Source organism: Centroberyx affinis, unplaced genomic scaffold (genome assembly GCF_046629955.1).
Source record: "Centroberyx affinis isolate AG114_WGS23_722 - 3 ecotype Tasmania unplaced genomic scaffold, CSIRO-AGI_Caff_v1 ptg000743l_1, whole genome shotgun sequence".
Taxonomy (NCBI): Eukaryota; Metazoa; Chordata; class Actinopteri; order Beryciformes; family Berycidae; genus Centroberyx; species Centroberyx affinis.
Window position 1 is genome coordinate 15,934 of NW_027279356.1, and position 64,581 is coordinate 80,514.

Here is a 64,581-nt window from a genome sequence, read left to right on the forward strand (position 1 = left end):
TATAGAGAGAGAAAATTTGATGGCGTAAAGCGGAGTGTGTAAATGAGGATTGGGAATGGGTGGGTGGGTGGGAAGAGAAAGGAAAGCACAGGTAGGAGGGGGCTGGAGGGTTGTGTGTGTGCGTGTGTGTGCGTGCCTGTGTGTGTGTGTGTGTGTGTGCAGGTAGGGGGCGGTGGGGGAGTGCGCACAGAGAGCGGCGGAGGCACGAATGAGGAGGCGGGCCGGGACTGAAGACGATACTCCTCGGAGAAAGGAAAAGTGAATATTGTTGCGATCAATCCCGTGTATGTAGGTGGACAGCGATCGCAGCTTGATTCCCGGGGCTTGCGGGAGGACAGAGGATAATGTGAGCTGTTACAGTGAGAAACACGGCGGCGCGCAGCCTGATGCTCTGCCTGCGGTCACACACGCAGAGCAGAGCCTCTACAAGAGAGTGATATTCTCCATCACCGCAGGAGCTCGAAGCGGAACTCACAACACCCAAGGTCCTTCTGGTCTCTTCTCGTCGCTCTCTCTCATCCATCACACCCCTTAGCTCTACCTCTCACCTCCCTCCCTCCCTCTCTTGCACCTTATTCCTCCGCAGTTCTCATCAAAAACTTGCTCCGGAACAGCCGAGGCAGGGGAAGAGTTGTGTTCTAGCGAGTTTGCTGTGAGACGGTTAAACAGGAAGACCTCGCCACCTGGCCAAGCGCATTTCAACCTTCGGTTTAGTCACCTCTCATTCCCCACTCTGCCGGTGTCACTTTGAGTTATCTCTCCCTTACTCTTGCCACTTATTGTACAGCTGCGGCTCCGAATTATGCAACAGCCCGGCGTTTTCTCATTTGCCGTTTTTCAAGGCACGGCGTTCTTGCAACAGCACAGAGTTGAAAGTGAGAACATAATACTGTTTTCTGTGTTTTGTCTCAACATTACATAAGCAGAGGTAAAAATATCTGGACCTGTCTTTAAAAGCAGATGGTGCGGTTATGACATCAGGCTCGTTAAAGGCAGCTATAGCTGCGAAGAGGCAAGGGTTGTTGTGAAGGACACCGCCTTAGTTCCAGCTCCCTCTCTTAACAAGGGGGAGACATTTTCAGCGAGTGCAGATACGAAGCAGAAAAGAGCGTGCGCTGGAAAAATCCTTAATTTCTCCTTCCGTAGTCTCTTTTCTTTCCCTATAGTAGTCTCTCTCTTTCTCTCTCAGTCTCTGTCTCTTTCCCCCTTCTATTTTTCCTCCCTCTCTCCACTTATGTAGGGGGAGTCAGAGGCCTGGCTTTGCCACGTTCTGTCACTCACTGGAATATGGGCAGATATGGGATCATATTCAGACTTCCAGATTCATTCTCCTAGCGACTCGGAAGCCAATATTAGCCATGCGGTGCGTTGTTTTACCCATGAGCCCGTTGCCTTGGAAACGTTGCATAAGAGGGAGTGGGAAAGCAGGATGCCCCTTGCTGATTGGGAGGCAAGGTGGCAGATCTCTCTCTCTCTCTCTCTCCCTCTCTCTCTCTCTGTCTCCCTCCCCCCATCTCTTTCTCTTGCATCTTGTTCTCTTCCCTCCTCCCGGCACTAACTCTAAGTCAGAGTGTATGTGTCAAAACAGCGGGACTCCAACTGTTCCCCATGCCACGTGTTGAACCAATTCGCCACCCAGTACCTCCAAATGCAACTCCATAGTTAAAACCAGCCTATCTATTACAGTTAGATCGGCCCTGCAGCCCGGCTTCAACTAAATAAAAGCTCCCGTTGGAACTGTGATTTATAGGCCTATTGGAAATGTTTGTATATACACTCACTCACAAGCACCCTCATACACACACATGCACACACACACACACACACACACACACACGGCACACACTCCGTGCAGGCTTGTGCGCTGTTTTGCGTGTCATCCTTGGTTGTGGGAGGCCTTGGCTGGAGCCAGGGAGGATAGAGCTTGTCGACTCCACCGAGACCCCATGTTCAAGACTGCATGACTCGGCCTTCCATGGCTTCCATACAAGCAAGGCCACGCTGTGTCTACATACCGGGAGGATGAGAGAGAGAGGGATGAGGAGGGAGGAGAGCAAGCGAGGGAAGGATGGCCTTGGCTCTGGAGACAGGACGATTTATCTTCTCTACTCACCGACTCTGGCTCTTTGCCTGGTCTGAAAAGGAAAAAATATAGAACCAGACCAGACACTCAAAAGCCAACACAATCGTTATGATTACAGTCTATCCAAACGTCCAAACATTGTAACAACACATATCAATTTATCCAAAAATATTACCTGTATAGAGGGAATAGAAGAAAAATGAAAGCGGGGCTAGTTTGTGTGGTTTCCCATAGAATAACCTCAAATTGAGTTTCTTGAGTGATCTTATGAGGAATGCCTTTTTTGTATTTTTTTTCCAGTGTAGAGCGAGCCAAGAGGAGAGCAGGGTGGGCAGCCCCTGTGTGAGGGAGCTGTCTTAATCCATGTGTTTAGCAAGCACCATCTGCTGCTTTTATTCAGATGGGAGTAGAAATATTTGGTTGATTAGGGGAGGATCTGTGAAGGATAGCCGCACCGTTACCAACGGTTACAAGGGACACACATGCTCAGTTCTGTCAACTGGTGTCTTGGCAAGAAAAAAGAAGACAGACACCGAGACATCGACATACACGCGCTCAAATAAGTACACATGTGCATATGGATGTGCATGTGTAAGCACGCACACACACACACATGCACACACACACAAGTACAGACACACCATCTGAGCACATTTGAAGGAATGCAAACATTTGCAGACAGAAAAACAAGAAACCAGTACTCAGTGATATAGTGTTTGCATTTTTTTTTCATTAATTTATGCTTTTTTTTCTTAAAATACCCTATGACTCATATGACTTACATCAGTTCAATGCTACTTAATAGGATTTATATTCTGAATTTTAGATCATAAATATTTAAATTAAAATGTATTCAGCAAATACAAAAGAGGTTTACCCTCCACTAAATCCCTGCCAGTACTGATATGCAAGTGTTTGATTAGGAGTTTTCTATACAGTAGTGTGTGTGTGTGTGTGTGTGTGTGTGTGTGTGTGTGTGTGTGTGTATGAGCGTATGTCCAAGTCTAGATGCATCAAATCTCCCTCCCTGTCTCAATGCAGTTGTTAAGTGCTAAACTTGTGTGTGTGTGTGTGTGTGTGTGTTTTCCTCCTGTAGGTGCAGATCTGGGTGGTCTGATGGACCTGGAGTCTCTGTACCGCGGTGTGGAGCAGAGCATCAACCAGACGCGAGTGGGACGCGCCCGCAGGCACAGCCCCGAAAGGACCTATAACATCGAGGTGCTGCTGGGCGTCGACGACTCGGTGGTCCAGTTCCACGGCAAGGAGCACGTCCAGAAGTACCTGCTCACACTCATGAACATTGTAAGTGTTGCTTACACACGCTAACACCAACAAACACACATAGGCAGAAGAGCAGGGGTGGAAAGAACACTAAAACATCCTACTCAAGTAGAAATACTGTTACCTTGCTGAATTTTGACTGAATTAGAAATAAAATCACCGGTGTAAAAATCTACTGAAGTAAAAGTTAAAAGTAGCTCATTTAAAATGTTACTTTTTAGAAATGAGAACAGAGTTCAAACTAGTTTCTTTTAATTGGAAAAATTACAAAATAAAACACTCAAAGTAAACCCAGATTACTCTTCTCTTCTTTGCTGACTAATCGTTCACTGTCAGTGGCTCTACATTCGGCCATCCAGTTGCTGATGCTTAAGGAGAGTCGACAAAATTTGTACCGTATTTGTAATGGATGTGATTTAAAATGTAGCTAAGTACTTCAGTAAAAACATACTTAAATAAAAGTAAAATTACCGACTTTAAAAAATACCCCAAAGTAAAAAGTTACAGTATCTAGAGTAAATGTAATTAATGACTTCCACCCTTGCAGAGGAGTAAGCATAAGCAAAATACTAGCTGAAAGTGTTTCAAATATAAAATATTTAAAAAATCATGTAAAGAGTGCATGGTTCTTGCATGTAATTTGCCCACTTTTGAGGCTGTTTGAGGGCCTGACATGACAAATCAAGCACACCTCAATTATTTTAGTCTAACACTTTTTTTGAACACGTCTGAAATATATATGCATACTATATAAACACATACATTATATCCACCACACACACAAGTTGGTAACAGGTTTGGAAATGCCCAAGAGTGACATTGTACATTCCTTGCTTTAAAAAAAATGTTAGAACCATTAAATGGGAAAGCTGCTCAGTTAGAGTCGAATGGGAAGTAAGACAGAGAGGTCAAAGAAAACAGTCTAACACACACACACACACACACACACACACACACACACACACATGCAGACAAGCTGAACGAGGATTCAATTCCCTTCCTACATGTTCTCATCCAGCAATCAGCCTCAGGTAATCCTCTCTTCTCTATCTGAATATGATGAGATTTCATTTTTGTGTGTGTGTGTGTGTGTGTGTCAGGTGAGCCTTGTGCTCTGATGGGGCTCCTACGTATCGTTTCATCAGGCCGTGTGTCATGTCATCATTCAGTGTGTGTGTGTGTGAGTGTGTGTGTGAGTGTGTGTGTCTGTGTGTGTGTGTGTGTGTGTGAGAGAGAGAGCGAGATGCAGAGACAGCAGGCAGTATGCTCCAGGCCACAACAAAAACTTAGCCAAGCACTCACACTCCCAGGTGTGTTTGCGTGTGTGTGTACGTGTGCCACTGAATACACTGCAGACTTTAATCTTTGCAAATTAAACCTGTGGTGAGAGTGCTGTTTGTGTGCATTTGCGTGTGTATGTGTGTGTGTGTGTGTGTCTGTTTGCGTGCATGCTCATGTTTGCTTTTACTGGTATTGCAACCCACCGCGCAGGCAGCCAATCTCCGACTGTTAAGCAGGTGCAAGCAAACAGCAACAAATCCTACCACACCTCTTTGTCTCAGCTCAGCGCTTGAGAAAGAACAAGCGCCGCCGTGCTCTCTGCCTCCCCTTTTAGATATTTGTCAGACAATAGGAGAAGGGAATACGCAGCCCTGTCGCAGCCCCCCTCTAATCTGTGGGGAAGAGACGGAGAGACGGAGGGAGAGGGAGTATTTTAAACAGCGCATTCGGAATAAATTACTGACAGCCAGATAAACAGAAATAAATAAATAAGGGCTGCCTCCCACGCGTGGCATCTGGGCGACTTTCTTCTTGAAAGTTTGCTTTGCTCACTTCAGGATGGGTGTGCTCTCTCTCTCTCTCTCTCTCTCTCTCTCTCTCTCTCTCTCTCTCTCTTTTTTTTATTTCTTCCTCTCTCACTCACTCTCTCTACAATGCTGACTTGCTCTACACTGAGCTCTTTTGCAACGCTATTCCTCACTGACTCGGGTAGTTTATGCCATCAGATCCTCAACAACGCCAAATAACTCTCTAAGTTTAATACGAGTGATAACACAGCGATATGGTGAGTTGTAGTCTTAGGGAGAGAGACAGGTGGGAGCATATCTTTGTCACAAGTGCCCTCTAAAGGCATTGATACGTAGGACAACTTTTTGGGTTTATTCTAACGGACAGCAGAGCCCGAGGAGTTGCCTCAGTGTATAATTCCTTTGATCGCACAGGAACAGCTTGTTGGCAAGAAAGGCGCCGATTTACGTTGCACAAAAGATTGATGAACGTATCACATCCCCAAGGCATAATCACAGACTACGAGCAGACGTGCCTTGTGGAGCATTGTTTTATTAATTTCACTAGAATTATGGTAATACGTGTTATATGGTAATTACTGTATTATTTGTATTATTAAGGACTTATTCCCTTATTCTCTTTTCTCTCTTCCCTCTTTATTTTTCTCTCCTCTCTCCTCTCCTCTCCTCTCCTCTCCTTTCTTGTATTCTCCTCTCCTCCCCTACCTTAACCTACTCTTCTCCCACACCCTCTTTAACTGAATATTTGTCCTCTTCCTTTCATCTGTTTTTTTCCCTTTCCTTTCATTCCTATCCTACAGTCTACCCATAATTCCTGGCTTGGTATGATGTATCTGATCACAGAGATTGTGTGTGTGTGTGTGCGTGCGTGCGTGCGTGCGTGCGTGCGTGCGTGCGTGCGTGCGTGCGTGCGTGCGTGCGTGCGTGCGTGCGTGCGTGCGTGCGTGCGTGCGTGCGTGTGTGCGTGCGTGTGTGGGGTGCCCCTCAAGGCTTGAGACTAACGCACTTCAGTATATATTATATTTTTTCTTCTTTTAACCAGGGAAGCCTAAAGGTTCAGCCATCTGAAGGTGTGTGTGTGCGCGCGCACGCACATGTGTGTGTGTGTGTGTGTGTGGAGGTGCACGTGTGTGTGTGTGTTCGTTTATCTGTATGTGTGCGCATGTGCATGTTTACAGTTTCAACACACCTAAAAATGTGTGTGAACAGATCTCCGTCTTTTGTTAAAGCAGATGTTAAACTGTTGTATTGTGACATTCATTTGATAAATGAAGTGTTTTGTAAAGCACATGCAGGTTAGCCTATAAATGTACATACAGTTTCTCACAGATGTTTTGTCATTCTTTTTTCACTGTTCTCATGCATTTTGTGCTTGTAATTACTGTCTGCATCTGTCTGTATATTCACTTCTTTCTGTTGTCTCCTGTATATCTGTATCTCTCTCTCTCTCTCCCTCTCTCCCTCTCTCTCTCTCTCCCTCTCTCTCTCTTTCTCAATTCAGTTCAATTCTATTCAATTCAATAGGCATGAAAGTTTAGAACAATATTGCCAAAGCGTTAAGCATTAATTGACTGACTGTAGAGGTGAGTTAAGGGTCAGGGTGGACAATGTGTTCATGTGAGAGTGAGTGTGTGTGTGTGTGTGTGTGTGTGTGTGTGGGTGTGTGTGTGTTTGCGTGGGAGATAGGGGGCGGTACTGCTGTCTGCAGGAGGACATCAAAGCGTTCCCACGTAAAACCGCTAAATCCATGTCTGCAAAGTTCAGCTGGAGTGTCAGGGTGTGTGTATGTGTGTGTGTTAATGTGTATGTTGAGTTGAGTGTGTGTGTTACTCAGTCACTAGGTATGTCTGCTTCCCACTCCTTTCCCAGTGTTCACCTCACTCCTCCACATTGTCTTTTATTCTCAATTACATCAATTGACGAGGACTGGGTCTGACCAAGTGCCTTGATTTCTCAGTAACCAATGGAGAAAGTCAGCGTTTGTCTATCAATGGATGAGCGTGTGCGACCACATAATATGTGGTCGCACACACACACACTATACACACACTCGAGCACGCACACAGGCAGGCACACACATATATACACAAACACACACACACACACACATGCATGCTGTACACTAAAGAGGCCCAATCAACAGCCATGTCCATAATGGAGAACAGAGGAAGCAACATGACAAGGAAATGTAAAAAGCCCATTGATCCTTTCTCCAAACCAGTGCATGGGAAATGAAGGGCAATCAATGGGCCAGACCTGCATCAAAAAACCTGCTGCACCCTTTTCTACCACCTCTCTCTCTCTCTCTCTCTCTCTCTCTCTCTCTCTCTCTATCTCTCTATCTGTCTCGATGCTTTACACAATCATTAAACGAGAGGACAAAGGATAGAACACACAAAATGGACACACAAAAAGCAATTACACACCTGAATAAAATTTAGGGTAAAGATCGGAGAAGGACACATAGTTTGTAAATAAAAATGAATAAATAAGACAAAAAACGGGAAATAAAACATTATGCAAAAGCCTTTTCATAAGAGTAAGGAGTGATTTAAAAGATAATACTGATTTGGCGAGCCTTTCTTGGGCAGGGCGTTGGAAAGCCGAGGTGCATAGGTGAGAGTAAAAAACATGGTCACTTTTAGTACTTCACCAGGAGTTTGGAACAGCCAGGAGAGCCCGACCAAGGGCCTCAGGCTACACGATGAAGGTCAGTTATGTAGCTTGGGGCTAGACCACATTGAACCATAAAAGTTATAATGTTAAAATAAATTCTTTAACTAACTGTCAGCCAGTGAAGAGAGGCTAAAATAGAGGCTAAAATAGGTGTAATATGGTCCCGTTAGAGTTTGTTAGAAACCTTGCAGCTGCACACTAGCTGCAAATGAGAAAGCGATTTCTGACTGAGGCCAAAGTAGAGGGAGTTACAGTAGTCTAGATGAGATGATATAAAAGCATGGATAACTTTCTCAAGGTCTGCAAAGAATAGAAAAGGAGCTCAAGAGATGTTCTTCAGCTGCAGGAAGCAGGACTGAACAACCCTCTTGACTTGATCATTGAAACAGAGGTCAGAGTCAAATGTCGCCCCCAGGTTTTTATCGACCGGCTCATCATAAAACAGGCTAGAGTTTGGTGGGCTAAAAAGAATAAACTAGCTTTAAGTGGTATATATAGCTGCATGTCATCTGTATATCAGTAGTATAAAATGTTAGGTTTGTGAATAGATGCCCAGAGGAAGCATATATATAGAGAACAACATGGGGCCGAGAAGTGAACCTTGGGGAACCCCATACAGGAGCTGGGACAACTACAGAAAAGGTTCTGTTGGTCAGATAAGAAAGGAACCAATTATAAGCACTTTCCTTGATGCCGACCCAACTTTCAAGGCAGTTTAGTAATATGCTATGGTCAACTCTATCCAACGATGCACTGAGGTATAAGAGCAGAGAGAAAGTCGTAAGTAACTTTGAGGAGTGCGGTATCTGTACTATGAAAGATATTGTTTAAAGACCAGCTGTGAGGAAATTGCTTTTTCAAAACTTAGGATAAAAACAGCAGTTTGAAAATTGGCCTGTAATTATTTGGGGTAAGGGGGTTGAACCATTGCATGTTTAAATAGGAGGGGATGGTACCAGTAGTGTTTATGATTAATAGAATATGCGGGATTAGATTTAGAGATAGAGTTACATTTTCACAGTAATACAACTATTACTTCCTTTTGTTAATTAGATGCTGCAATAAAAAACAGACATGATTTCTAGAAAAGGATTTTAAAACACTAGTCTGATAGTTTCAAGGTATAGAGGAGGTCTCGTATTGACTGCCTGAGCTGAACTTGGCTCTTGAAAACCAGGGTGTTGTGACCACACCGTGGTTAAAAAAAAATGCTGTGTTCCAAATGCCAAGTGGAAGCCATTGTGCAGTAATCTTCCTGTGATGACCATCATGGTGATAGATTTAGTAGCCGACAATGATCTGGCCTGTCTGTCTCACTTATAAATGGAGACCTTTAGAGAGGCGTTGCAAAGTGTTAATCACATTCTTTCTGGATATGAGTAGTTGCTGCTGATGAGGGAGGAACGTGATGAGTGTGTGTGTGTGTATGTCTAATTTTGTATGGGTTAGGGAATAGGTGTGATGTCTGTGTGTACATACAGTGCTGTGTGCATGTACCTGTGTGTATGTGCATGCATGTATGTGCACATGTGAGCAGATGCGAGCATGCGTGCAGGTGTCTGTAGGTAAAGCTGCACATACAGTGTGTGCTGTTTGTGCCTTTATGCCTCCAGTGTGTGATAAGCATTAAGTCGGTCTGTAAGCGCTGCCTGGAGGTGGTGCAGAACATAGCATCATGTCCACACTACAGCCCCTGGTAACAGTGAAAACTCATAATAATGGGCGATATTGATAGCCTGGTAGGAAGGATAGTGCAGGTAATAATAGGCACCTTGTTAGCTGGAAGTGCCACAGATCTATAAGAAGCACTGTCAGACTGGAGACTCGAATTCTGGGCCTCATTTTTTTTAACATTCCCATATGTGATGAAAAAAAGATGTAGAAAAGCCGGCCAAAGCCTTATCTAATATATGCAACACGCATGCCAAATTTTATTTGATGACTCAGTTCTGTCTCATTGGCAGCTGAGAATGTTTTTCATTGCATATTTTCAAAATGTTTTCCCTACAAATTTTAATTGCTTATTAAATGAAGCCCACTCTCCATGAAGAGTTGGTTAAAACACACAATAGTGTGCTCGATATATAAAGCATTATACTTATATTATCATGTTATTTAAGCCTTTATAAGCCATTATATGCCACTATAGGCACTATATGCCTTAGTGTTACTGAGGGTAAAGGGTTAAGTCCTTATAAAATATAAGGTAAGGTATTGATTAAATGTGTTTTATGTGGATGTGTGAGCCTGTGAGCGTGTGCATGCAGTAGGTGGGAAGAGGTGCCAGCAGCTAATGAAGTGCTAGCAGATTAAAGGTAGCAACCTCTAGCCTGCCCTGCTAAACAGCTCCCTTCTCTCTTGTCCTTGGATTTATCCCTCCCTACTTCTTTCCCCTCCTTTTTTTCCCCCTGTCCAGTGTTTTTAACCTCTCCAATCACTCGTCCCTTTACACGTTTTAATCTCTTGATTCTTTTATATCATTCCCTTCAGCTCCCTTTTCGCCTCTTTTCTCCTGCCTTCCCTCCCCGCACTGTCCTCCTTCTTGCAGAGCTAAGTGTCGGGGCCCTGGCTGCATTATTAATCTGATAGTAATGATTTTGTGCCTCACCGACCTCTAGGCCTGCATTAGTTACCACACAGACAGACAGACACACACACACATGCACATGGTGGACAAATCTAGGCCGGCATTGAATACCTGTAGACCAGGTTGTAAGTAATGACACCTGGTGCAGCCCTTTACAACATCAGAGCACCGCCAGCATTAATGAGAGACATGCTCCTACAATCGTTATCATGGAACTCTCTCTGTGTGTGTGTGTGTGTGTGTGTGTGTGTGTGTGGATGTGGATGTGGGTGTGGGTGTGGGTGTATATATGTGCATCCATGTGTATAAGCGCATCTGACTGAATATATGGGTGTGTTTGGAATTATGAATTAGAGGCATGTCTGTCCTCTAGTGTACAGCATGTGTGTGTGTGTGTGTGTGAAGCTTCCTACTGTATGAGTGTTAAAGTGCATAAGTACTCAGTGAGCGATCCAAGTCAGGAATGGAGGGACACTGCACTGCCTCTGTAAGTGTGTGTGTGTGTGTGTGTGTGTGTGTGTGTGTGTGTGTGTGTGTTTGTGTGTGTGTCTCATTAGAGTGGAGCCCATGGTGTCGGGGTCACCTAGAAGTCAACTGCCCCTAATTGGCCTAACAGTTGTCTAGGAAACGGTCTGGATCAGGCCAAGTGTGAACTGACCTACCCGAGGGTCCATGTCATCTCCGACAAACAAACACTCACACAGACACAGGTAGACAGTACACACACAACAGGCACACATTCACACACACACACACACACACACACACACACACACACACACACACACACTGTCATTGTGTGTCACACACACTTGTTCAGCCTGCCAAGATAACGAGGGTGCGAGACAAACGATACAGACTGAGAGAGACAGAAACAGGAATACAGGTAGGCAGGCAGACAGGCAGGCTGGATAAAAATTGCAGACGCACACACACACCAAATCAGACACACACACGCAAAAATCAGACAGGGTTAAAGTGAGAAGACAACAGAACTCTGTCTTTGTTTGGTGGTTGCCTAGCAACTCCATATCTCTCTTTTCGTAAAAGGAGCATCCAAAACCTGGAGGGGAAGGTCGCAGGAACCAAATCTCTCCCCTTTCTCTTCCTTTATTTGTCACTCTGAAACTCTTGCTGTCCACTCTCTGCCTCTTTTCGCTAACACTTTAGTCCTTTGTAGTCCTTTGTAATGCATTGCAAGTTTATAAGCCCAGTACATGCATTGATAAATGTTTTTTTTACAATGTAATCATTGTAAAAACAAACATTATCACACAAAGATCAGAAAATTACATTAATTGTAATGTTGTCATTGTTACTAGACAGTTACCCTCTAAACTTTTTACACATTGTTTTTATTGTATCATGCTCAATTTTTATTTTTTTTTATCATTCACTCACAATGTGCTTATAATGCACTTATGATGCCTTATAATACCTAATGAGCATCACTATTCACAGCTAGTAAGTCATAATTACAGTGTGGTCCAGCTTGGAAATAAACAGGAATGAAACATGGACGCCTATGAGATTTGACTGGTCTAACTTAAAATACTGTTCTCCATGCAACAGCTAATGTTATGTCAGTGATATTTGGGAACAATAGCGAGCTAGTTGGTGTAGAATGTTTTTAATAAGTTGAAGGTCATGCAACCCTGAAACTCGAATTTAAGTGTATGTTGAGGATTAGAATTATGTTAAAAGCAATGCTGTTTAGCTTTACAGTGTATGCCGCCATGTTGACGTGACATCAGATAATTGCATCTCGGAAAACTGGAGGTTGAGGAATTGGAATTCCGTCTTGAAAGGCCGTTCCATTGGATTTTTCCTAATAGGAAGGCAGGATTTCCAACTTTCCGACATGTATGGAGCGCAGCATTAGTCAACACCTATGTCCTCCTCTCCTCCTCCTGAAAATCTCTCTCCGCTCCCCTACATTTGTTTTCTAAGAATACATCTGTTACCCCATCCTTCCAAACTGGTTTCCCTTTTCTCCGCTTGCCACTCTCCCCCTCTCACTGACTCTCTGCTCCTCTCCTCTCTGTTCACTTTCTTGTCTCCTTCCCTCTGTCTCTGCTGTCTCTGTTCGTAGCATTCCTCCGCTCTCTCATACCTCTCTCTCGGTGGATGTGTCTGGGATTTTGTTCCTCCTCTCTCCACCTCTGTGTGTGTGTGTGTGTGTGTGTGTGCGTGTGTGTGTGTGTGGTGTGTGTGTGGTGTGTGTGTGTGCCTTTCTCCGCAGCCTGTCCATCAGCCATCTCATTATGGCTGTCTGTTTTTACATCCCCTTGCCTCATTAGGCACTGCACACAGCCACTGAGGACAACAGGCCTCAACTCCCGCGCCAATTTACCTCTCTCTCTCTCTCTCTCTCTCTCTTTCACTCTGTGTCTTGCCAGTATAGTGCTCTCTGCATCTCCCTTGTCACGCATTACCTTGTTTCCTTGCATCAGGCTCTTCCCTTCCTTTGCATCTTTGTTCCCTCGTCTCCTCTCTGTCTGTGCTCATGGGAAACGAAGTTCCTTGCACTCTCCTCACTGTCCTTTTTTTTCTTTTTTTGTTCCATTCTCCTCTGTTTTATTCTCTCCTGGAAACTTTAGTCACATCCTTGTTTGCACTGTATTTTTTGCTATTCTATTCTATTCTATTCTATTCTATTCTAACCCTATTTCAGGGCCATCTATAGTTGTGAAAAAGTGACTTCCTTAATCTCTGTGTATTTTCCTGTTCCTTCCAATGAGACTTGTGTTCCCTCTTGTGTTTCTGTGTGTGACTCTAGGTGAATGAGATCTACCATGACCAGTCTTTGGGAGCCAGGATCAATGTGGTGCTGGTGCGGATTATCATGCTGGGCTATGGCAAGGTGAGACATGACAGGACATCACTTCCACTCAAAAGTAGACTGAGATGCAGTTCCTGGAAAGAGGATGCCTTGTCTCTCTATCTGCGCTATCTTTGATACTAGGCTTTAGCTGCAAATGCTTAAGTATGTACAGTAAGCACAGCCAAACCACACACACACTCACACATACACACACACACTCATAAACAAACACACAGACACACATGCACGCTCCTCAGCACGCACTGATGCCCGGAGCCTGTTATTCCAGTGGACTGAGCAAAAGAGGAACTAAAAGCATGCAGTGTCCCAGGGGAGTGTTTTCAAAGTCGCACGCCTTCACAGTTCAGCACCAAAGCACACAGAAACTCTGCCCGTTATGCAATCAGCCTTCCTCCCGGTGGGCTGCAGCACGGAATCATGGGAAGTCCAGGCAAAGATAAACAATCAATGATAGCCCTCCCTCATTCATAAACAGAGACCGGACGGAGGGGTAGCATCCTTTTCTTCTCCGCTGTAACTTAATCTGCCTGTCTGTGCTAGAGGGAGGAAGAGAGAGAGAGAGTGGAAGAGAGGGAAAAAGAGAGAGATAAAGCGGGAGAGGGCAGGGACGGGGGGGCAGGGATTACCCCACAGGATGACACATGATTTTATTGCCTGATAGGTGCAGTGTGATATGCTTATGCTGCTGTAGCCTTATCTCTTCCTCTCCTTTCTGCATGTCTACAGTCCCACTGGAGCCCTACACACACACACACACACTCATACACACTCTCACACACACACATACACACTCTTACACACACACACACACATGCACCCACACACACTCCTACATTGGTCATTCTGGCCCCGCCCCTATGCAGCTTCGGCCAAAGCTCCGGCTGTCCATCATCCCCAATTACCGTGGCAACAGAGCTGCACCCAGACAGCCTGCAGATTGGCTATGTGACCCTGAATGCAGGCGCACTCACACACACACTCACACACACGAACACACACACGAACACACAAAACATGTACATGTGATACACACATTTGAATCTCATTAACTCCAGTATAAAAAAAAAACATATTCATGTGCAAACATGCATACACTTACACACACACACACACACACACAAGTACCTGATGAACATGATAAAGTGCACCGACATGCACACACAGTAAGGGGTGTTTTTGCAGAGTGCAGACTTCACACTCCATCATGTGTGCAGAGGCAGGCCATATGTCTTCACAGCACACACACACACACACACACACACACTCTCTGAGCAGTTCGAATCAACGTGCATGTGTGAAAACACAGTGAGTGAATGCAGAAAGTGAGGCAAAAAGAAAGAGACGAGGGAGAGAGAGAGAGATGGAGAGACTTGAAGAGAATGTAGCAAGGAAGGGGAGGGGAGGAGAATGGCGATCCTAATGAGGAAGAGCATGAGAGGTGAAGGTGAAGGGAAGGGATTGCTGGCATCTTGCTCTGTGTGCGTGGGTGTTGGTATTATGTGTTTAACCATTACATAAGCAAATAAATACAATTGGCCATGTTTTTGGCTATTAGGGCGTAGCTAATTATTAGGGAGCTGCCATGTTCATTTTCATGTTCGTTATTGAAATATTGAAATTAAGAAAATTACAGCATGCTATGCATTACTGTGTGAGTAGGTTGGCTGTGTGTGTGTGTGTGTGTGTGTGTGTGTGTGTGTGTGTGTGTGTGTGTTACATACCTCAGCAATTTGCAGGTTGTGCTGACGAATGTATAACACTGTAACGCTGCCCCCTACAGGGTTGAGTTGAGCATTGTACCAAAACTGAAAATGAAATCCATGTGAGTCCATCTCCATATCCATCTCCCCACCCCCCTCTCTCTCTCTCTCTCTCTCTCTCTCTCTCTCTCTCCCTCTCCCTCTCTCTCTCTCTCTCCAGTCTACGACTCTGATTGAGCTGGGGAACCCGTCTCAGAGTCTGGAGAATGTGTGTCGCTGGGCCTTCCTGCAGCAGAAGCAGGACACGGGGGACGCAGAGTATCACGACCACGCCATCTTCCTCACACGGCAAGAATTTGGCCCCACTGGCATGCAGGGTAACATACGCACTCTGAACCCCCCCCCCCCACCCAACACACACACACACACACAAACTTTTGCAACACTTATCATTCTTTTTCTGTTTAACATATACATAACGCATATAAGCACTTGCTAGACATACAATATGTATACACACACACACATTTGTGCACACAAACAGCATGCATACCCTCTTGAGGGCCTATACTAACAAGAGCACACAGAAAATTCCCTTCTTCCTTGCTGCGCCTTGTACAGCTGCATAGTGCAGCTGCATGGTGGGTTTGGTGGTTGGTGGTTTTCTGTGCAGCAGAGTGCAGGCTAACAGGCAGGCCCAGGGGAGAGGCCTCTAAAGGCAGTGGCCTAGCTACCCAGAAGCCCTTCAGCTGCCCTTGGGCTCAGCCTTCAGCAGCGGAAAATCAATAGACAGAGCAGGGCCAGCCACAGCTCCACAATTAAAGGCAGTATGGCAGAGACAGGGAGACAGCAGTTGGAGATGGGGATTTGTGGGGTGGAAAGTGACGGTTTAGGGTTGGTTAGTATGTATGTATGTGGTATGTATGTATGCGTGTACTATATGTGTGGGTTCTGAAAGTTTCAGGTTTAGGGTGAGAAATCAGTCTGTAAAGTCAGTAAATCTTGGCCTAATGCTGAAGAGCATCTCTCTCTCTCTCTCGCTGGTTGCCTAGGTTACGCCCCGGTGACAGGTATGTGCCACCCGGTGAGGAGCTGCACTTTGAACCACGAGGACGGATTCTCCTCTGCCTTCGTGGTGGCACATGAGACAGGACACGTGTAAGTGCACTGCCACGTTGGTGTCATCAAGCCTACTTTTGTAATAGGCAACAAAGCAATCCCTAAAAGGACTACACCGACTTTTTGGGAGTTTGGCCCAAAAAGAGCGGACAGAGGTGATTTTGGTCCCAATCCTCTCGTCACATATCGGGTAGGGTGACCAACGGGCCAAACACCCCAAAAGTCACTGTAGTCCTTTCATAGCAAAACTCACATCCTCTCCTCCTACTTTCCTGTCCTCCCTTCATTTGTCCCTTGCCCTTCTCCTCCTCCCACATGTCCCCAATCTGTCTCCACTGGTTTGTCTCCTTTCCTCTCAACCCTCTCCTCTCTCTCTCTCTCTCTCTCTCACTCTCTCTCTCTCTCCCTCCCCAGGCTGGGGATGGAGCATGATGGCCAGGGGAACCGCTGTGGAGACGAGGTGCACATGGGGAGCATCATGGCCCCACTGGTGCAAGCCGCCTTCCACCGCTTTCACTGGTCCAGATGTAGCATGCAAGAGCTGGGACGCTACCTCCAGTGAGACACACACACACTAGACGTGCACACACACACACACACACACATACACACTCAAGTTGGACCATTTTAATTTATTCTTGGCAGGGTGGAAATGCCGGTGGAACAGAATTTTATACAACTGGAAAACTTTCCATTGAAACCCAATTTAATACAATTATTTTAAGTGCGTTGGCAGCTTCTGAAGGCGAGGTGACCCACTGAGCCTATTCCACGCTAGGGGAAACACTACATTAGGTCTTTAAATGAAGAATTACAAAAAACATAATTCAACAATGAAATTAATACATAAAATATATACAAAAAAATAATATCATTGCAGTTTTTTTTGTGGCTGTGGTCAGGGAGGAAACTTCATCATATCTGAGGTTCAGCCAGATCTTGGTCAAATAGTAGGTGGGGTTTACTTTATCAGGACATTTCAGACAGTATCAGGGAATTTGTTAATATAAAGTAAAGTATATTAAGTTTATTTGCAAGTACATTTCTTCTGCCTCCTCCCCCAGCTCCTACGATTGTCTCCGTGATGACCCCTTTGACCACAACTGGCCGTCACTGCCTCAGCTCCCTGGGCTGCACTACTCCATGAATGAGCAATGTCGCTTTGACTTCGGTGTGGGCTACACAATGTGTACCGCGGTAAGAGATCCCCATAGTCTCCTACTCGCTATACTAACATAGCTAGAGTGAACTAACATTTACTAACTCGACTAATATGGTTGGTGATGATACTGTAGCCTACTCAACGCAGCCTCTACATCAGTTGCCACCAACCTTTTCAAGCTTAACGTCACTTTATCTTCTGGGATGATATGATTTTTCAGAGTTGGGGTTAACTCACTTTGAATTCAATTAGCTTTTGAAAGAGCATCGTTCTCAATTGCAGTTTTTTTATGATAGATTGGAAGTACCTTTCAATGGCAATTTTTAAGCTCTGGAAGTTTCCCAAGTGAATTGAACCCAGCACTGACATCTATCTCTGCTCTACACTCTGTCCATATGTAATGAATTGAGAGTCACACATACACAGCTATTCACATCCTTCTGATGTCCTCTGCTTTCCTCTCCTGGCCACTGTGGGGATTGACATCTTGCTTAAAAGCAGGTAATTGGTTTTGATAGCTATTTCTTTTTTTCTAAAGTAATATTAACACAACCATTACCTTGATATAACCACAGTGCCTTTACATAAGTCCAGTCACATACAGTTTTTCTCTGTAAGTATCATCCACATACAGATGTGTGAGTGTCACCTGCACACACAGTCACATATTCAATGAAAGAGAAACAGACCACACAGCTCCACACAGTAGATGAACCTCGCCCACCCCCAGCATCTTGGCAGGCACTGAGCAGCTTATCCTCTCCTGTCACCCTCACCTTCGTTGTGACTGTGAAGCCACTGTAGCACGCTGTTGGGAAGCTATTGCTTGATAGACAAGGGGCTTGTTCAGGGGCTTTGCACGCATTGCTAGATTACCCTCTATTCTCTTGTCAAACCCATTCCCCTCAGCTACAAAAGGCGGGCCAGTCAGGAACGCAGGTAAGGTAACCCCACCTCCCTGAAGACATGTGGCCCGCTTCATTTGTTTTCTCTTTTGTTTCTTTTTTCTATTTGTCCTCTGAACTTGTAATCGTTTGTAACGTTGCTCCTTAATTTTCTGTTTTACTGTACTTTGTTTCTCTGTTCTACCCATCGTCATATTATGGACATGCGCTCTGCAGGATTCTAAAACGCTCACGTTTCCAGAGAAAGCGGCTGTATAATTGCCCAAATACTGTAACTTTCCCGGTTCAGTGCAACAGTTGAACTCTACCATAGCCCAACTCTGACATACTCACATGCCCTTTTCCTGCAAATCTGTGTTAAATCACTGCACCACTAGCAGGAAGAGCCTCATTATATTGGCATACACAAGGCTGTAAATGAGTGGAAAAGGTTGGAAAGATGTCTTTCCCAGCCAAGGAAAAAGGGCTGAGCCAGAACAGAGGCTGTTTTTCCATGTTTCACTTCAGCTTTTAGGATCCTCCAGTCTGATGTCATTGGTGCCTACCTACCACAGTCTGGCCATTGATATTGACTTGCCCTCTGACCTGCAAAGGTCACCTGGGGTCATGGTGGGCAGGGAAGTCTTAGGAAAGGAGGGAGGAGGGCATTGCCCCTCAGACACTGGACTGCAGGTCAGTTTGGGGGTTTATATCAGAGAAGGAGGAGAAAAAGATCCTCGATCGGTGTCTGAGGGCATTTTAGAGGTCTGCGAGACTCGCCTTTAACTTTGGCCTTTTGGACCCTTTGCCCTCTACCCTCTGGCCTCCCCCGTGACCTAATCAAACCACAGGCTGTCCCATTCAGAGAGTCTGTCTCTCTTTCTCATCCTTTGGTTTGGTTTGCATGACTGGCTATCTGTGTGTTTCTCAATGGAGCGTACAGTACAGTGCAGTGATACAGTACAGTGGAGTAACACAGCAGTGAACCCAGTAAAGACCTTCGCTGACCACTGCTGCTGTTGTTGTTGATGTTACTGTTGATGATCTTATTGTCGTGGTTATTGTTGTCGTGATATCTCTCTTTCTATTTCCTATTGTCAGTGTGCAGTCTCACTCCAGCTGTCTTATGATGGTTGAATTGTATCATTGAAGGTCAGTCTGTTACCCAGTGTGTGTATGTTAGAGTTTGTGAGTGTAACAGTGGGTCTCTCTGTGCCCCACAGTACCGCACCTTTGACCCATGCAAGCAGCTGTGGTGTAGCCACCCAGACAACCCGTTCTTCTGTAAGACCAAGAAAGGACCGCCCATCGATGGCACCATGTGTGGCAACGGGAAGGTATTCACTCACACATGCACATGGATTTAGACAGCTATGCATGTACTTAGATACCATTCTCATGTGTCAATGTCTCTGTCTCTTTCTCACTCTCACCTGTGATTCATGGTTTTTTGACCTTAGATAATGAAATGTGTTTCTCTAGTTTTTTCTCTAGTTGGCCAAGAATCACATTCCACCAGAACCTTTAGACCTCTCATCAATCCTACTGTGTACTGTGTCTACTGCATACTGTCCTATATGAAAGCAGCAACAGTCTCTTTCTTTCTTTCTTGGCCAATGGCAGCACTGCTTTAAAGGTCACTGCATCTGGTTGACCCCTGACATCATCAAGCAGGATGGAAACTGGGGTTCCTGGAGTGAGTTCGGCCAGTGCTCCCACACCTGCGGCAGAGGAGTACAGTTTCGCACACGCGACTGTGACAATCCTAGGTATGAAACTTTTTGATTATGTGTGTGTATGTGTGTGTGTGTGTGTGTGTGTGAGAGAGAGAGCAAGAGAGAGAGAAAGTGATTACTAGTTTTCAGTTTATGCTTAATTACGCTTTCAGACTAATTTAGCTGAAGCTATAAACCTCTTTTAGCATGCATACTCCACAGTTCACGGACAGTCAACCTCTGACATTATCTGCAGTGGGTATCCATAATCATTCCCACGGCTGTTCAGTTTATTTTCTGACTCTTGTTACTGATAATTGCAAAGTGGCAATTTGCTCCATTAAAATACGGCAGGTCTACATCAAAGTAAATTGTATGTATGTTAGAGGTATTTTTCCAGCCTAGGTTTTTCGAAATGAAAGCAAATGAGTTTTGAAAGTGAAACACCACTTGGACGGATTAGTCTTCCATATCCCATTGATGAAAATATCGATGCATCCTCTGCCCTGCGCTCTCCCAGACCGGCCAATGGAGGGCGTACCTGTGTGGGGGCGAGTGAGCAGTTCCAGATTTGCAGCACCAAGGAGTGCGAGGACATCTACAACGATGTGCGGGAGGAACAGTGTTACGGACACGTCTCGGACCCTCGCTTTGAGTTCCACAACAACAAGCACCACTGGCTGCCTTATGAACACCCAGACCGTGAGTATGAAAAGGGATGGAGGGATGGATGATAGGATGGATGGATGGACCAATAAGTGGATAGGTGGAGAGATGGACACAGAAAAAAGCTGTAAGAATGGAGATACCAGTTTGTGCGTGACAGAGACGCGAATCCTAAGTGATAATATACTTAGGAGAAGCCAACGAAACACACACATCTTTGTGTGTGGTAGGGTCTTGGAGGGTTTTACATAGGCTGTGTCCTGTTATGGTCATTGACATCTGGTTGTCCTGCTGAGTCTGAGTATAGCTCCGAGGTACGACTACACCCGCCCATAAAAACAAGCCATGTCTTTGAAACTCTCTTTAAAAACACTAATCTTTGAACTTAGTGTCTCTCTTTCTCCACCCAATCCCTGATGTCATTTGAACCCCAATAACCCCCTTCTTCCCCCCTCCTTGCCTCCATCCATGTAGCTCCTATCAGTCTGAACATATGGCCAAACCATCAGAGTCACAATGGGATTCCCATCCCATAGCTCTGCATTTAATATCCAGAAACCCCTTTACATCATTGAGAAGTGTGAGAATGTGTGTGTGTGGTTGTCAGACCCGCCCTGCCTCTAAGTGAAGGTGTCACTGCCTCCCTGATATGTATTAAATTATCATCCAACTAAAGGGCAGCGCCAGAGAAAAGTGCTGAGTTGTCTCCGTATCTAATCCGGGGTCACGCTACGCACACTCCGCTAAGAGGGCCCTCGCTAAATTGTTTTTCTCCGTTCTTATCATTTCTAAATGCCATATATTTCAGCAAGGCTTTCTCAGAGTCTCAAATTACTCTTCCGCGTGTGTGGGTGTGCGAACGCGGATGTGCATGGGTGAGCGTGGCTGTGTGTGTGAGGAAGAAAAAAGCGAACAGGGAGGTGAAATTGAATTCCATTCGTGGTCTGTCATCTCCTGAGCTCCAGATAGTGTGAGGGGAGAAAGAGACCGTCTGCCCTGAGTGTGAAGTTATAGTATTTGTTTAGAAACTTTCAACACACCGTTGTTTTTGTCTCTATCTGGGTCTTTTCCCAAGTCAATAGATACACTGTAGAATACTCTTCTCTTGAGTGAAGAAACATGAAACATGAGGCTGCCTATGTGCTGTGTTGTCCAGCTGGTCAGAGGAATCCATCCGGCCCTCTCTCTCCCTTTGGTCTATCGCAGTATGGATCTGCAGCCCAGTATCGTCTGCTCATTTGAGTGTGGAAGCTTTTGCACCGTTCTCACAGGGATGTGATCAGATGGGTCTTCCAGCACTCCTAGCAGTGGTTTCTAACAGACCACTGAGTGGGGAATTCCAATATTGTTGCTGTGCATTCTCAGCTCAACTCACCATAAAGTGCACTTGCTCCACATATTGTGATTCTAGCACATCCATCTGTAATAAATGTGAAGCAGCCTCCTGGCTGGGATGAACTGCGGTGCCAGGGTTTGTCTCTGGAGGCCCATAGTTCTAGTATGAGTCACAGACAGTCTGATACTGTGAGACGCAGCATCATGCTGACTCATGGAGAGCTCATTCAGAACACGCTGGCAAAATAATCACAAGTTTGGGGATTTTTGATAGTAGTTCAGTATGGTTATGTCAAGGTATGAAGTCATCAAAAAGGATTGCAAATGTGGCATCCTGACAATGTAGTCATATGTGTGTGTGTGTGTGTGTCTGTGTGTTCTCCAGCTAACAAACGCTGCCACCTATACTGCCGGTCCAAGGAGACGCGAGACGTGGTCTACATGCAGACGACAGTCCTGGAGGGCACGCCCTGCTCGTACAAGGACCCCTATAGTGTGTGTGTGCACGGGGAGTGTGAGGTGAGTGGTTTTGTGTGTGTGTGTGTGTGTGTGTATGTGTGTGTCTGCCTGCATGTGTTCATATGCATTTGTCCATCCATAAACCTTCCGCTGTCCTCATGAACAGAAAGTGGGCTGTGATGGTGTGGTCGGCTCCTCCAAGCAGGAGGACAAGTGTGGAGTGTGTGGAGGAGACAACTCCAGCTGCAAAACCTTCAAAGACACCATCACTCGCATTGCCAAGAAACAAGGTAGACAAACTCACAACTGCTGTCCTTATATCCAAATCTACAGCAGGCTTGATATGGCTCCATCAGTAGCGCAGCTGTCTATCATGCTGGTAAGCACAGGATAAATAGCTGGCCAGTGTCCTTTGCTTGTAATCTGGACACATTTCCCCTGTTACTTAGTTATTCTCAGCTAAATGTCGCCCTCTAGAGGAACATTTGTAACACTCTGTCCAAACTTCAGCAAGATTTGAGTTAAAATGTTTCCATGTGAGTAGAGCAGGGCCAAAGAGTGACGTCAAACCCCACACTATGAGCTAATGTTTACAAGGCTATTATCTAACTCTTGACATTGGGAATGACTTCATTTTACTTTCACTACTATAATTCCCAGAAGCAGATGTTTATTCTGGATGAAAATAGTCATCACTGCAGTGCATTTAACTAGTAAGCAGGGAAGCTTGGTTAAAATGAGGTTAGTCTGAGCTTTTCATTGTATTAGATGAGGCTCTTAGTCAGGAAACTGTAAAATGAGCTTTTGATGTATTTGGAGTCACAGACTAACTATGTGTTTAATTTCAGGTTTCCTTAAAATTCTTGAAATTCCCAGAGGGGCAAGACATTTGCTGATCCAAGAGCTGGAAGCAACTTCACACATTTTAGGTATTTGACAATGCACATGTGTTTGTGTTTCTGTTTGTGTGTGTGCCTGTGTGTGTGTGTGTGTGTGTGAGTGTGTGAGTGTGAGTTCCAAGTGTATTCTAAGTATATTTCTCTCCCTTCTCCAGTGGTAAGGAACATTGCTTCAGGACTGTTCTTCTTGAACGGGGAGAATGAATACCCAGACTCCCGGTCGGTCATAGAGAAGGGTGTGGAGTGGGAATATGAGAACAATGACGACAAGGAGACACTTCAGACCACCGGCCCTCTCAGACATGGAGTTCTGATCATGGTACATATAGGAACGAATACATATAAGATTGAATATGGAGCTATATAAGCATGAACAGATCTAAATTATACTCTAAAATATTACTCTTTTCCATGAGATTAATCTCAGTGATCTGGTGAAATGTGTTTGTGTGTTGATTTGGTCTTTCTCTCCCAACCTAGATGCAATTACATGGAGATGAGGATGTGAACTTGTCCTACAAGTACATGATGAACATGGACAGTGACTCTGCCATTCAGAACAACATGCTGGTGGAGGACAGTGCCTACGAGTGGGCTCCCAATAGATGGTCCTACTGCTCCAAACCCTGTGGGGGAGGTAGACCACACAAAATACCACCAACTCTGCTTTTACATTGGAGTTTGGCTGGATGGAAAGCGGTGGAGCTGTTGTCTGATCATGTATCTGTGTCTTTGTGTCATTCTCCATCCCCTCCCGCTGTAGGGAAGCAGTACCTGCGATACGGCTGCAGAAGGAGAGTTGACAGTAAGATGGTCCGCAAGAGCTTCTGCAACAAGTCCAACATGAAGCCTCGAGGAGACACCAGAGACTGCAACCAGGAAGCCTGCCCTCCACCCATGTATGCACCGTATTATTTGTACAGGAAATAGTAGCTCATGTACTGTTTAAAGATAGCAGTGGCTTATGGAATCTAACTAAACTGCAAAACTGATATGCACTGAATGTACAAAATATTTTTCATGAAGTACACTGATGAGGTGAATCCAAGTAAAAGCCATTATCCCTTATTGTTTTACCTTATGAAATCTATACCAATCACTAAGGAGGAGATGGAGATAAAGAGACAATTGAGATGTGGATTGTGCAATAGGGGCTGCAACTCAATATCAGGAAGATATCTCTAATATTTTGTACATCCAGTGTAAATTAATAGTATTTTTTTTGTTTCAAGATATGATATGATACATTTTTCGTGTGCGCTTATTGAATTCCTCCTTTACCCTTTTTCCCATTCAGCCAGCCCCTTTTTCTCTGCTGCGGTTGTTTACTTCAGAGTTTTGACATTCAGTTTGTCCTCATAACTCTCACGTCTCTCCATCCCATAATGTCCTCCTCCAGCTGGGTGACGGGCGAGTGGCAGAACTGTAGTAAGGCATGTGGGAAGACAGGCCAGCAGATCCGCTCGGTCAGCTGCGTCCAGCCCTCGGACAACAACACCACGCGCTCCATCCACAGTAAACACTGCAACGACAACCGGCCCGAGGCCCGCAGAGCCTGCAACCGACACCCCTGCCCCGCCCAGTGGAGAGTAGGACCCTGGTCACAGGTACACAGGCTGGAGAAGAGGGTTTAACTGAGTGGTAGAGGGGGTGGAGGGGGTGGAGGGGTGGAGAAAATGAAGCTAAATGGGACACTGATGGGTGAATGATAATGTTTCTGTCAGTATCCTTAGAAAACTGTAATTATTTACATTTTTCAGCAAGTGAAATATGTAAAATACATAGATGCCATTGTCAATTGTGAAAAATGGCAAAATGGAGTGTTCCACCAAGGCAGTTGAAGTTTAAGACAGACACTGATACTGATATTTATTGAAGCTGCCAATGGCCAATATTTTGTTCTGACATTTGATATTTTTAAATTTCAAAAAATATTTTTTTTCTTGGCAGGGTGGACAAGCCTCTGAACAGCATTTAGACCATGTGACACTAAAACCCCATTGAAACCCGGCATAATAAGAATAAGAACAACATTCCTGCATAATTTTGCATGTGGAATTCGATTAAAAATGTCACATTAGAATCAATTCAGGTCAAGGGCTTCGTACTTACAACCAATATAATATTGATCAATTACAAAATTAATATATAATCAAACAAAGTGCATCATATCCATCATACTGGAGGTGGTCGACTGAAAGGTCAATATGGGCCTGATATATTGGCAATCCGATATGTCAGTCTAACCCTAGTCAGGATGCTGAAATACTTGTTTGATAGACTTGAAAGCATGTTTGTCCATTATTTCCCAAAGAGTTTGTGCTGAAGTGTTGGTTTGTGTGTGTGTACTGTATGTCCAGTGCTCAGTGACATGTGGTAATGGGACCCAGCAGAGGCAGGCTCTGTGCCACACCAGAGACAACACCATTGGTCTGTGTCTGGACAGCAAGCCTGACACCATCCGAGTCTGTCGCCTGGATCCATGTCCCAGTGAGTACACGGTTATCATGAGCATCAATGATCTCCATCCCACTGGTATTATGCCAAACAAACCATACAAAATGCAAGTAAACACTCAGATAGTAAAATCAAATTCACTTATTTGCACAGAACGGTCACAATGCATATAACCAAATAGAAAGAAAGCAAAGAGGGAATGGGACACAAAAACATAATAACAATCCAATATCCCACCACTGTCTCCTTCTTTCTCTGCAGAGGGCTCGTCAGACCTCAACAAGAACGGCAACATCCTGATCCAGTGGCTGTCTCGTCCCAACCCCAACTTCCCCATCCAGAAGATCTCCTCACGTAAAACCTCCCTCTATAGTTCCCAGCCTGGCCTCCACAGCGGCAGCCGCAGCTGCATGTCTGTCCTCTGCTGGGCGCTGCCCATCTCTGTCCTCCTGTCTTTGCAGGGCCGGCCCCGGCTGGCCCCCTGACCCCCCCGCCCCCGCGCCCCGTGCCTGTGCCCACGCCCGTGAGCGAGCGGCAAAGCTTTCGCTTCTCTTTTGGGGGGGGTGTTGTCTCTCTCTCTGTGTCTGAGACGGCTCTGACTGGGGGAGGTCTCTGGCTCCTGTGTGTGCTGGTTGGTTCTCTCTTGCTCTGTCTCTCTCTCTCTATCTCTCTCTCTCCTTTGTGGAGCATTGTGTTGTAACCGCTGGCCAGTCGAAAACTCAAAAGATTAACATAAAAACTTTGATGTGAAAACGGAACGGAACGGAAGCGGCGAGGTGAGCGGGTTTTGATTGGCGGCTTCTCAGAGGCGTCGGAAGAGCCAGTCATGTGTGAGCGGCCCCTCTGCATTCGGCGGCCATGTTTTGCGCGAGCTAGCTGCGTGTTGTCATGGGTTACCACTCCTGAGATGCGGCTGCGCTTTTTTCTTTTTTAGCGCACTGTCATTGTAGGGAGCAACAGGTGTGAAAATAACAAACAGAAAAGGTATATAAATATCTATATAGAAAAAAGTTTAAAAAAAAATATATGAAAGCTTTATTGTGAATGTGATCTTGTCACAATGAGGACATCTTTGCTAAAGTGCTCATCCGACATCCTGGTTCCATTCTGGAATGAGAATGGTGGTTAAGTCTCATTCTACGTTCCATTCTCAGATTGACAGGAACTCAGCACAGGGACAGAAAGTGACATAAGTAGACCTTTTGATTTTTGGGGGAGGGAACTGTGAGGTGAAGAATCTCCAAGTAAAGGCTAATAAAAAACAGGGTAGTCTGACCGCTTGAGGTTGCTTCCCATTTCACCTCATCATCAGCCATCCTCTCTTTGACTGTTATACTAAAGTTCAATAAATGCAGCTTATTTGTGCTTGCAGACTTTAAACAAATACATCTATAAATATATTTGTATTTATATATACCTATAAATCTAAATCTATATGAGTAACAATAATATTAATAATGTTTTACCATGAATAAGCTGTAGCTTATTTGCCTAAAACCTTTGGACTGCTATTGATCGCTTAGATCCTTGACTGTTATGTGTATTTTTTTATTAATTTTACATGAATACAGATGAAAATATTTAATAAGGGTAAAGTGTTTGGGGGGAAGGGGTTAGACCTATATTATGCAGGACTTGGTCAGTTAGTTGCCTCTCCATTCTCTCAGATGGATTAGTGGTTTACTGTCGCTTCTTGTTTTCTTTAGGGATAGGATCACGTTTTGTCATGCACATTTGCATCCCTCACGTGTGTGTACGTGTGCGTGCGTGTATGTGTGTGTGTTTGTGTGTGTTTGTGTGTGTATGTATGAGTGTGTGTGTATGTGTGCATGTATCTTGTGTGTGAGTTGAGGTGAGTGAGTATGAAAATGCGTGTGTGAGTGAGTCTGAATATGAGCACGCCTGTCTTGGATGTGTAAGTTAGTGTGTGTGTGTCTGTGTGTGTCTGTGTGTGTGTAGGGTGTTTGTGAGTGTGCATGTGTGTGTATGTGCGCGTGTGCATGTTTGTGTGTGCATGTGTGTGTGTGTGTGTGTGCTTCATCATTCGGGCTTCTAGACATAGCGATCAGATACAGAAATACCTCATAAACCTTGATTTGAGAGCGTCCGATCTCGTTTTACTTTGTGATGAACATTAACCACATGAACAATGCCTTATCTTGGATTGAATGTAATGGCATTTATCTGTGAAAGAGATGGCTTTACTCATTCAAAGTTTCACTCGGAATAGAGGCAGCTTCAAACCAACTTAACAAACTCACACCCACCAACCATCAAACCTACCAAGGTGACGTTGGACCGAGGTCCGACTACTGGGAAGGGTTTACAAAGGGCCTAGGGTATCGACACATATGGCATCTAGAAAAAAAAAAAAACACTTCAGACTTGTCATTGTATTGTGATCACATATTTCTGTTGTGACTATGTAGCGAGCTATCCAAGGTTTCCTTCTGCTGGAGTTGGACTGTACGAGACCAAGCCAGACCTAGCAGTGCGATACTGTATATAACATTGGTGTTGACTGTATTTAATAATGTTCATGACTGTTATCTTCTTACTTATGGAAAAAAATCTATAATATTCTATACTATGGGTAACTGTTTCGTGGCTTCACTGGCCTGCTGCGTGGGGCTGGCTAACGTTTGGCTAACGTTGGGGAAACATTCAGATGGACTACGTGCACTGCGTCTATATGCACTTTGATTTATCAGGGAAATTTTATTAATGTTTTGTAAATGTTTCATATGACACTTAATGTGCCATTCCAGTTTTTACATCATCATGGAAATTCTGTATTTTATTTAAGCAGCGAAACTATTATCATTTATGTACCTTCATTTTTTTTTTTTCAATCGATTAACTGATTGACTGGTTGATTTCCAAGTAATGAAGTGTTTTACCAAAGTGACTGTGAACTTGTACCTTTCGATACAGTTGAATTATTTTTCTTAAGAAAAGAATATATCTATATATTGAAGGGGGGGGCGTACATCTCATTGTTTCAGTTCCTGTCATTCTCAACAGCAAAAGTTGTATCAATAAAAAATGTTTTAAAAAGTGTGATCTTTCTCTCACCAGGAATTTTCACTGGTTAGATTTTGTGTCAGAGAAAATGTCAAAATGTCAAAAGCTGCAAGTAGAACTTTATTTTACTTCCATGGTACAAAAAGGGTACAAGTCAAGCAATAGGCTATAGATGATCAAATGGACAATGATGCAGATCTGAAGCAACACATATCAATGCATGAGAAAATAGGAGTCAAAATTAAATATCAGATGTTTTAGATTCAAATTTCTGAAGTCAAACGCAGTTGTCTTCACAACAGACTGGCCACTCTTCTTTTTCCATTTCAGTTGCTCTGGACTAATCTAATGACTGCTGTAGATGTTTGGGTTTTTCTACTCTTCCTTCCTGCATCTTCTGCTAATGGTCTGGCTTTACTACCTTTACTACTTTACTCTGCACGGTGTGGAACCACACACATACACACACACATGCATGTAGTTACAAACAAACATGCACATGCAGACTCTTGCACATTATTGAACATACAGTGACATATCTCAGCAAACAAAAGACACATGCATACACACACACACACACCCCCCCCCACCCTCCCGGCCGCGCCCAGTCTCAGCTCTCTGTTCTCTCCTCCACAGGCCAGCGTTGTCATGGAGACCGCTCGGTGTTCTGTCGCATGGAGGTGCTGAAACGCTACTGCTCTCTGCCGGGCTACCAGCGCATGTGCTGCAAGTCCTGCAGCAATGTCACCATCACAGATCTTCTACCCAACTCCACCACCACATCCAGCTCCACCCCCATCAACTCCACCCCCATCAGCTCCACCCAGCCCTCTGTCACAACCCATCCACCCACCAGCAGCCTCGGCTCTGGCTTCACCACCACCCAGCCCACCACAGCCATCATCACCACCGTTCCAGATTCTGCCACCAATCCCTGGACCAGCACTCATCCACCTACTTCCACCACTCCTCTCCCTCCTTCCACCCCTGTCCGCATCAGTCCTACACAGAAAATTACCACTCATCCACCTACTTCCACCACCCCTCTTCCTCCTTCCACCCCTGCCTACATCAGGATTACCACTCATCCAACAACCTCCACCAGTGCTCCTTCCATCCCTACTACCTTTTCCTTGGTAACCGCCCCAGTTACCACCAGCAGTCCCAGTCTTACTGCTCATCCCCTGCCTCTGCCTCCCCCAGACATAACAGACGAGAGCACAGACCTACAAGGACAAAACACTACAAATACTCAAAACACCACAGATCCTCAGGCAAAGACCGGTCCAAAAACCACAAATCTGGCAAAAAACAGCACCAAAAAGGATACTCCACTGAAGTCCAAGCCCAAGAAGGATATTCCACCAAAGAAAAACCCTAAAAAAGTGATTCCGCCAAAGACTAATCCAAAAAAGAATACTGCACCAAAAAATCCCAATCCCAAAAAGACTATTCCAGTAAAAAAGACTACTCCTAAAAAGACTACTCCAGTAAAGACTACTCCAGTAAAAAAGACTACTCCCAAAAAGACTACTCCAATAAAAAAGACCACTCCAATAAAGACTACACCAAAAAAGAGTACTCCAGTAAAAAAGACTACTCCAATAAAGACTACTCCCAAAAAGACTACTCCAGCAAAGACTAGTCCAGTAAAAAAGACTACTCCACTAAAGACTAGTCCAGTAAAAAAGACTACTCCCAAAAAGACTACTCCAGTAAAGACTACTCCTAAAAAGACTACTCCCAAAAAGACTACTCCAGTAAAGACTACTCCTAAAAAGACTACTCCCAAAAAGGACATTCCACCAAAAGCCAATCCCAAAAAGAATACAGAGCCAAAGACCAAACTTACAAAAAACACTCAACCAAAGACCAATCCCAAAAAGAACACAAAAGCAGGGCCCAAAAATACCACAAACACACAGGCAAAGATGAATCAGAGTAAGACGAATCCAAAAAAGAAAGGTCTTACAACAATCCCCTCATACTACACCACAGCCCCCACTCACTACACAGGCCTGGAACAGAGAGAGTACCCTTCTTTCACTGTCTCTCTTCGCACTAGCATATATGCTACAACTCCCAGCATGCCTTTCCCCGAGCCACGAGTCAATGTCACGTACATCAACAATGACACAGACACTACCAATGAAACTCCACCGTGGTACGATGACAGCACAGATGCTGGAGCCACAACCCCCAGCACATACACTTTTGATGATGTCATAACGCCCACCGGAACCATTTATTTTGATGACGTCACGATGCCCAGTGGAACCATGCCATATAGTGATGTCACAATGACCAGCAGCGGCGATGCCACAGTAACCAGTGGGGCCATTCTCAGTGGTGATGACATCACAATGCCTTATGGCGACGTGGCAGTGACCAGTGGGACCGTGGTGCTGGATGATGACCTCACCGTGGTGATTCCTACCATCATCAGTGACGACATGGCGGATCTCACCGCCTCCCCCTGGCTGGACCTGCCGGAGTACATCCCCGTAAGCGTCACCATTCCCACGACAACCTCAGACCCGGCCACTGCCCCACCTCCAACTACCATCGCCATAACAACAGAAATACCAATCCTCATAACCACCGCCTCAACGATGAGGCCTCAGAGTGGAGCGGAGGACACCAACGAGAACAACTCCGTCGACATCCCGTACAACAGGGTCGGCGGCGTAGACAACGACATCTCCCAGAACAACCTGATCCCCAGGCGCCGGGTCAACCTCCGGGAGAGAACCAGGAACAAACGCATTCAGGAGCTTCTGGAGGAGAAGCGGAACTTTCTCCTCCGGATGAAGAGAGGCCAGGCAGCATGATAGACCGAGCCTTCTCATTTCTCTTATAGAGATGAACGTCTTCTTAATAGACTTGTTTAAACCCTGTTTAAACCCCTTTGAGCTGCCATGATGCTTTCTTTCAGCCTTTTCCAGAAAAACACAACTCTCAGTCATATCAGTAACATGGCAATCAGAACTCTTACAGAGAGGAAAACTCATGGCCAAATGTTTCTACAGTTGCTTTTAATAAAGAAAGCGCCTTTAGAGTACAGACTGTAAAACGGTTGCAGATTTGAAGCAAATCGTCTTGCCTGTGTAAGCACGATAGTGATAACAGATATGATGAAAACCATACATCCAATTTGACCAGCACTTTACAAAGCTAAGCTTTTGTCCCTCCAAACCATGTTAGAGAATGTGGGACACATACGACAATGATGATTTAATGTTATATTAGACAGATACAACAGATACAGATAAAATTTAATGGAAATTATATTATCCCTATCAGCACTTATAGATCAACAAAATCTATCATCTAAAATACACAAGCCCACCCAATATTATGTCACTGCCCAGGACTGCAGCTCATTCCCCAGGCAGATATCAATACCTTTCAGTCCCCTAATAACAGATAGGACAAGCTGGACATGTGTACGTCTCCCTGTTAGTGCCCAGCGTTCTGAATCAGGACACTCTACACTGTTCACGAGCCAAGGACCACACCATCAACTGAATGCAAATGAGGATGTTTATTTAACAGATATGAATGATGAAGAGGAGACTGCGATGAATCCGATGGAGAGATGTAGGCGAATCATCTGCGGTGTGGGGAAGGTTTCGGCGACGGATCCGCCTTTGCTCCCAGGCACAGCGGCAGACCCCCAGGGGGCCCTGTAGTGGAGAGGAGGAGTGGAGGGAGAGAGAGGGAGAGAGCGAGAGAGAGAAGAAGGGGGAGGGAGGGTGGGGCACATAAACAAGAACGAACAGGTATGCTGGGCAGGTAGGCATTTAAAGGGAAACGACAGGAAGGGGAGTGATTGAGGTGTGGTCCTGCTCCTGAACTTCAGCTAATATAGCTCCAACAAATTGGAGGGTTCAGAGGCCTGAAAGCAATATGGCAATGCCATGAAATCTAAACGAGAGATTCCTTTGGTTGTAATTGAACTCTGGAGGCTTAAACTGCTTGGACTGTGTTGCCTTGTCCAAAGCAATCTTTTGTCCGTTGTCTCTCAGGAAATTCAGAGATCTGGAAGACTGCTGAGGGACATTGCCAAACACTTGGTGCTTCTTGGATTTTGATGACAGAAGATATCTTGATATCTCAATAAGCTATGTGAAAAAACTACATTGAAAAGAAAAATGATTTTGATAAATATCTTTTTTTTCTGACAAAACGGTCAGTTTTGTGTGGTGCTTTTTTGTCAGTGGTGCTGAAAGCGTTGTCCCTGGAAGAGTCCTCATGCATTCACTTATGTACAATTTTCAAAAAGCAAAAAAAATAAAAAATAAAAAAGCCTTTTTGTATCAACTGCATCCCAATAGAAGCTTTGAAGGCCAGTTTTTTTCCTTTTTGAAAGTTTTATTATTGGTACACCTCTAATTTGCAGCTGCTGCAAAAGCACCTAGGGATCTCTCTGTACGATATCTGTACATATGAAACAGAACTTAATGTTTAATATTTATTAAAGTTCAAGTGCCTGTGGTATTTTGCAAATTGTGAGTGTTGCGTGAATTTTTTTGTTTTTTTTCTAATGACAAGTAACATACTGCCCTTCTTTGTCCTTTTTTAAATCTAAATTTAAGCCCATTTCCCACAGCCTACAGATGAATAAAAGATGGCTCTTGCATTACTGGCCCACAGGGGGAGGCAGAGCTCGTGTTTTCTCATAGAAGCCTCAGACCAGCTTTCTTTTTGCCTTTCTTCCAGCCTCATGACAAAAAGAATTAAACATGTACCTGAGGGATCGTTTGAGGGGAAAAAATGGAAATACAGATTGTGACAGAATTATAATATCCGGATCAGGCTACGTTTTCTGGTTTGGGACTGATATTACTACCACAATATAATGCCATAATGATGTAATGTCAGGTGTAAAAAATCCAGACTTAGTTTGTAGCCAGTCTTTTAAATGAGCAGCGCCAGGTCATAAGTCAACATGACATTACATCTGACTTATAGAGAGTTGTTTTATGTTGACAAATACTGACTGGAATGACCAAGGCAAAAAGGGTGGATATAGATTCTTAAAATTGGGTGCTACTCTGGTTTAAGTCCAGTAAAAAGTGTTTCTCACCAATAGGATTCAAATTTTTATTCCAATAAGTGGCTGATCTATACGAGTGCATTGCTTTTTTTCATTATCTATGGTTCATTTGTCAATTGGCATTGGGGAAACAAAAAGAGAAATAAAGGAAAAACCTGCAACCAAGTAACAATTTCACTTCTGATTCAGGCAAATTTAAATATAGGTGAGAAAATCTCCTCAGTGACTATACCTCCAATGGCGCTTCAGTGAATAATGAGGAAGATGTTAATTATTTCATCTTACTTACTTCTATAGGTCAGAGACATTGCTCACAGCATGCATGATTGCCTTTTTCTCTGGAGAATAACAGATCTTGAGGGTTTTTTTTCAGCCCTTCTTTATCTGACTCCCATCGTAACTTTGGTGCAAGGGACCAAGAGGACGCCTAAATTAAGTTTCTCTCTACCCAACCACAGCAACATGAGTTGGGATCATGAGCCTCTGAATTAAACTAATTGTATTTATCTGTTTTGTGTTAACTTGAGAAGACCCCGGGCTTTGTTCTGCTATGAGTTGTAACGTGATCACTGACATGGGAAATGTACCGTCTTTCCCCCTGTTCCTATCACGTGTTTGTATCCTAGGTTAGTCCCAGCATCAAGCTTTGTGTCTGGTTATGCCCCGAGACTTTGTAAGGAATCATAAATTATGCTGTTAAGCCACTGACGTCTCATTTACTTGTAAAAACAGGGTTTGAATTTGCAGTTATTTCAGTGTTACATACAACACTTTTAAGAGGGAATAACAACAAACTTGGGAAACAGACTTGTGCCTATAGCAGCTGCTTACCTATAGATGCAAGATAAATCTGATAAATGATAAATTGAGCCTGACATTTGAAGGTGAACCTTGAGTCCCTGATTGGTAGCGTGTCCTTTACATCTGCCAGTGGACAACAAACACGGGTTTTTTTTCAATGAAATGACCCTCAGAACACAACAATCTTGTTGTGGTCTTTAAAGGTTCCATTATTTCAATAACTCTAAATAACAAGACCAGCGTGGCATCAGAACATGAGATTACTTGTACATTATTCTCTTCAGGAATACTGTATGGAATTCATCAAATTAGGACAACATGGCCAATAATACTAAGTATTAGTTCCCATCTTTACTCACTGGGCAACAGAAACAAAGAGCATAGTGTATGCCCAAAAATTGCTGTAAAAATAAGAAAGGTCTAACATGTGTCCTCGTAAGCTCAGATAAAACCTTTCTGTGGCTGGGGGAGCCCCGTGTGGCTGAGCCCCAAACAGGAGGGAAGTGAGCATGAATGTTTACATAGTACATGATAGTGAATATTTTATGACCTTTGGCCCAAGTGCGCAGCAAGTTAATGTATTCAGACAAATGCAGTGTTGGATTGAAAGGACACAGAAGTGAAAAAGACCAGCATTTTATAAAGGGTGGTGCATGGTGTAAAACAAGGTCACTTTTACCTCGCTGCTTTTCCTTGTATGCGCTTTATATATTTCCTGCAGAATACAAAAGACTAAATCAGCAGAGAAATATGAAAGGTATCTATTCTCACCCTTATTCATGGAAGCATACACACTACCAGTCAGACCTTTGGACACACCTGATTGAATGTACTATGTTTCTCATCATCTTAAAGCCATTTTGATCTAAAGGCTTATGCTTAAATGCCTGAAATTAGTTTCTTAGACAAATATAAATAGTGAAGTTGATGCCTATGTATGAATTTCTTTCCAAATTGCCTTTGCCTTTCCATCAAAGCAAAGGGCGGCTACTTTAAAGAATCTAAAATATAAGATAGTTTTGATTTGTTTAACACTTTTTTGGCCACTGCATAATTCCATTTGTGTTATTTCATAGTTTTGATGTCTTTACTATTATTCTAACATGTGGAAAACAGTAAAAATAAAGAAAAATGCGTGTGTCCAAACTTTTAACCGGTAGTGTAAATATCAGCTCTCAGCACCCTGGATCAGTAGTGTGACGTCACTCTATCATCAGCTGATTATTTTTGTTCCGAGGCAGGACCATAAAAGATGCCAAGTTCAGCTCATCTGACTGCCTTGTGTATTCCAAAATACTCCAAATATGTACGAGGTATTTTCTAATCACTTATGAATGAAACCAATTGAAAAAGAAATCAAAGGAGTTGTTGTTATCCAATTATTTAATCTGTGTTTTGGAATATCTCATTTGTTTTCGATAAAACCATTATGTAAAAATTATTTCCCAACCCTCAAACGATGGTTATATCACCATGTAACAGAATCCCTCTGGAGACTGGTGACTCGCTGACAGACATCCAGAGCCCACGCTCGACACATGTCACACACACTCCTTCTGTTTCTCCATCCTTCAGACCAAAGTGTTCACCTTTCTGCTGCACACTGCCGGTTTATCAGCCACAGAACAAGAATGTCACATGCTCCTGCGTTACGTAATCTTGTTGAATCCATGAGAGGATGTGAAGAGATTCAAGATAGAAAGAGAAGAGAACGGCCGGCGTTAAAGTCCGAACCCTCAAATGTAAACAAAGCAGAATTCACACCACGGAAAGCTTCTCATTCATTATTTTGATGAATTTGAATGACATCGACCTAGCAGTGGCAGATTGTGTGTGTCCTTCTACAGTTCACAGCTCTGGGTCGGTGCTCTGTGAGCTATCATGAAACAGCTGAGGCCACCAGTAATCCTTGATATGCTTGCTTTAACAGATAAGATAGATAATTCCCTGTCAACATACAGGGGAAAAAAAAAACCTCCCCGCCAGCAAAATTGGAGCTTGAGCTGATCTTGTGTTTGTTGTTTTCTCTTTCATGAATTGGGGCTCCCTGGTGTATGTCATTAGCTGAATGCAGTCAGTGTGGCGGGGCCTATAGAGTGTATTTCTGTAAAGATCATAACTGAACAATGCCATGTGCCTCGCCACTCACGCTGCACTCAGGGCACGTGTGTCTCAGCCTTGACATTATAGCCATGCATCTGTCGTTTACAGTCCACAGTGACAGTGTATGTTGTTTTGAATGGGGGTTCTGTGTGTCTGTTTTGTGTGTGTGTGTGTGTGTGTTGGCAGCATGAATCACACTGAGGCAATTTTGGTTCCTTGTGACTACTCCATTAGAGATCTATAAAAAGCGAGGAATCTTTTTATAGGTGAGATGCAAAGGAGTGACTCATCTGTCCACAGGGCAACATGGAGTTTCTCTGCACTAGGAGGTCACACTGCCCCCAACACACACGCGCGCGCGCACACACACACACACACACACACACACACACACACACACACACACACACACACACACACACACACACATATATATATATATACGATATATATATACACACACCATACCACTGAAAAATGCTTTTACCACAGAGGGAGATTGTTGGCTGTAAAGACTGAAGTGAGACAGAGCCATATATGAATCTTCTGCATCTGATCTCAGCGCGTTGTGCGCTGAGATCTTGTGCGTTTCACAAGAGACTAATATTCATATACAAACACACACGCTCATAAGAATTATCGGTAACACATAGATTTTTACAAAATAGTGGTAATGTATATATCACATCAAATACATAAGCATATACACACCTTGAATTACTTTTACTATTTGTCTAAAACATACTTAAACAACACTAAAAAACATTATTAGCCGAGATATTCAAAAATTTGAAGTAAAATGTTCCATTTTAGCATTGATTACTATAAAAATGACTTGCATTTCTTATAAATCCAATAGTTCTTTCCACCATTGCCTTTGATTTAAAAAGTCTAGTATCTATATTATTTAAATAATGATATACTGTATATCCAAAGACATAATCGTACATTTTCAAAGGCATTAAAACTATTTTTTTTTACTATACTATATTTACTATATTACTATACTATATTTTTAAAACATTCATATTACAATAATTTTGTTTTGTGAAATCTACATTCAGAAATGAAACAATAATTACAGATATTTTACCTGGTTTACGAGCCAGTAATTGAGTTAGAAGTTGGAAGCATACACGGGTTACTTGCATTGTGTGGGGGGGAAACCCCTCAGTGAATTATTTTCCATTTTCACCTTCATAATTGCATAATAAATGCATCAAAGGAACTGTCTGTCCACCATCTCAAACAACACACTCCCTCAATTCAGCTCGAGCCCTCAGCTCCTGAGTGTTGGAGAAGAGCTTCTGAATGGAAAACAACTCCATTCAGTTTGAAACTGACAACAACATGAGCAGAGGGAATAAACAAGTGTTGCCTCCGCCCCACTGCCCCACTTTTACAACAAGCATCAAAGCTGAGCCCTTGAGCAAGGCACTTCACTGCCAAATGTTCCTGCAAAGCTGCCCAGTGGCCAGCAGTAGACAACTGAGCAGCAAGTGCAACTACGTCCCCAAAATCCTGAAAAATGGGTTCTTCTTAATGTCAAATTGTTTAATACGACTCAGGAAAACACTCACGTCACATGGGGTTGAAAGTCTCCTGTTTATCATTCATTGTTTTTCCATGACTTAGAAACATAGTCACTAGTTTTGTGATGCATAAAATCAATCAGTGTGATCATGCCTGTCAGGGAATCCTCAAGTCTCATGTTAGCTGGATTTTAAACCTAATTATCTCACCAGTCTGCTGCTGCTTGTTTAGGTTCATAATAAAGAACTGAATAAGAAGGGTCTACTAATATAATTATTATTATATTATTTACTGTCTAGGTGTGATTAACAACCACAAAATCTATTGACCATAGAAACAGAGGGAGATTGTTGACAATATGAAGCCTGTGGTGAAAGGCTTCCTAAGGCCAGTGGTCCTATGATCTCACCAGTGTGTTTTGCACACACACCCACACACACCCAGACACACACAGAAACGTACAAGGCTCTCACATGTAAGGTTTGTCTGCATGATGCACATTACAGTTTAAGCCAAACCGCTTTATATTTTTGCTGTTTCTTTACAATATATAGTTTTCCTTTGATCTGCCTAATAAATAGCTCTTTGTTAGATTTATTAAAATTACAGGCAGTTCCTGTGTTCCTTCACCTTAGCAGCTCTATCATAGAACTGGCACCTTATCAAAAAAACACCTCTATTTCTTTCTCTCCCTCTCTTTCTGTCTGTCTCTCTCCTTTCTGTCTGTTTTCACTCTTGCCATCCCCCTTTTCTACCCATTTCTTACTCCTCTCTTTTTCCTCTTGCTCTCTCTCTCCCTCTCTTTCTCTCTCTCCATCAATACAGTCAGCCAATGACAGTGCTCAGGGTGAGGAAATGGATGGTGTGTCTATTTTTAGAACCAGGGAAGGAGGGCAAACCAAGAGCGAGCCAGGGAGAGAGAAAGAGAGAGAGAGAGAGAGAGAGAGAGAGGGAGGGATGTGAGGAGAAGATAAATCTGCATTCTACTGCTGCTTCTGGACAGAGACAGTTGGAGCTACAGAGCGAGCTCAAAGGAGAAGCATCACCAGTGGCTGAAGACACACATCACCATAAATAAGATCTACAAAGATATACACAACTGCAAAAAGACTGAAGACCAAATATCTGCAACTGCAAGAGCAGAGGAGAAAAGAAAAGACTAATTGGATTGGACAAAGACCAGCTGCAAGCAGGTGAGTGGGAAAGCAAGCTGTGCAGAAAAAAACCTTACATGATTATTATTAGAGAAATTGCAAGAAGTGAAATTATACAGGCTGCCTATTCTTTTCCCTCGGAGCTGCTGCCCTGGCACCATTTTTAGAAGGTGTATACCAAAGGTGTGGTTCTAAATTTAGCAACGGCTACACCTTGGAAGAAACTGGGAGAGGCTGGCTTTTTGGTTTGGCCGGGACTATTTTTGGCATGGAGGTCGAGACCGAAATATATTGCGGGCTGCACTCAGGGTTATAACAATATGGGTTACATAAGAAAATATAGGCTGACACATTCTGTGGCTTCGCTCGACTGGGAAGGTATTTAAAATACGAGTCTATTTATGTTGCCTTGCTGCGTCTTGCTGGAGTTTGTTTGTATTTTAGACTATTTACACTGCCACTCCAAAGTAAGCAGGGCATAGTGTCTGAAACGCTACAGAATGAGGGAGAGGAGAAAAGGGTTTACATGTTATATAAAGTGACTGATAGGGTAGGTAAGGGTCTAAACAGGCAGTTCTGCTTCAAAATAATATGTGGCACAGTGATTATCCTTGTGAACCATGTCAAGATTTATTTGCAAAACTAACTCAATAGAATAACACATTAGTGAGACATTAATTTGGCATAAAGAACACCAAATATTCCTCTTATCAAAATGTTGCTTTGTCTGATGCTGAATGCATCGCTGGGTAAATATTTCATTTATTTCTCAAGAATCAAATCATTGTTTTTGGATGGGTGGAGCGAGGATGTGGTGATGCAAACCTGACTTGTAATAAACCACAGATGCAACAGTTGAAATCAGATGCTTCTAATTTGAACTGCTTTCATTCCACCCAATCAAATCAGGCATGCGTCACTTGAATTGGGGGACTGATACTATCAGCCAATCACTGTCTACTAGTGTTCCCACAGCCAGTGTCTGTGTTTGGATCTGGTCTTGTGTCTGAAAGTGACCTTGCACCTGATGTTAATTAGAGATTCAGAGAAATTGAGCTGAAAGTGAATAAATAGTGACTTTCCAAAGGCTTTTCAATACATTACTCAGGCCTTGATTTATAATATTCACAATACAGTCGACAAAAATAAGCACCAAACTGTCTCTTCTCCTCTCTGTTGCTCCCAGCCATGCGGCCCCGGTCCAGACTGCTGTCCAAGAGAAGACTCCTGCTGCCCACGATCAGAGAAGGCACTGAGGAGACGCTGCGGGACATGAACCAGGCCAACACACTCCACACTGCTGGCCACGGCCAGTCCGTCTCCTCAGAGGACTACTTCCTCTCCATCTGCCACCTGGCCCACCCCACCTTCCCCAGCCGGGACGCCTCCCCCGACAGCAGCAAGGCGCGCCAGCTGGATCCTCTGCACCAGCGGCTGCGGCTGCCACGGCTCGGCGGGAACGCGTCCACGACCTTTGAATCGGACCACAGAGAGGAGGCGCGTGCCATCGGTGTACAGCAGGGAGAGGAGAAGGAACTGAGCGGTGAGCCGGTGCTCGGCTGCCATGGCAACTCTGACCCTCTCGAGTTTCTCTATGGACACCAGAACAACCCTGCTCTCGCTGCCTGTCAGTCAGGCGGGGCGAGGGGGCCGTTTGCCGAGGGGAGGTTGATGAGGCGATATGGGAACGTATGGGAGGGACAGTGTCGCTCCCGGGCGCACAGTGTCCCCCGCTCTTCGAGTCCGGATCTCCCACGCCAACGCAAGAGCAGCTGCCCCGAGTTGCTCACCACCGCCACCGCTCACACCAGCACTCCTGACCTCTCTCCCAAGCGCTCCTTACCCAAGCTGCAGGCCGGGAGAGGAAGCCCGGCAGACAGAGACTCAGAGGGGGAGAGACAGGATCCCACAGTCAAACACACCCTGATCTCCCAGTGGATCTCGGACTGCAGGTCGGCCTGGAGAGAGGCCCGTGTCCGAGCCTGCATGCTGCCCGCCATTGCTGAGATATAGATACAGTGACGGTGCAAAATTGAACAGTCAGTAGAAGACATTAAAGTATTTTACTCATTTACTGTCAGCGCATGAGACACTGACACCAAGGGACATGTAGAGGTGATTTGACACTGATATATGCAGGGACATGATTCACTACACAGTAAAATGTGTATTATAATTATTGCCCAACTGTAACGATATATTACTGTCATTACTTATTGTTATGACCTACTTATGCTTGGTGTATGCTGGTTGTCATACAAAATCTTAAAGGTGGACAAATCTGCAATTTAATCATTTTATATCTTCCTGTGTTTTGTGAACCAAGTATGAATAAATAAACCATGATTTTGATACTCTCAACCACACTGTGCTTCTTCGAGGTGTGATCAGTGTAACTTGCATGTGTTAACACGGAAATGAACTCCACTCGCGGCTCTGCTAGTGCCAGGCTCTAGTTTCTATGGTAACTGTCGTGGGATCCTGCGTTGGTAAACAGAAGCATCTTGATTCTGAGTGTGGACAGAGTGAACGGAGGTGACACACCACCAGGTTGCTATGCAAAATGCAGGTCATCCGTTGTTATACTGATACTCATGACTGCATGGCCTGCAGGAAAAGCAGCAAAATGATAGGCTTAATCCTGAGCTCTCTGGTGGTCACTTATAACCATGAGCACATTTATTCTGAATCTATTTAAAAGTAATGGACTGTTGATTCAAATCTTATGAGCAAGGACAGAAGTTACCGAGTTTGATTCTAGCCCAATGCAAGTGAAAATTGACTGCCATGACGTAAGGGAATTATTTTAATTACAGCGGTTATTGCCGGGAAACCCCAAATACACACTTCAATGCCATAAAGCAACCGTGCAGAATGATGGTAAGCCGACACACACACGGTTTAGCTGTTGTTTGTAATCTGAAACACTAGAGGGCATGCTTATGTCATTCACTATCATCGAAAATAGTTTGCATAACCAACCAGTGGCACATTTTATCATCTCAAATCTCTCAAAAGCAGTTCCAGTGTTAAAAGTGTTCATGGCACTGATGGTAGCTCTGGGTGTGTGTTATGAAATTAAACTCCTCAAGAGTAGAATGACAGTTTAGGACCAGTGACCAGGTCCCTTTAATCACTATTCATAGTTGAATCTTACCATACCTCCATATAATGTGAGAACATAATGACCCGAAAAAGCAGACTTGGGCCAGCAATCATTTTTTGATATGCTTAGAGTGGCCCTATTACAGGTATTTAACTATTCTGCTATTATGTGATCAAAGATGTTTAATGAAGATATTGGCATTTTTTGTTGTTTGAGTGGTTACATTTAAAGTTATATTTAAAGTTATGTTTTTAAAAAAACCATCCCTTTTTACAGGCAGTTTCATACTAACTAATGTTTCAGCATTTGAACTGGAAAGCCCCCACTCATCAGGTCTAGATTATTTTAAGAGCTGGTGCTGTTGGCCAATAAGGGTTAAGTATTATTACTGTTCTGCGCTAATGACTGTTCAAAAAATACCCTCTTCAAAAAATACCTAAAAGCACCATGAAGATCAGAATTCTTATCCTGAGCCAAATTTGATGTGACAACGATATCATGAAAACTGAATAGCATTTATTTTATACGTTTATTTAACAGGGACCACGTACAATAAAAACATAAACTTCCAAGAACTCTAATGCCCTGTATAGGCTAGAGATATAGAGTCCCTGAGCAGGTGAACAAAAGTACAATAATACATACACAACAACAAAACTTACAAAAGAGAACAAAATATACATACACTAACAAACATTACATAAAATTAATGCAGTGTATACAAAAAACACAGGAAAGTTACAACATTACATACTGATAGAGAGTCTAATCCATTCCATTCAAATTCATATGAAATGGTTACACTTCATGTGTGCCTGATTGTTACCTCCACCAAGGAGGTTATGTTTTCGGTGCCGTTTGTTTGTCTGTTTGTCTGTTAGCAGGATTACGGAAAAACTACTGGCCCGATTTTCATGAAACTTCATGGAAGGGTGTAGCATGGGCCAAGGAAGAACCCATTAAATTTTGGAGCGGATCCGGATCCGACTCACGAACAAGGAATAATAGCACGAACTTTGGCGGAGGTCTGCGCTCTCCGTCTGCCCTTCTAGTTAACCATATTTTTTAGCATCACTGAGAAAGAGTGTAGATATGAGGAAGTCATTGAGTGGCATGGAGTTTCTCATAACTGAGAACCTTGTAGGAGGGGAAAGGGAGAAATTGTGAATAATCATGTGAACCAACCATACATATGGGACCTTTAATAAATATCCAACCATTTCTCATAACATACAGTAGGAATCAACCACACTAAGTGGGTCTATATGTCTAAATCCATTGAGTAACAGGCACCATCATCATTAACAACTGAAACTTATTTGTGCCTCTTGACCTTACTCATCAGTACAATAATACAAAAACATTTTTCTCTTGCTTCCTACACTGCAAACAAATCTCCATCTTAACAAGCCATTTAGTCTCTTACTGAGTCCTAAAAATAGTAATGTTTGTAAAAAAAAACCCCAGTGGGGTTAGATCATTTCACTTTCAATTTCACTTAGATCATTTCACTTGTTTTCAATACAAATCAACTTGTTACAAGAATTTTGCAGAATCAAGCGCCATTGTCTTGATAGTAGTGCAGTGATCTGCTATATTAAGACTTGAAGGCTGAATATGAGACTAAATTATGTTTTTTGCAGTGTATGGTAGCCCATGGTGGGGGGTCACATAAGATGAAGAGCTGTACAGGTATGGAAAAGTATCTCTACAACTCCGGTGCATTGCAGGGTGACAGACCAGAGTATACGTGGCCTGCAGGTATGAGAATATAAAGTATGTTCCCACTTTGTGCAGGCGTTGACCAACCAGGGTTTGCGCAACCTAGCAGGGAGTCACTCCAGCTGAAAGAAAAGATAGGGGAATGGCCCCGGTGTCGGTGTGTGTGTCTGTGTCCCCTATATGTACGAATGTATGTTCTACATCAAACATCTACATAGAAGTCTGTCCACTTTCTCTCTCACTGTTCCCTTTGTATTTCATCAGAAGTCTCTTTTGGCCTGAGGAATCACACTGACATTGAGAAGTGCAACCATATCAGGCAGCGGCAGCAAGTCTGCAGAGGAAGAGACGCTGCTGACGTTATTAGTTCCTGTTCTGGTTAATTCCTCTATGGTTTTATATTGTGTGGTATTGGCGTTTGGTAAGACAGTGATGAACTGCTTCACAGGACGGAAATGTGAAAAAATAGAAATGGGTAGGTGGGTAATCCCCTCACACACATACTCAAGCACCCCTATTTAAAACCACTAAAAACTACCCAGAAAAACGGTAATTTTCCATCCAGTATGTCGGTCATATTTATTCCTAACTACCTCAGTACAATGGCGCCGCTGTGCACCTCCACTCAGCTCTGGACCTCAGTCACCCCTTTTTGTTCCTGTCCTCACCAGAATGTATGAAGGAACACGCTGTACTTAAGCTCTGATGTGAGTAGGTGCACTCTGCCATCCACTATAAATATAACTAATGAAATATTCACAGATAAGAAATATGAAATATTCAAGCTCGCCAAGTGCAGCCTGTCTGTTTGGATGGAAATGGAGGTCATCAGAGGTGGCATATGCCACACAGCAGACCGCTGTGGGCTTCCACTGTCCACTTCCAAAGTCTTGATATGACTCACATCATCTGTATAGTGTGAGTGTGACGGGACGCTCCCAGTAAGTGTTTTAAGAGAAGTTACTACTTCAGAGGAAACCACTGACCATCTGACCATTTTTCTTCAGCATGTACTAAATGTAGAAATAGATGAAAGTCCCTTTCACTAACCAGGGAAGGCACTTGTGTCCTGAATCGGCACAGCAAGGCCTTCTTGTGTTTTCAAAGCAAAGAATTCAACAAGCTCCAAACCTATAGCTTCACAGTAAGGATTCATGTATGTGTTTTTATATATTTTACCATAATGCCATACACAATGTATCTCCAGGCTTGAGGGATTCAGGGTTAACACTACATCACCTGTTTTTATCAGCAACACACCACTCGCCACTCCTTTGCCTTTTGCATTCTGCTTATTGAGTCAACACACATTCCCAACACATGCCTTGCATTACCGATGGGAAGCACAACAATATTTTCACTATGAAATAATTTCTCTAGTTACTCCTCCTTTTGTTTCCTTCCAGCTTCCTCCCCTTGACCTAAATAGAGAAGGGCCGTATTAGGAGAGTTGTGATTTATTCCGTCTGAATCAAATTGGTGGGGAATCTGTCCAGTGAAGGGAAAGAGGAAATGGAACCAAAAGTTACAATGTTTTCTGCTGAAACCAACCTCTTTCTGTCAAACCAGTGGCCTCAGCAGTGGATGTCACATCCATTTACTCCGGGACTTCACGATGAGCTCATGCCACTGAAACAAATATCTCAATATAAATGTCATGACAGTATGAATGCCACACACCTACAGTGGAAAGCAATGCAATCATACTTCGCATTTTTTCCGAGTGGTCGCACATTTGATTTTCTGAGGAAAGTAGCTGAAACTGTAAATGTGTTAACCACTGATGCACACTACATACACACACACAGTGCCTGGTGCGGCAACGACTTCTCATTTAGAAACCAGCCAACTCATTTCATACTTGATGAGATTTTTAGTCTGTAAAACTTCTATACAATATTTGATTTAATTTTATTAAGTCTCTGAGTCATGTGTTGATTACTATGATAATTTTCCAGCTCAAAAATTATCATAGTCTGTGAATAAAAATGAAAGTCTCACATCACACCCCAACATCACACATAGCCTACTGTATGACATCACCTTTATTGTGTTAACTTTCCATCACAAATAAGTTAAAAATTAAAAATAAGGGAGTATCCCAAATGTATATATTTTTTGTGTTATATTTATATTTATATTTTATTTTTGATAAGAAGCCCCGAGATCCCAAGTTGACTTGAAAAGACGTCATTTACGCCCTTTTTTTTTAGCCAAAATCTTCACCGTAGCTGCTGTGCTCAAAGCCGCGTTCACGTTAGCGCGCACCCCGTCTGAAGTGGGTGCAGGAGCTCGAAGGCGCGTACATGCGCTGCTAGACGAGATCAACGAGAACTCGCGATCTCTCCACACCTCCGTGTTTACACTGCTACCCAGAAGCTAGCGTCACACACAACAGAGAGAGCTCTGCTGAAGTTGCAGCAACAAGTGCCTCTGTCAGATCTAACGTTACATTTTCGGTCTTTGATCTGTTACCTGTTGTAGCTTCTTTCAATAGCGGCGATATATAAAACGACATATCTTTCTGTTTCTGTTGTCAGACGACTGCGCAACTGTGATCAAGGGTCACTAAATGCTAACTGGCTAACGCTAATTTCTGTGCTGTTAGCATTTTGTGACCCTTGATCAATCAATTGTTTTTTATAGTGGTGCAGTCGTCAGACAACAGAAACCGAAAGATGTGTCAGTGACAACACCTGTATTGTGTTATACATCCTACTATAAAATGAGGAAAACTGTCCGTCTGTCTGTCTGCATCCATTTTGCTCCTCAATGGGTTGGCCAATCAATCTGAAACTGCACATGGGCGTTGAGCATTGGCATAGGCAGGGACTGACGAAGCTGATTTTTCCATTTTCCCAAATTTACACTGTTTATGCGCATTTTTGGCAAGTCTGTGCGTAGTTGTGACGCGCGCATCCCCGGGTATGGACTAGTTATCTTGAAAAACAAAATAAGTGATCACAGACTGAGTGATCTATAAATTACTGTACATACCTCAGTCCTTTATAGTGACATGGCCGGCACAGCTGTCGACTTCAATAGAATTAGTTCTGTTTTTCTTCCCTGGATTTTTGGACGGTAATCCTCTGGTGAAAAGTGTTCACTACACACCCGGACTGCACGGAGGGATTTAACGGAGGAGTTGAGATCCAGACGAAGAGCGATTAGCCACAGCTGTAGTCTTTCTGGGTCATGTAGTAGTTTGTGAAAGTCACCGATACGTCCCGCGATGAAGAACGCACACAAAATCTCACGCTTCTCTCTGTTGAAACATCCATACAATGGTTAGGTAACAGATCAAAGACCGAAAATGTAACGTTAGATCCGACAGAGGCACTTGTTGCTGCAACTTCAGCAGAGCTGTCTCTGTTCTGTGTGACGCTAGCTTCTGGGTAGCAGGTTAAACACGGAGAGATTGCGAGTTCTCGTTGATCTCGTCTAGCGCCGCATGTACACACCTTTGAGCTCGTGCACCCACTTCAGACGGGGTGCGCGTGAACGCAGCTTTGAGCACAGCGGCTACAGTGAAGATTTCGGCAAAAAAAAAAAGGATGTAAATGACGTCTCTTTAAGTCAACTTGAGATCTCGGGGCTTCCGGAGACTTGGATTACGCCGGACGAGCTGTATGGAGCCATTTTATGTTTATGTTGTTTTTTTTCGGTTGTTTTTGTTTAAGACAGGTCCCCAGCAACTTTAACTTGACTTGCCAGATGGTTTGTTACACAGAACCATCTGGGAAGTCGTCCTTGGAAACTGTTTGGAAAAGGGCAGGCACTTTCAAAAAATACGTGGCAGGTGATTGGATGAATCTGTCTATCACCGTCTATCACGGGCTAACTTCAACCAATCAGATCAACGAACCATATGACAGAGAAGAGCGAAAACATCTTTTCCATCCAGAAAAGCCTTCAGTGCCTTTCTTTGCTCTTCTTTCAATGAAGAAATACTCTCCAGTTCAGAAATAACTGATGTTATATATATACAGCATCTACGCTAGCCTCTTTCGGAGCCGCCATTGTTGTGAACGAACAGTCGCTTCTCACTGTCGTCACACCTAAACCACGCCCCCAGCTGCCCTCATAGGACGCTGATTGGTCCGAACCACTGTGGTTCGGCCACAAACGCATAACTTGAAGCCTGACAAGATGGATTCTTGCGTGATCGTGATCTCGCGAATCCACCAGCCTCGCAAGGTAACAGCAACTTTGGTTGTTTAGGAGAATGTTGCAACGCTGTTTTGCTGTGAAGCTCCAGGACTGTTTTGTGGACTAAGAAACTTCACCCGACTTTCCATCGGCATGGGGATGAGTAGATAATGACTGAATTTTCGTTTTTGGGTGAACTATTCCTTTAATTGTGAGAGAAGATTTAACTACAGGATCAAACATACTGCTCTTACAGTCCCATACATATTTTTAGAGTTAGAATCTAAATGTCAAGTTTTAAAATTAGTAAAAAAAAAAAAAAGGAGGAGGAGTAAAGTGGGATGAGTGAGCGGCTCAGAGGGGCCTCGTTGCGTGCGGTTTTTGCAGTTTCAGTTTCCAGAGTGAGAAAATTCCCTTGGTCACAGGAAGGATGAGGTAGCCTATATGTCGAAGAGATGGCTATATAAGACGACCCTCTGCCTCTACCCTTCACAGTGCATCTGTTACCACACAGGACCATTTCTTGCCTCAGTGCCAACTTAACCAGAGAAGAAACCAACAATGTGCAGCATCATTAAAGTGCTTCTGCTCCTGGCCGTCATGGTCTGCATCTCTACTGCCCAGCGTGAGTTTCTATCTATTTTCTTCATTTGTGTTACGACTGTAATGTGTGTTCAATAGGCTCATGAGGTTCATTTGGTTCAAAGACAAACAATAAGAGCGGAAGAATTAAAATGTACTGCAATCGAATAGATTATGATGAAATGACATGACCTTTACCTGTCTCTCTCTCCAGGCCCTGAAATGGGACAGCGGTGTCTGTGTCGCCGGGTCAGGAACAACAGATTCGGTGCTGTGTCAGACATACAGGATGTCCAGATCTACCCGAAAAGCATCTTCTGTGACAAAGTGGAGATTGTGTAAGAACGGCTAAGATTTGCAATCAAGATTTCCGAGTGCGCAGTGCTAATGCGATGTCATACTAAAATGAGGTGTCAGGTTTCAGTATACTCAGCTGATACAGACTTACTGCAGCTCAAATACAGCAGTAGACTCAGAGGGAACATGACATGACATTTACCTTGGATGCAGATAAAACTGATCTTATCTTTGTAGCTGCTTAAGGGGAAACTTTAAACAGCTGAAAGATATTACCAGTGCATAACATGTGAACTCTAAGTCATTCTTAACACCTCAGGCTCAGCTGCAACTGACACCTTAGAGATGTTTGTTTTGTTGAAATGCGGAGGTCATTTTTAGTGAAGAATGAACAAAAAACTGATTCTGAAATAGATCAATAATAGAAAACAGCTCTATACATCACACAGCAATCTGGGTTAGTTATTAACTACATATACAAAACATATGTCACAATCTCTGACAATCACCTCAGTCTACCCGCATGACTCATCTATCTATTTGTCTGCTGATGTGCTATGTCGTGGTGTAATAAGGGCATTTCCTCTCCTAAGTCATTTCCCCTGAGCTCACCTCTGTTATCCATTTCCAACAGTGTCACCTTCAAGAATAATCTGCAGTACTGCCTGGACCCCAGGATGAAAAAGCTGCACAGCCTCCTGTCTGGCTTCTTGTGAGTACGCTTTATGGCACCATAAATACGCACATGATGCAGTCTCACATCACAAATAGGCTATCCCCCTTTCAGTGAATCACCATGCTTGATAGAAACATCAATAATGAGTAACATAATGCTTTCCTTGGTGTTGTTATGTGTTCTCATCGTATTTCCCTGTGTCATTATGGTATTTACAGAAAGAAAACGAGCCCTTCTCCCACAACCAGGCCAACTGAGTCCAGCTCCTCCACCCAGAGCAGCGCTGACTCTACTGATAACTGACTCTCTCTCTCTGACTCCTCGGATCATCAAGAGACGCTGACAATCTCTGACTCCCAACAAAAGCACCTTCCACATCTATTGATGAATGTGACTGTATAAGATACTTGTTTCTATTTATGTACTTATTTTGTGTATTTATCAATATGTATGCACAAATAACTCTGTTGTCTTTTGTACATAGTTGATATTTTGATGTCAATGGCAATAAAGCTTTCATGTTTTTTTTTAACCAGTTTTACTGTGTTTTGTGAATTTCAACTCTCTAAATTACAAAAAAAAAAAAAATCAAGGAAGCACTGATTCATGTTTTCTGTCCTGGGTCCAGTATGTGACTCATATCAACAGTGCTATCTTGTGGCTCAGCGGGGGCAATGCAAGACACAGATCAGATATGTTTCCACACAGGAAATATCATCATGTTTGTCCTTCCACATACATACATACATACATACAGATACATCAGGAACTGCAAAGTACATATTTCAGAGGAGACACATCTTGTGATCTCTTGTAGGCTTACCAGTGTCCTCTGGTGCTTCCCATAACTTTTGTAAGGAGTCTTCTAGGGTTATGGGGTCAGTAATGCACCAATGTGCATGGGGTTGCTGGGCAGTTCAATTGTATGCTTCACACATACAAAAGCATAAGCTGTTGTTCAGCAGTCAGTTAGTGCCAGCAATTTCAATTTCAGGCTTATTTGAATTTCCCAGCAACCTTTGAACTAGGTCATCACCTGCCAAAAAGTACTCTGATTTTAAACGACATTTGCATTGCGACTTTTCCTTGCTCGGCTTGCTTTGTTATTGGTGCCACGTGACGATCCTACAAGTTGTGACAGTTCTTGCTTCCACTTACGTAAAAGTCGCTATGCCAAAATATGCGGAGGCAGAGCTTTCACTTTTAGGATAGCCTATCGGGTGATCGCTTCCGCCGGCTCCCCTCGAGGAGAGGTGAGCTGATCGCCGTTCATTCATTGGCGCGCTCTGTCTCAGCGCCTGTTTACTCTTCCCGTGTCCAAAAGTCATGGATGAAGCGACCGGTGAACAATCCTGTTTGTTTATTCAGCCATTGCACTGCAATAACGACTAGGTGCAACAGCGGAATAACTGCAGCAGGATAAGTCATTGACAGAGTGAGGTAAGTCTTTGACAGCATGTATGATAGGCAGCCTATTGTGGTTTATGCAGACCGTGTTAACGACTTGGCATCAAACGGTAGGCCTATATTATGAAATATTATATATGCAAAAAATATCGAATACACCATCCACAGAACTGAGTTTAAAGTAGCCTATAAGGTAGTTTTTATACTTAAGTCGTCACCTCGAAAGCAATATATACAATACAATTTCAATACAATGATGTATTTCTTTATAAACAGTGTATAGCCTAAACATATAGATTCCTGCAGGCGTTATTTCAGCAGGCTTATTGTGTGACTTCGTTGTTCCTGTTTTTGCAAGTCACTGTATCTGGCGCGGCAGACTGCTGACAGTAACAATATCAGTAATAGCGTGTCAGCTGTCTGGAAAGGAGATTGCAAAATCCCATTGACCGGAATCCGTCAAATCTGAATTCTGCATTTTCAGCTTCATTTAACATCATTCATTTAATGCAGGATTATAATGGAAACGGATCAGGAGCTCAGGCTGCTTTGCAGATAACAAACACTGATAACAGGTAGACAGGTTCCCTATGACACAATACAGTAGCATAAATAAGGGTGGGCTTTCATAAACAATACTGAATTTATTGCAATACAAAGACTATCTAATAGACAGGTAGTGTGTTTCCTTAATTCCACAAGTTTCTATTTCTAGTGAGTACGAGCCTACTGTGTAGGCTACTTTTGATATTTTGCTCTGCCATGTGTAAACATAGTAAGATGTAAGCCGGTATGTGAGCGTGACTCTGACGTAAAACGATATTCTGACACTGCTGGTAACCAGATTCTCTGCTTCTATTTGAGGGGGGAACAGTCCTGGGATAGCATGCACTGTGCTAAACAAACACAAATCTCTGATGCATGTTTGCCCTTAACAGTTTAACCTCTGACTTAACCCCACATTTGACCCAGTATTACATATTCTTCCCTTAGGCTGTGGTAGCAGGACTGACATCAATATGTGGTTGAACTACACGCTATGCATCCATAAATAGGACCGGGCCTATGGGTCGGCCTGATGGCCCTCTAACACTATGTGATGACATGTGCTAAAGTGTGCAGGTTTGGAGTCCGAAGCGAAGCAGAGTCGACCTCCACACTGTCACCTTCCAGAGTCTGCTGTGGTCCGGCCCTCTGATCTGACTGCAACATGTCGTCCAGACAGGGAGACATCCCAGGTAACATGAAAAATCTGATTCTTCTTCAACATAATTGATGGTGATGGATGTTGATGATGATTAGGAGACGGAGGAGGAAGAGGAGGATGCTGCTGATGATAGGGAAGAGGGGGTTGAGGATGATGTGGAGGAAGAAGAGAAGGTGGATGATGTGGATGAGGAGGAGGAAGAGGATGATATTGATGGTAATGAGGATGGCGTGCAGCATGATGATGATGAGGCTGATGATAATAAGCAAGAAGATGAAAATGAAGATGCTGATTGGGGTCAGGGATGGTGGGAACAGAAACAAATATCTAACAAAAAAAAAATATCCCAAGTGGGGAAGGCGACAGCAGCATAGACCATACAACCAGTATTTGTTCAATGCATGGTGGCTCTTTTTTATCTATAAACTTCTTGACATATTTAGATATGGTGGGTTGATAAGAGCTTTGTAACCTTGTAAAATATGCATGCATACAGAGGAATCTAAAACATTTTTCCCATGTGCAAAATAAAACACAGTTCTAACATTTCTTCATTACTCCCATTCCTCAGCGCTGGAGTCTAGCACGTCGTCAGGACTCTTCAGTGGCTTGTCGTCTCCCATCGGAATAACTCGACGCGCCTTCAGCTATGACGAGCAGCTGGATGCCCCCATGAACTCACCCCCCCCAGACATGAATGTCAATATCTTATGGAAGGACCCTGTCATCCCACAGCGGAGGTTCAAGACCATTGCAGAGGTGCTGCCCCGTTTATTTGCACTGCCTGACCCAAATTGTTTTGTGGAAATGAATGGTCACTTGAACAAAATGTTGTTTGTATTAGTTTGTGTGAACTTGTTCTTGAAGGTTAGGTGCATGACTTTGCTACAGTGCAAGACGATCGTTTGATTTACTTTCCATTCTGTTACGCAACTGGTTTATAAGTTACTCCTAACAGTATGAACCTGTGTGACCAGGAAGACGAGAGTGGTGGGAAGTTGCTGACTTTTGAGACAACGGCGGCAGCCAAGTCCTCTGTCCCAGTGGTGAAAGCCAAAGCCACCTCTCTAATGAGCTCGCTCATGATTAGTAAGTCAAAAAAGCAAACACACCTCCTACTGAGAGTACTGACAGCAACTTTATTTAAATACATTTCAATTTATTTTCAGATCAATACATATTTGTATGTTCTAATCAGAAGTTGGAAAACAGAAGAAATACAAGATACAAATAGAGTTGCAGATGTACTATAATTTGTTTCTACATGTTGCAGTATTATGCAAGTTGCCTAGTAGCTGCCTAGTAGCTGTATCACCAATGCTTGTCCAAATGGTTGCCGACTTACGTAATAAGCATAAGAATAAACAGACTGTCCAGTGTCAGTGTGTTAGAATGGAGCGCAGCACATTAAAACAGTGGCTAATTTTATCTGCACTGCTAACACATAGAGCAGACCCAGGAGAACCTCCAGAGGTTCGAGCACCAGGCAGGGCTGACAGACGCTGGGTACTCTCCCCACAAGGGCCTCACCGCTGAGGACACCCGCTTTCACCGCCTGCCTGATGGCACACTGCCAGTGAGTATGAGTGGATGTAAGAGTAAAGTACAAAGTTCCTCATTAACTCCAATGTTAACTTCAGGGCCAGATTTAACCTATTTGATTCCATGGGATCTCAGAAAATAAGGTTTGGAAATGTCACATGTAAAGACGGGACGGGAAAGAGGTCAATAGAGCTTTAACCTACTGCAAACATGTTTTCGTTGTCAAGTAGTGGAGTACAGAGGGATTCCATGAACTTTGAAATAAGAAAATCTCTGTCACATATCAAACAATAAGTTAGGCACACAGAAATATGAAATGCAGTGTCAAGTGCAAACCAGTTAGAAGGATTAAGTATGAATTAATTAATTAATTAAGGTCAGCAAAGACTTTTTTTTTTGGCTGTGTGTGTACGTGCATCTGTGCATGCATGCATACAGTACCTGCATATGTATGTACATGGACTTAAAGGTTGCGTTGTCTGTGTGTATTTGCCCATCTTCCCTGCCCACTGTCCCACCCCCTCAGAAGCCAATGAGGGTGTGTTTATATTGCACCTGCTGTCCACTGACCTCTGTCATAAGGCCAACTAGCTGCCACAATGTTGTGATCTTGAATACACAAAATCAAAAGGACGTCTTGGGTTAGGGTTAACAAAAAGCATAAACTTTTGATAATATTGTGGTTTCTATGTAATTGATAGTTATATGCAGATATGATTCTGAGAAATAAGTTATCATTAGAACATTTTGTGATATAGGTTTTCTATATGTGTCTTTCTTTGATTTAATGATTTAACATACATGAGACCTACACAGCCTTGACCCTAAGATAAACTCTTGGCACAGGCAAAAAGAGCTTGAGCTTGAGTGTTGCTCCCAACGAAGGTCCCGCGGAGCATGCTGATATTTTGAATATAGTTTGGAATACAAATTAGTAAGGGCGAGATGCATCTAAATAAATGAATGTGGTCGGCAGATGCAAGCTATATATCAGGCCTATAGGCACCGATTTGGTTTCAAAGTACTTCGGTTATTGATAACTATTGCTGTTGCCTATTCGGGTGACACTGTAATATCCGTAAACATTCTTGGTAAACAAATTACGTAATCGACCGGGTGTTGGTTCTAGATTCGAGTTTTCTTTCTGCAGTGTTGCCAGGCAACGCCCTCAAATGAGACGAGCCCCCTTGTTTTCCCAAAACGACCAATCACTGAGCTTCTAACAAAGGGGAAATTTTGAGGCCCACAGCAGTTTGTACAGCTTGTGTTTTTGCGAAATATTCGCCCCTTAAACTTGTTAAACCAACAAAATATGGATAGAATGAAGAGGTCGATCGGACTGGAAAGTCGAAGAAATCAAATCATAAAAAGGTATGTCATCAAGTCAGTGTATTTAATCGTAAATGCCGTGTCCTTATGTAAAGAACCAGACCAGACCGGAACGCTAACGTTAGCAATAGCTAGCTACCATGTTTGGCTCGCTAGCGTAGTTAGCATCGTAGCGTTAGCTGAGCCACCTAAGTGCAAAAACTAACATACTTGTTTATAATCGACATTATTGTCGACTATCGTTAACGGTATATACTCAATATAACTGACTAGCCTACAGTTGAGTTAGAAGTCATAAGATACGTTACTAACGTTAGCTAACTTAGTTCAATGGTTCATAATATGTAGCAGTTAACACCTAGCGCTAGTTCACGTAACCTAGATGTTTTGAGTATCATCAGCTAGTTAACGTTAACTTGGTGACATTGTCTAACGTGAATGAAAGGGAGATGACTTCCACGTCTGTGGAATATTGCTGTTTTCGACATTATTCAGCAAACAAGCTAATGTTTGTGTTCGTTTTGTCCGGCGAATGAAAGTGAGGTTGAAGTGTGGGTTTTTCTCATGGAGAAGAGAGTAACCCACCTCTGTCTCCTCTGCCCCATCCCCTCAGGTTATTTAGTGGTTTATAGTCCTAATTTGGGTAAAGCGGGCGTAGGTCCAACAGGGTTTGAGCAATGCAAAGAGGACCTCTATCTAGATATCCAATTAATAATGCACAGGGGATAAAGGCCATGGGGGCGCTCCCTGTTGTCCATTTGCACGATGACCACTGCACTGAGCAGAATGCAGGACCAAGTACATCAGGTGGAGTTGAATTTGGATGGGCGTTCAAGATATGGATGGGAATATGCCCACAATGATTGGAGACTGAACATGGAAAAAATTATTCCAGAGGTTATTATGAAGGCAAGTAGCCTATAGACATTATTTTGTTAGAACTATTATTGACTTCTCTTTGCACATTCTTTCTCAACAAGGTCGTTTTCATATTAGAGGAACAGTAGTTGAATCTTGTCTAGTCCAAGATGATGCAAAATCAGAGCAGGCTATAATCACTTAGATTTGTGTTTTTGCAGCTCTTGTATAGCTATATCCATCTGGTTTCAGGGTGGGTTCCTTGCAGCTGTCATTCATTGCAGTAGTGGTCTTTGAATGATAGAACTGCTTGGCTTACAGCGTATTTTGACATAATGTGGCTGATTGTCATATCAAGCTAAGAGACTGCTTTCAGAGCAGAGGAGTGATCCAGAGAGACACAAGCCTTGGCCTCGGTCCACTGGGTTTTGTTTGTCCTGGTGGTCAGCCAGATGGTCTCTCTCTCACTCTCTCTCTCTCTCTCTCTCTCTCGCTTGCCCTTGCCCTCTCTCACCCTCTCTCTGCCCTCTCTCTCCCTCTCTCTCTACCCACCCACACCACATGGTCAAGGGTGATAGGTTCCAAAGATCTGTGACGCACATACTTGCTTTTTTTATTTACACATGCAGAAAAACACTGCTGGCCTTTGCTTTGTGTATTTAGGGGCTGTTTTCTCTTTTAGTAAGATCAATGCTGTCTCTCACATGTCTGTCACAACCATGTGCTGTTTGTGTTTATGTCAAGGAAACAAGAAATTAACATGTAAACCCCCCCCCCCAACCCCAACCCTTTTTCATGGAATCCAAGGTGCATCTTTATTGGCAATGGGGGATTGCTTGATTGTTTGACCTTTTTTCCCTCTCTTTTTGTCTGTGTAGAAGTTGAGAATGCCAAGCGGGGACTTCAAGGAGGACAGGCTTACGACATCGGCTCAATCCACCCCCAGTGGCACCCCTTCCGTCACCCCCTGCGTCACCCCCTCTGTCACCCCCAGTGTCACCCCCTGCGTTAGTCCCCACGCATCACCTTCAGTCAGTCGCAGGTGAGCATCACATGCTACTGTAAAGTTGAATGTCTGACCTCCCTGCAGGTTTAGACCACTCCATATCAAAAATAAACTACTGCCTCTCCTCTCCAATGCACAATTACGAACCAGCTGATTTTAGACTAATCTGTGGATGCAATTACATTTCAATCCTTTAGTCCTATCAATGCAACTTGTATCATGCAATCACACCAAGATACAATAAGCGACATGTCTGGATGCACAAAAACAACTTGTGTTGCAGTCAGATCTTCAAAAGCACACATGGAAGTGGCCAGGCTTGCATTGTGATCAGCATTACATAGTCTGGATGCAATCCAGCAATAATGTGCAGACAAGAAATGCAAACAGAGGCGGGGATTTAATGCAGTTATAAATATAGGTAAGGGCAGCCATAATGTATAACACCCATTTTCAGGCCAAGTGTGGACAAGATGGGAGGTGATTTCAGAAAAGACATAACATTGCATAACATTCTGCATGACCCATGGTAGCTGCCATATAGCATGTCTTTCTGGTGTTTGCTGGTTTGTTTATGTCATGCTCATGCCTGGCTGGAATACAGGAGCTGGTTCAACCTGAGTCCTGCGCACTTTCTTGCCACTCCGGAGCTCAGCAGTCCCAACCCCAACATAGACATGGGAGGAAACGAAGGAGGAGGAGGAGACAGGTGGAGCTTCTTTGGAACCCGGTCTGTGGTGCAGAAGTCCCCCACTGACCCCGGCTCTGAAACCAGCACAGGTAAGAGCTCTATATACTAGACCCTGAATCTGCATTTTGTATGTGACTTTGTAGTATTATCATTACATGGCTCAGATTGTTGTAGCTCTGGGTTTAGCTCACTCAGATTGTGGTATTTCTTCTTGAATATGATTCACTGGTTTCACAGCCACTGATGAACCCTGGTATGTAACTGAATAGGTCTTGATTTCAGTGAGGATTCTCCACTAACAGGCTAGGACAAAGTTGAAATAATGAGAGTGAAGCCATCCCTGATAACAACTAGATTCAGGTCACTTAACACCACCACCTGCTCCTCTCCTCCCCCACTGCAGGCTTCACGCTGCAGTCCTACTTTGGCCTGCAGAAGTCCAGCACCATGGAGGGCATCAAGACCCAGGTCAACCTCAAGGTGGAGGACCCTGCCAACCTCATGCCCCCCAAGATCGAGATCTCGGGCATCGAGGCCAATCGGGCGCCCCCACGGCCACACAAACTCAAACCTCGGGACATGAATGTTCTGACACCTTCGGGCTTCTGATGCCACCCCAGCCCTGAAGTTACCCCTCTATACCCCATCCTCACTCATTTCTACCTGCCTGACATCTGGTAGCTCATTTGCTCTCCTGCCCTCCTCTGTCTCCTCTGCCTCCCAGCAGCCTCCCCAAGACAGAGAAGACGGAGGACCAACAGAGCATTAGTTCTTCTAGCCCCTGGACACGCTACTACACCATGTTACTCTTGCCAGCGGACCCACCCAGACAGATTGCAGTCTTGTTATTCCCCACTGCCCATCTCTCCCAACCCATCAGTCCAAATAAAGCACCAAATGGAGCATTTTCATGTCATCCCTGAAGATGATCCTGTTTTGTCTGTATTATTGTTATTGTTTTGTTTCGTCATGTAATGGGTTCTCTGGCACTTAATGCCTTGCTGTCCCTGTTCCATTGTCAGTGATGGCATGAGATTGAAGTTGTTTTAATATCTCATTGGTGCCCTGCTTAAGTTGGGTATCGGTAATCTTTTCAGAATTATCTCCCTCATGTGAAACTGACCAGCCATTTCAATTCATAATGCTCTGCAGCTTCAGTTATGATTTTATGTAGCCTCCCAGATGTATAGTTGTATAGTGCTTTTCTTTGTTGGCGTGCAGAGTGCAGTGTGGTATGACTGATATTGTGCCTAAGCTTGCAACGTGTTTGCTTTTGGCATTTTTGCCACTTCAACTTCTGTTATTTTTTTTTATTATTATTATTATTTTGCAGAGTATCTTATTTTACTTGATATTGACAGAAAATTGAGTGGTAACTTTAAGTGATTTTTTTTTATTATTTCATCAGTATTTCATATTGCTCTGCTTTAAATCAACATTGTTCATTCTAAACAGTAGCTAGTATGTTAAGTTTATTATATTTCCACTATAATGTTTCAAGATTATATACTATAAAATACAAAGCATTGAAGTGGTCATTTTGAATTTTGCATTTTTATATACTGCATTTCAAGAATCCATGCTGTTTTGTTTTGCGAAATGTTGATGAATTCTATTAATTAATTGCACAAGGGAGTTTGTCTCCTACTACCATCTGTAAATAAATCTGACACTAACAAGCGAAAGTGGTTTTCTGGTTCATTTCTTTGTGGAAACGGTGTTCTCATGTGTTGCTTGGAATATCTCAGCAGAAACAGTGAGTGTTTACATGTACACCACTCTTCCTATATCATTCAGAGTATACACACATTTGTTTTTCTTCAAGTTACTGCGTGTAAACATTATGTTTGCAAAAAAATAGATAAGCTCTTCTACTGTACTTTAGTAACACAAATAAGATATTCAGAATAGCTTGGATAATCAGGTATGAATGTCTGTCCCTTTTACTGTTGGTTTTTAGACTGCTTGTGTGAAATTTTACCCCTGTGGCGGTGAGAAAATGGAAGATATTTGGGGACAGGCCAACTCCAACTACACACATTTGGCCACAAGATGGCAGAGTAAGCTCAATAAGCAGCTGCAGGGAGGCGAAGGCAAAATAACAAATCTTTGTTTGTTTTTTCCAAGTGAACAGGGTAGCAGATAATCAGGAAATTAATTTTGCCATAGAGGCATAAAGGACAGAGGTGGGAAGAATCAGGAGGAGTGCAGTAGTGTGACAAGTCATCTGCTACGTACACATTTATTTATTTAGTGCTGCCTCGCTGTTATCGGAGTGGTCTCACAGCCTACTTTTATAACACTTAACTAGATTGTCAACAATACCCTGTGATAGCCGAATATTAACTACCCAACCTACTTTCTCCCTATCAGAGCACACATCCAGTACATTAGACAATAAGGCTGCTGGTGGAGCCAGCAGTGTTAAAGGGAAACACCCTGGTTTTAAGAGCAGAGTCCTTCCCCTTAGGCCCAGACATGAGCTACGAAGGGTTTATAGCCTTGTTAAAGCTCTGAGCCGTTATTGTCAGCTGCTCAGTTTAGTGTGTGACAGATAGCAATGGTGTGTGTGTGTGTGTGTGTGTGTGTGTGTGTCGTCGTATGTACATGTATGTGGTGCGGTAGATTTACCACAGGGTGTGCCTGTTGGTTTCACTGTGTTACAAAAAGAATGTGGATACATCAGGGATCTCTCAGTACCATTTCAGGGATCAGTTACATCAAAGTCAGTCAGAAGTGACAATAGTTCTCCTCTAGTTCTAGGTCCTGTGGTTTTTACAGTAGTGTGGCCTCCACTTGAGGCAAAGCATTGCTCTCTTTCCCATCACCTTTCACCTTTCACCTTCTTTCCATTTGAAAATCAGCCAGTGCATTTCTACTTCAAGGTAGGCTTAATTACAGGTTGTCCATGTCCGCGTCTGGTTTTCAGGTGGTGCTAGAAGACTGAAGGGAAACATCAAATGAGACAGGCAAGTGTGGACAGAGGGCTGTCCGTCCAAAGGTGGAGGTGGGCAGCCATTAGTGGGAAATAAAGGAACGGACAGACAGAAGAAAGATGAAAGGGAGAGTGAAGAGAGGATGAAGAGCGTGCAGCTGGGGAGAGAGGAATGTAGTGTTAGAGGGTTTGGAGGTAAAAGCATTCGGTGTGTGTGTGTACATTTAAACCGTCTGAGCCAACTATCATACGCACGCACACACACACACACACACACACACACACACACACACACACACACACACATACACAACCAAGTGGTAGAAGGGAAAGCTTTTGCAATGCAAGAAATGTTGGGGAAATTCAGTCAGTGGTGAGATTCCTGTGAGGAGGAGGAGGAGGAGGAGGAGGAAGCAACACAGCAGAAAAAGAAAGGGGCAAAGTTGACTGTTTGTTCCACTAAACCAGCTACGCACGGCAATAAAACAAAGACCAAAAACAGTTAAGAGAGAGTGGGGGTGACAGTTACAAGAGGGTGGGGAAGTCTGGGAGGGTGGGAGGGAGAGAGAGAGAGAGAGAGAGAGAGAGAGAGAGAGAGAGAGGAAGGGAAGCAGAGAAATAGAGAGCAAAGGGTGGAGTCCCCCAGCAGTCATGACATAATACAGATGCCTCTCTCTCTGGATCCGACATGACGCGGTTGCCCCCCACCTCCCATATCCCATTTCACACAGGACATTTAGCTCATTCACAGATGTGTGATGGCAAGCGCCACCCGGGCCTCACAACCAGAGAGACCACTCACCAAAACAAAGACTCAGGACTCACCCTCAGTCTGATACACATCGCGCTCACACATCTATAGTTTGAAATACTGGTCTAACCAAATTCCTTAGCAACCTCAGCACAACAACTTCCAGTCTCCAGCCCATGACTGTTAAAACCAAATTCTTCACACCCATATGTTGTAGTTTATAACCAGACTCACCAGTCCAACCAAACTCCCATGGTGAGGGCGTATAAATAGGGAGAGGTACTAGTTTCCAAGAAACGATACCAACAGTGGTGTGTTTTTAGAGTAGCTTTATCCCATGAGCCATGTTCATGTTTACTGGTAATATGTCTGGCCAAACACCGTGAAAGTCTAAATGTTGTGTATAAACAATCTTTGAGGGATGATTGTGTGATCTTCCATCTTATACATGTAGATGTGGTGAAGATACTTCATGTCAGGGAGAACATGCCAGGAAATCCTTGAATCAGGCAATCATCCTGAGAGTATCCGCTCACTTAGAGGGAGTTTGTAATAAACAGATAGCAGGCAGCTGATATCTGGCCTACATAGAACAAGTATCCAAGTATCTAAGTGGCAATAAACACTTTTAAAGGCTCCTGTGACGCAAGGCTCACGTCTGTATGCTGTTTTCCATACAGACTGTACGTGTCATTTCCCAGACTCTGAGGTTGCAGATTGTTTCAGCAAGTGGAACATCAATGACTGACACCTAGAAAATAAATAATAACAAAATAAGAATAATGCAATAATTCTTCAGCTGCCATGATAAGAACATGAAGACTCCATACAGAGGTACAATAATATCTACTAGAGTCAGACAAGACTTTTCTCTGATGGCTGCCAAGTAATATTGAAGATATATCCGCTCTGCATGAAAACCACACGGTTTGTTTGTGCAACAAGCATCGCCATGGAGATGACTAATGTGCTGTTGGTCAGGGGGTAATCAAGTCATTCACACGATGACAAGGACAGCCGGTGACACAGCTCATGGAGGGATTTGGAGGGGGTCCCTTCTGACGTCTGCTGCCGGGTGGGTGCGGTGTGTCTGAGAGTACGCGCTACGCCATCTGACTCCAGAGCCACATCTGGGGCTGATTCACCGTGAGTTGGCCCGGAGGTGACCCCGCCATGCGGAGAGGAGGAGAGCTGAGGGGAGCTGAGGGGAGCCAATCCAGGCCCAGAGACTCTGACATACAGCCTCTGTCAAACCAAACATCAGTCAAGCCCTCTACCTGGGGGTAGGGTTACTGTGGTAGGGCTATTGGACCATAGATGTAGGTCAAACACAAATCACACCAGTGAGCTTATGTTACGTAATAATGGACTGCTGTAGCTGATAAATTGTGAGGGTCTCGAACTGTGTTAGAACATCTCTATCTCCCTGGGGAATCCCTTTAGAAAACGTGTGTATATTTGTGTGGCTGTGTATGTGTGTGTGTGTGTGTACGTGTTTACAAGTGGTTGAACAGTATGCGTTTGTTTATGTGTGGGTGTTTGTGTGTGTATTTGCATACCCATGTAAAAGTCCTCATTTTACCTACCTAACACAACCCAGTTTCCAGTGTCCTGCCAAGAAGCTGTGTGTCTCTGTGGTGTTCATCAGGAATTCTGCTGCCATCCCCCACTGAGAGAGCGAGAGAGAAGCGGAGTCTGCTGGGCCCTCCTCTGCAGACCCCCAGGCCCTAACATGAAGCAGATGTGGGAAGGGGAGATCCCCTACAATACGGTCTGAGCAGTCAGCTGGGGGTACTCGACTTTCTAGAGCCACATCCGGGACCGGAGGGAGGGTTGACGCACTCAGAGCTCACACTGCCGGTGTGTAAACCTTAAAGAACACAGAGCTTTCAACACTGCCACATACTGTGTGCATAGTATTGGACGTGTGTGAGATGATTCATGTCTTGGAGGTGCTGTTATAAGAGATACATTTAATACCCAAGGCACGTATTATATCTAATTGATCAAAGTACATAATATATAATTATCTAAATCATAGCGTGCCGGTTGCAACTCTGCCTCATGGCATCTAGCCAAAGGGTGCAGTCTATCCCCCACAACTGACTATTTATCATTAAGACAGACCTAGGGGTTATCATTATTATTAGTAATGTTTACACAAACCGTGAATTAGGTTCAGAGTTCATGTTTGAAACCATATTCACTCATATGAACCCACACACATGCACAAACTGTTGCCAGTGCCCTTTAGCCAAGTAGATTTTGTGAAGAATCTACTGTATAAATCTTTATTTATATTTGTAATATAATAATAATGATCAAGTTTACTTGTATAGCACTTATCAAAATCAGAGTTACAAAGTGCTTCACATAAAAGGCAAAAGTGAAGTCACATGATAAAACAAAGCTTGACATAAAATTAAATGAAAGTGCAAAAAAAATAAAACAATACGGGAATAAAACACAATTAAGAAAACTAAAAGGCCTTTGGAAAGAATGTTTTAAGAAGCAATTTAAAGGAAGATATTGATTTAGTAAGCCTGAGCTTCTCAGGCAGGTAATGTAATGTAAAATTCACCTGACAGATTGCGTGGCTGTCATTGCTGACATTGCAATGTTTACCCAACATACAGGACCTATTTATAAGTAGTATGGTATTGCACATTTTGCATTTTAGGCATTTACCTGATTCTCTTTCTGTTACAGCAGAATAAGCTGAATCACCTGCATTACAAGCAAGCAAAAGTAAAACCCAAAACCTAACCACAGAAATAACACAAGTGAAAGTTAAAAGTCTTAAAAGGTAAAAGCGATGATGAATTGAAAGGTTGAAACACGCTGACATTCCTTGTCTGATAAGCCGTGGCGAAACCTTGATATGTGCCCATCATTTCATATCACCGTAGTGATTAAGGAACCTTTGATCTCTGGGGTGGATCTCATCGGATAACAAGGCATGGTGAACACATC

The 64,581-nt window shown here is 43.6% G+C and overlaps 4 protein-coding genes across 4 annotated transcripts; all 4 read left to right on the forward strand.

Annotated features, from left to right (window-relative positions):
* Positions 1–3,179: 3,179 nt before the first annotated feature.
* LOC139644472 (A disintegrin and metalloproteinase with thrombospondin motifs 2-like) lies at positions 3,180–33,209 on the forward strand (the record flags this gene model as incomplete). Its single annotated transcript, XM_071519842.1, has 20 exons — positions 3,180–3,385; positions 13,215–13,298; positions 15,201–15,357; positions 16,033–16,138; positions 16,514–16,657; positions 17,164–17,296; positions 18,171–18,200; positions 19,369–19,482; positions 19,769–19,914; positions 20,381–20,562; positions 22,247–22,380; positions 22,487–22,610; positions 23,169–23,249; positions 23,375–23,538; positions 23,700–23,856; positions 23,983–24,118; positions 24,619–24,826; positions 25,580–25,709; positions 25,938–26,030; positions 29,337–33,209. Coding segments are annotated over 20 exons (4,724 nt in total), but the record flags the coding sequence as incomplete, so codon positions are not given.
* A 6,025-nt stretch (positions 33,210–39,234) lies between these two features.
* Positions 39,235–41,629, forward strand: LOC139644487 (uncharacterized). Its single transcript, XM_071519857.1, has 2 exons — positions 39,235–39,389; positions 40,537–41,629. The coding sequence occupies exon 2, from the start codon at positions 40,539–40,541 to the stop codon at positions 41,361–41,363; it is 825 nt and encodes a 274-aa protein (XP_071375958.1). The 5' UTR covers positions 39,235–39,389; positions 40,537–40,538; the 3' UTR covers positions 41,364–41,629.
* A 7,200-nt stretch (positions 41,630–48,829) lies between these two features.
* LOC139644485 (C-X-C motif chemokine 11-like) lies at positions 48,830–50,397 on the forward strand. Its single transcript, XM_071519855.1, has 4 exons — positions 48,830–48,952; positions 49,124–49,247; positions 49,841–49,918; positions 50,101–50,397. Exons 1-4 carry the CDS (start codon positions 48,889–48,891, stop codon positions 50,183–50,185), a joined length of 351 nt encoding a protein of 116 aa, XP_071375956.1. The 5' UTR covers positions 48,830–48,888; the 3' UTR covers positions 50,186–50,397.
* An 814-nt stretch (positions 50,398–51,211) lies between these two features.
* LOC139644469 (putative monooxygenase p33MONOX) lies at positions 51,212–59,607 on the forward strand. The gene is made up of 8 exons (XM_071519838.1): positions 51,212–51,322; positions 52,405–52,527; positions 53,068–53,255; positions 53,474–53,585; positions 53,945–54,072; positions 57,104–57,267; positions 57,836–58,011; positions 58,326–59,607. Exons 2-8 carry the CDS (start codon positions 52,500–52,502, stop codon positions 58,529–58,531), a joined length of 1,002 nt encoding a protein of 333 aa, XP_071375939.1. The 5' UTR covers positions 51,212–51,322; positions 52,405–52,499; the 3' UTR covers positions 58,532–59,607.
* Positions 59,608–64,581: the final 4,974 nt, after the last annotated feature.

Coding starts and splice junctions, on each gene's coding strand:
- LOC139644487 (XM_071519857.1), top strand. CDS start 40,539: ATGCGGCCCCGGTCCAGACTGCTGTCCAAGAGAAGACTCCTGCTGCCC.
- LOC139644485 (XM_071519855.1), top strand. CDS start 48,889: ATGTGCAGCATCATTAAAGTGCTTCTGCTCCTGGCCGTCATGGTCTGC. Junction 48,953..49,123: donor CTGCATCTCTACTGCCCAGC/GTGAGTTTCTAT, acceptor CTCTCTCTCCAG/GCCCTGAAATGGGACAGCGG. Junction 49,248..49,840: donor TGTGACAAAGTGGAGATTGT/GTAAGAACGGCT, acceptor CATTTCCAACAG/TGTCACCTTCAAGAATAATC.
- LOC139644469 (XM_071519838.1), top strand. CDS start 52,500: ATGTCGTCCAGACAGGGAGACATCCCAG. Junction 54,073..57,103: donor TGCCTGATGGCACACTGCCA/GTGAGTATGAGT, acceptor TTGTCTGTGTAG/AAGTTGAGAATGCCAAGCGG. Junction 57,268..57,835: donor TCACCTTCAGTCAGTCGCAG/GTGAGCATCACA, acceptor GCTGGAATACAG/GAGCTGGTTCAACCTGAGTC.